General features: G+C 43.0%; 1 protein-coding gene across 1 annotated transcript; it reads left to right on the top strand.

Moving 5' to 3' along the window:
- The first annotated feature begins 23,572 nt into the window (after window positions 1-23,572).
- Window positions 23,573-53,147, top strand: si:dkey-199f5.8 (beta-1,4-galactosyltransferase 3). The gene is made up of 6 exons (XM_056285884.1): window positions 23,573-24,608; window positions 44,998-45,233; window positions 46,140-46,327; window positions 46,483-46,605; window positions 49,564-49,668; window positions 50,014-53,147. The coding sequence occupies exons 1-6, from the start codon at window positions 24,332-24,334 to the stop codon at window positions 50,264-50,266; spliced, it is 1,182 nt and encodes a 393-aa protein (XP_056141859.1). The 5' UTR covers window positions 23,573-24,331; the 3' UTR covers window positions 50,267-53,147.
- The last annotated feature ends 18,942 nt before the right edge of the window (window positions 53,148-72,089 follow it).

The raw sequence follows: 72,089 nt of genomic DNA, 5'->3' as shown, positions 1-72,089 counted from the left end.
TGTTCAGTAGGGGGAGGTAATGCACCAGAAAGTTGTTTGGAAATCGCCAAAACAAAACCGAGAGCGGGAGGGGACGAGGAAGAAGAGCCAGAAATACACAAAGAAGAAGAAACAGAAGAAGAAGAAGAAGAAACAGAAACAGCTGGAGAGGAAGAGCGTGAACTGCAAGCCAAGGTCAGTTTTCTCTCTTCCCCAGGTTATCGTGCTCTATTATTCAGTGAAGCATTAATTGGTTACTGTTAATTGAAACCTCTTAATGTTAGTTGCGCAACATTTTCCACATAAAATGCTCAACTTAACCCAGTGAGGCACCCCCCCCTCAGAGAGGCGTAGGCAGGCTGGGTTGTCTGGACGCATGGCTGCTTGTTATACGGACGATTTTGTGGAAGAGTTAATTGTGATTGTGTGTGTGTGTGTTACTGACAGGAGTTAATCGTTTTATTGATTGATCCTGTTTATTTTCCTGCTAGTGTTTCTTAAACCCGTCATGAAATGATTGTACCCTTTCTCCGCTCCATGCCTGTCTCCTTGTTTATATACCTATTTTCAGTTTGTGTTATCTCAAGGAAGTGTCCGGCTGACCTACGCGTTTTGCTATGTATATAAGATTCGTTTATCCTCCATTATTCAGTTCAGTCTGCTGTGGTAGAATCATGCAATATGTGTACGCTGGCTATTACACTTGCACATATAATAACGCGTCTTACATGTATACACAATAAAACTTCTCTTACGTGTGCATGTATAATAAACTTCTCTTGTACACGCGTGTATGATAACACTTGTGCCCCGATGGAGAGAATGCGGCTCCGCTCGTTCATCGACTCTTTCAAAGTAGCGGAAGTGTGAGGTGTTTTCTTAGCTGGATAATAAGTCAAGGAAAGCCCAAATATAGCCCAAATTCCCAAGGTAATCCCGACGGGTTTTGCAATCAGTACAGTATACTACGACACATGACTCCCTCTATCCTTGGACCGTAAATCCGAATGAGGAAGAACTCCAAAAGAAAACCTTTATGAGGGGACAAGGTTCTGAGTCGCTGAATGTTTGGTCTTGATGCGTGCTCGGTAATGCGGAAATCACAGAAAGGTGAACCAGTTCATCTGGACACAACGTTTATTGAGAGGGAAACGTTTCAACACTCGTCTAAGTGACCTCTTCAGTCTCAGCTGACTGCAGGTACCCCCCCTCCCCCCCCCCCTTATAAGCAATACAGTGGCATAACGACCGAACGGTTTGAATGTTTTGCATGTTTTCTTTATTTTTCGTTTGCGGTGTGCTCTTTTCACCATGGCCTCTTCGAAAACGAGATTTTCAATCTTAAAGGACCTTCCTGGTTTAATATAGGGCAAATAAAGTAAAAATAAGTAAGTTCTTATGCATGGCCTGCGTTGGTTTTGGTTGTGTCTAGTTGGCTGGTTAGATATGAAGTGATGCAGGTCAGAAGTTCATGACCAGTTAACCAGTTAATATAGAGAGGGATGTAAAGGGCGGAACAGTCTTGTGTTGCACCTTAACCTTAGTCCCAACAATGAAGGTTTACCTCATGTGTAATTATGCTGCCTTTTTTTACGAGTTAAATTCACGTAACTATGACATCTTGATTTATCTGAACCATGTCACTTGTATGTTTTCCTTTACTGGAGAGTATGACCACTAGCTAAAGAGGAGAGGTCCGGAACAAATGGGGTTTTGTTGGTCTCCTCCCATATGTGTCGTGTTGATGAATGAATTATTTATTTCGAACATGTAATAAGCAGGATATAACAGATAAGCTATTGCCAATAATCTGAAGTGATCAGCAAATCCACACATCAAACTCAGCGAACAAATCTCCGTATGCATCAGATTATTTGTTACATGTTGGAAAAGGAGTAGGAGGAAGTATACGCTTATCTTTTCTGACCCCTTCTCATCTACTCTTAAATTAATCCAGCTACTATACATTTCAAACTCACTTCCCACTGCACTGTATAGTTCACATTCAATGTAAGTTGTACTGCACAATACAAACTCAACTACTGTGAATAAGAGAAAAAAGAGAGAACCCCCCCCATCAAAACACGATAGAAAGAGAGAGAGAGAAAAGATCCAGTCGGTATTTGTACTATGAGGGGGCCGCCACCCGCAGTTTGTTTCTCTTTTCAACAACAAAGTGTTTTTCAGACGTTCATGCAAGTGAATTAAGGTTGTTACCTGGATAATTTGGCTGACATGTAAAAATGACTATAAAATTCTCTTTTAGTCTTTTAAAGGCACCCAGCTTGTAAAGTATCACAGTCAGCCTACAGCAAACGCGTACTGCTTTTGTATCCAATGTATATATGTATAGTACAAGTATATTGTAATAGTATAGTCAATTAATATTAGTACAGTGGATTAGTGTTAGTTTGTTAGTTGTGTAGTATATTGGCTATAGTATGTTGTTATTATTTGTACATTGGTAGTTTAGTATATGTATTAAGTTATTATTTAATATAATAGTATTAGTATGTCAGTATTTTATTTACATACATACACACACACACACACATACATACATACATATATATGTAACATTTTTTCCGAAACCGTCAATGGTGTTGTAAGTGCTCTTCCTGTATCTGCGTTGATATGCATATATATATATATATATATATATATAATTAGCATATTTATGTTTTATCTGCCTCAATTTTGCTACTAGATATGATGTCCCCATTGTAACAGCAAGTGACTGTATTCTATTCATAGTTTTTCCTGGTATACTATCAAGTCAACAAGTTAGGCATTAATAGTCTCAGCACAGCAAAGAAGAAAAAGGCTTTGTTCCTTTGGCATATTGGAGGCGAGGTCTGTTTACATGGCTTGGCTTGTGTGCTTTTTAATCCAGAGTACTTTTGCTGTCATATTGTTTGTCTAAGTCGTTGTTAACCTAGATTCAACCCAACAACTGCCGTCAAACACCTACGTAACCAGTCCAAACTGCTGTTTCGTCTTTTGAAATTGGTTGAGTAGTTGAAGTGGTAATTGAGGTGGAGCCCCTGATAAATCACCTTTTTTTTAGTTAACCGCTTGCTTCATTTATGCCATAGATGTTATAAGCCTATATGGTTTTCTGTGTCTCCGCTGATACCGTGATCATAGCATTGAGGGTAGTCCCTTAGGGTCTGGCTTTAGCTAGACACTCTGCTCTAAGGAAAGAGAGATGAGAAGAATAAGAGGTAGGAGGGAGGAAGACCCCCCCCCCTTCTCCTAGCAGCCTGTCCCAGTGGAGTCAGACCTCGGCGAACAGCCATGGAGACATGTACCAGCTGCACCCATGATGAATGGCCAGGGCTCTGGAGAGGTTGCCATGACAAGGACGTTAGTGCCCGTTGACATGCAGATGCCACCTTTTTCAGGCGGTGTGTGCAAATGATTTGATTGCTTGGTTTCACTTGGAAGGTGCAGCAGAATCAAAAGACTTGCTAGGGATACAAAAATGGAGAGCCATAGTGATCTGGTGTCTAATAGTCAAATGCCATTTTTAGAGTGAAGTGGTTGTTGAAACGAATGAGCTATCCAGAATCGCATGACATGTCAAGTAAAGTAAAATGAAGGTTTTGTGTAACTCTGGATTGCATGCTTTTGTGTGTTTCATATTTTGTGTGTTTTGTGTGCACCTTGCTGGTGTACAATTCCATTGCTCATAGCTTATAGAATGCAACCTGACAGGAAGAAGAATTCCAACATTACAGAAGTGATTCAGTACTCGTATCCATTTCAGCGGCAGTTTATGAGAATGGACTGTTTTGTCCCTGGCTGTAACCCTGTAAAACTCATTTTACATCCAGGAGCAACACAACAGTGGCCTCCCTTTTGTCTTCTTCTGCCCTGTGGCTCCTCATTCTCCAACTATCTCTTTTATCTTTTTACTGTTGTTGAACTGACCAAAGCCAACCAACCCTGTGGTGTCACAGGGTATAGTGCTGCAAGATGGTGGCGCCCTTGCCACGAAAGATATAATGGGGCTTCTTCTTTTTTTTTTTGGTATACGTTTACATTTGTCATGTTTTTTGTATAATTGTATAAAAGGCCCAAACCAATCCCACGACTACCACCGCCCACTCCTGCCCACACTGCACCAAAATATGTGGCTCCAGGATCGGCCTCTTCGCCCACCTGAAGACCCACAAGGACCAAGAAGGAGGACAGTCATTCTCGACCCCGAGTGACCGCCGATGATGATGACGATGATTAGAGTGGAAATACATTTAGTAAATCATGTTAACTTAATTGGCTGCTTCATGTCCTAATTAATACCAGCGTCAAGGCCCACTGGATGGATCTGCCCGGTCCAAAGTTCACACCATAGAAGCTGATTGAGAGTAGAATGGATGTTAATGGAGTAAGGTCTGCACACTGAATTGCCCCCAAAAGCATTTTTATTTGGCAATGTTTCGATCAGTTCTTCAGGCCTGAGGAATTTAGTATGCAGACCTTACTCCTTCATTCTAGTTTTGCTATTGTCCTGCACCTTAATATTTTCTGGACGTGCGCATACTTGGCCCCTCTTCTGAAGTTTTAGAACGGACCTTTCCATTCGAATCGACATGGCAGGACGGTCAGAGCAGCGGCTGTTTTTATTTGAACCGCTGCCACTGCAAAGAACTGTGACCACTGTAGCGCAAGTATATCCAGCTGCAGCCACATCAGGACCTACACAACACACCCACTTTACTACATGACACACCCACTTGGTTAGGTTTACATACTCTTAGGGTAACCTCAGGAATGGAGGGGGTGTCATGTAGTAAAGTGGGTGTGTCATGTATTACTGCAACACTGCAGCTGGACCCTTTTCTTGTAGCGGGCCAACATCTGTATAAACGTCCCATATAAGCTGAATGGCGGCAAGTTGCAGATTCTTTTCTTTGTGTGGCGGTGTCTGTATCTACAGAGGCCCCGTCCTCTGCCCGTATTTTCTTATTTTTCTTATTTTACTATGTATGGGACATTTCTGGATATTAACCTTTAGGCAGCGGGACTCTATAAAAACGTAGCGACCAGGTGCCAGATTGAGATCGAAAGCCGGCATCCAAGAGGAAGCTATGACAATGGTGGACACAGCGGTGAAAAGACGCAAATATAGCGAGGTGAAACACCAAGCGGACAAAAGCTCGTTCCAAAACGGGAGTGAATCTGGGCTTGGCTTTCACCCGCTGGTGGGCGCTGAAGGAGAGGATGGGAATGAGGAGCAAGGTGGAGTTGGGCCTGTACACTGGGACTTGTCCTGGTTCTGGCAACTGCGGTCTGGCAAACTGTTCCCTCATAGGCAGAATATTCGTGCGGGGATTTAATCACTAAATTCTGAAAAAAAAACATGGGAACAACGCATCGGAAATGGAGCAAACTCACAAGCTCATTGCTGAAGTTGCGATGCTGTGGTTGTTACACCGGTGTTATCAGTACCGGTTATCAGTGTTATCGCCACAGAAAACCACTGAGCAATCCCAGCAACGCAGTTCTGGCCCTTAACCTTTGAGTAAGTTAAGACTAACTCAGGCATACCGCGGTGATGATTGTCATTTCTAGTTATGGGGGGGATTGATTGAGGATAAAATGGCGATACGCAGCCTTGACTGTTTCATTATCGCAGGGTTTCCCCTGATTCTCAGTGTAAACAGATGCTGTGAAGAGGTTTGTTGCTGTGATTACTACATCTCGTAACGTTTGAATTTGAATTGCTTGAATGTTTTATTCAGGGAAGCGTTCTCATTTAAAGCTTTTGTAACACGTGTCTTCAAATAGATGGATTTTGTCGTACATTTTCTTTGGATTATTGCAACTTTCACTTTTATTAGATAAGAGGTGAAGGAGCCTTTAAAAAATGTAATGTTGAATCACAATATTTATATTATCATGATATCCGATAGATTGCAATACGTGGCAAATTGGCACTAAAACATTGTTGTAACCTTGAATTCCCCAGCCCTAGTCGTTCCCTTATGCCAAGTCGTACCATCAGAATGGTGATTCTGTCAGACCACGGTTCATACGTAAACACACACAATTGTAAAGCTGATCTGAATGATTAAATGTCATATTTGCAGGTATCTTTACTGTCATCTTTGATATTCCTGGATGATGAGATGCTGTGTTGGCCCTGCTTTAGCGCCCCCCCCCCCACACACACACACACACACATACATACCAGTAATCCCGCAGCCCTTATTTTCTTCTCCACTGTCATGTCGTCCTGCATGCTCGCCTCTCTGGCTGCTCTAGTTTGTTCATTCAAGTGTGAGCAAGCACGCATGTGGACATGCTTTCTATATGTAATATTGATGTCCACAGGGCAGGAAGGAAGATGTCTCATTGGCGGGCTGTTACGTGGATTCGCTGTTTGACGCAGACACTTAGATTCTGATGTAAAAAAATAAAAACAAAAACAGAATGGAAGGACAGGGTGCGTTTTTCAGAAAACCAAAAGGTGTTTGTCATCCATACGGAACCCCCCCCCCTTTTTCTCCCAATTGTACTTGGCCAATTACCCCACTCTTCCAAGCCGTCCTGGTCTCTGCTCCACCCCCTCTGCTGATTTGGGAGGGCTGCACACTACCACATGCCTCCTCCGATACATGCGGAGTCGCCAGTCGCTTCTTTTCACCTGACAGTGAGGAGTTTTGCCAGGGGGACGTAGCGTGTGGGAGGATCACGCTATTACCCCCAGTACCCCCCCCCCCACACACACACACACACACACAGGCGCCCCGACTGACCAGAGGAGGCACTAGTGTAGCAACCAGGACACTTCCCACCCGCAGACATGGCCAATTGTGTCTGTAGGGACGCCGCAGACATGGCCAATTGTCTGTGGGGATGCCCGACCAAGCCGGAGGCAACATGGGGATTCGAACCGGCGATCCCCATGTTGGTAGGCAACGGAATAAACTGCCACGCCACCCGGAACCTTTTATTTCATGCAAATTGTGCCTAGTTTCCCCCCCCCCTTTTTTTCCTTGTTTTAAACATCTAGAGGAGGGATACCTGTCAGTCGAGAGGCACTGAACTCAGAAACACATAATAAGCACAAATACACATAATCTACCATTGTTGAAGTGCTTAAAATGTTTCAAACACATTCTGAAGGGACTGTAGAGGTACTGTCTTAAGAAATGACATGGGCCTCGAACTGCAACCACAATATGGGAAAACACTTGAAGTATTCTATTACATCCATATAGCACAGGCCCAATTTAAAATGACAATGCAATACCCCCCCCCCCCCCGTCTCTCTCTCTCTCGGTGTCTCTCTCTCTCTCGAGTGGAATTACAACATGTGAGAGGACGGAGTAGCAGTGTGTTGCTTCGGTGTGAGTGAGTTTCTAAAACTTGAGCTTTTTTTCTATCTGTCTTGTCATTTTCATGTGCTTTTTGTTGTTTGTTGTCCTAAGTTAGTTTTTTCGGTGGTTGGTTTAAGTGGAGTTGTTTTCTTTAGTTTGGTAGCAGTGCTACTGGCCTAGCTGGGCAGTATGCCCACTGTGGGAGGCGGAGGAATGGCGTTTGAAAATTTGACACGCCGGCATGCAATTAAAGTGGCTCCGGTGGTCAAATGCTCGGTGGAGGAGTGCTGCTTTGGCGGTAGGAGAACATGTGGGGAAGCATTCGATCTGCATCCAGAATGAACAGTGCTGTAGTTATTTTTCTTGATAGTGTTGATAAAGTTAACCAGGTTGTGGAAAGTGGTGTGGTGATTAAGGACACGTTTACTCCCATTCTGCAGCTGGTTAATCCTGCCAAGAGAATCACCATTTCTAATGCTCCCCTGTTCATGAGAAATGCAACGTTGGAGAAGGAGCTTGCAAGATATGGACAGCTAGTGTCCCTGATAAAAATGGTCTCTTTGGGTTGACAGTCTCCTTACTTGAAACAAGTTATGTCCCATAGGAGACAAGGTTTTATGATTTTGAAAAATAATGCGGAGGATTTGGATCTAAGGCTTAAATTGAGGATCGATAAGTTTGATTACATTGTTTTTTGTTACATCTGGCATGTTTTTGTTGCATCTGATAAAGAGGAAAAAAAAGGAAAACGGTGAGAAAAGGGAATATAGCAAATTGGCTGGGCGAAATATGAACTGTAGTCTGATTAAGCAAATAGAGCAGACTGCTATTATAGTGGCAGAGTCTGTATTTGAGGAAGGGGAAGATATACTGTTGGATGATGAAATGACAAAAATGTCTATTAAAAGGAAACCCACAGAGGGTAGACAGGAAAATTCAAAAGAAAAGAGGGTTTCAAAAGGAAAAAATGTTCCCTCCTCTTTACTTGAGGAGAACACAGAAGGAAGTGACTGTGAGTTAGGTTCCACTCCATACACACAGGTGGATACAGAAGGGAGCTATGCTTACCTGAAAATCAGGAAGTTTTTACAGGTTACCAAGGGTTTGAGGGCAGTCAAGGTGGACAGTTTTTCCAGACTTGCAGCTTTTTGTTGACTCAGTTAAATGTTTTATAAAAAACACAGGAGATTGGAGGAAAACACATTTACTGTAAAACCTGTACAGAAAGTAAAAATGCAACTCATTGATGATGATTAAGAAAAAAATTTTTTTTAAATCTTTTTTTGTTAGTGTAAGCCTGGTTTTGGTACAGCTCAGCTCCATTCTCTTCATGTGTAATATACAAACCCAAATTCCAGTGAAGTTGGGGCGTTGTGTAAAACGTGAATAAAAACAGAATACGATGATTTGCAAATCCTTTTCGACCTATATTCAATTGAATACACTACAAAGACAAGATATTTAATGTTCAAACTGATAAACATTATTGTTTTTTGCAAACATTCACTCATTTTGAATTCGATGCCTGCAACACGTTCCAAAGAAGCTGGGACAGGGGCAACAAAAGACTGGGAAAGTTGAGGAATGCTCAAAAAACACCTGTTTGGAACATTCCACAGGTGAACAGGTGAATTGGAAACAGGTGAGTGTCATGATTGGGTATGAAAGGAGCATCCCCGAAAGGCTCAGTCGTTCACAAGCAAGGATGGGGCGAGGTTCACCACTTTGTGAACAACTGCATGAGCAAATAGTCCAACAGTTTAAGAACAACGTTTCTCAACGTACAACTGCAAGGGATTTCATCATCTACAGTCCATAATATCATCAAAAGATTCAGAGAATCCTGAGAAATCTCTGCACGTAAGCAGCAAGGCCGAAAACCAACATTGAATGCCCGTGACCTTCGACCCCTCAGGCGGCACTGCATTAAAAACCAACATCATTCTGTAAAGGATATTACCACATGGGCTCAGGAACACTTGTGAAAACCATCGTCACATAACACAGTTCATCGCTACATCTACAAGTGCAAGTTAAAACTCTACCATGCAAAGCGAAAGCCATATATCAACAACACCCAGAAACGCTGCCGACTTCTCTGGGCCCGAGCTCATCTGAGATGGACTGACGCAAAGTGGAAAAGTGCGCTGTGGTCTGACGAGTCCACATTTCAAATTGGTTTTGGAAATCATGGACGTCGTGTCCTCCGGGCTGAAGAGGACCATCCAGATTGTTATCAGTGCAGTATTCAAAAGCCAGCATCTGTGATGGTATGGGGGTGTGTTAGTGTCCATGGCATCATGGGTAACTTGCACATCTGTGAAGGCACCATTAATGCTGAAAGGTACATACAGGTTTTGGAGCAACGTATGCTGCCATCCAAGCGACGTCTTTTTCAGGGACGTCCCTGCTTATTTCAGCAAGACAATGCCAAGCCACATTCTGCACGTGTTACAACAGCATGGCTTCGTAGTAAAAGAGTGCGGGTACTAGACTGGCCTGCCTGCAGTCCAGACCTGTCCCCCATTGAAAATGTGTGGCGCATTATGAAGCGCAAAATACGACAACGGAGACCCCGGACTGTTGAGCAACTGAAGTCGTACATCAAGCAAGAATGGGAAAGAATTCCACCTACAAAGCTTCAACAATTAGTGTCCTCAGTTCCCAAACGCTTATCGAGTGTTGTTAAAAGGAAAGGTGATGTAACTCAGGGGTAAACATGGCCCTGTCCCAGCTTTCTTGGAACGTGTTGCAGGCATCAAATTCAAAATGAGTGAATATTTGCAAAAAAACAATACAGTTTATCAGTTTGAACATTAAATATCTTGTCTTTGCAGTGTATTCAACTGAATATACGTAGGTCGAAAAGGATTTGCAAATCATTGTATTCTGTTTTTATTTATGTTTTACACAACGTCCCAACTTCATTGGAATTGGGGTTTGTAAAATTACTACAACTACTACTACTACTACTTTTGGCTGCTCCTGTTAGGGGTCACCACAGCGGACCATCCATTTCCACCTCTTCCTGCCCCCTGCATCGTCCTCTGTCACGCCAGCCACCTGCATGTCCTCTCTCACTACATCCATAAACCTCCACTTTGGCCTTCCTCTTTTCCTGTTCCCTGGCAGCTCTACATTCAGCATCTTTCGCCCAATATACCCAGAGTCTCTCCTCCGCACATATCCAAACCATCTCAATCTTGCCTCTCTTGCTTTTTCTCCAAACCGTCCACCCTGAGTTATCCTTCTAATGCCAATTTTCTACTGCATGGTACCGGCTCGACTCAACTCAACTCTACTCGCTTTTTTTGGTTTTCCATTGGGCAAAAGTTAGGGATATTACCTGGTACCAGATACTTTTTTTGGTACCACCTCCGTCGAGGTTCCAAGCGAGCTGAGCCGATACTAAAAGGTGACATGAAAATACCAATATAAATGAATTAATAAAATAAGATAAATAAAATAAATATAAATATCCGTTCCGTTATCCCAACTGCTTATCCTGCTGTCAGGGTCGCAGGAATGCTGGAGCCTATCCCAGCAGTCATTGGGTGGCAGGCAGGGAGACGCCCTGGACAGGCCGCGGGGCCATCACAGGGCTAAATATAAACATATGTATATTTATTTAAATATAAATAAAAACCTAAAAAAAAGTCAGCACACCCATAAATGACCAGTGGGGCTTCACCGTGAGGGGATGCTATCTGCAATGGAAAACGAAATCCCAAAAAGTAAAGCGAGTAGAGTAGAATAGAGTAGAGTCGAGTTGAGCCAGTACCATGCAGTGGAAAGGGGGCATAATATACTCGTTCCTAATCCTGTCCTTCTTCATCACTCCCAATGAAAATCTTAGTCTCTTCAACTCTACCACCTCCAGCTCTGCCTCCTGTCTTTTCGTCAGTGCCATCGTCTCCAATCCATATAACATAGATGGTCTCACAACCATCTTGTAAACCTTCCCTTTCATTCTTGCTGGTGCCCTTCTGTCGCAAATCATGCCTGACACTTCTCCACCCACTCCACCCTGCTTGCACTCTCTTCTTCACCTCTTTTCCACACTCCCCGTTACTTTGAACAGTTGATCCAAAGTGTTTAAATTCATGCGCCTTCGTCACCGTTACTTCTTGCATCCTCACCATTCCACTGTCCTCCCTCTCAGTCATATATATATATACACTCACTGGCCACTTTATTAGGTACACCTTGCTAGTACCGGGTTGGACCCCCTTTTGCCTTCAGAACTGCCTTAATCCTTCGTGGCATAGATTCAACAAGGTACTGGAAACATTCCTCAGAGACTTTGGTCCATATTGACATGATAACATCACGCAGTTGTTGCAGATTTGTCGGCTGCACATCCATGATGCGAATCTCCCGGTCCACCACATCCCAAAGGTGCTCTATTGGATTGAGATCTGGTGACTGTGGAGGCCATTTGAGTACAGTGAACTCATTGTCATGTTCAAGAAACCAGTCTGAGATGATTCGAGCTTTATGACATGGCGCGTTATCCTGCTGGAAGTAGCCATCAGAAGATGGGAACGCTGTGGTCATAAAGGGATGGACATGGTCAGCAACAATACTCAGGTAGGCTGTGGCGTTGACACGATGCTCAATTGGTACTAAGGGGCCCAAAGTGTGCCAAGAAAATATCCCCCACACCATTACACCACCACCACCAGCCTGAACCGTTGATACAAGGCAGGATGGATCCATGTTTTCATGTTGTTGACGCCAAATTCTGACCCTACCATCCGAATGTCGCAGCAGAAATCGAGACCCATCAGACCAGGCAACGTTTTTCCAATCTTCTATTGTCCGATTTTGGTGAGCCTGTGCGAATTGTAGCCTCAGTTTCCTGTTCTTAGCTGACAGGAGTGGCCCCCGGTGTGGTCTTCTGCTGCTGTAGCCCATCTGCCTCAAGGTTCGACGTGTTGTGCGTTCAGAGATGCTCTTCTGCATACCTCGGTTGTAATGAGTGGTTATTTGAGTTACTGTTGCCTTTCTATCAGCTCGAACCAGTCTGGCCATTCTCCTCTGACCTCTGGCATCAACAAGGCATTTTCGCCCACAGAACTGCCGCTCACTGGATATTTTCTCTTTTTCGGACCATTCTCTGTAAACCCTAGAGATGGTTGTGCGTGCAAATCCCAGTAGATCAGCAGTTTCTGAAATACTCAGACCAGCCCGTCTGGCACCAACAACCATGCCACGTTCAAAGTCACTTAAATCACCTTTCTTCCCCATTCTGATGCTCGGTTTGAACTGCAGCAGATCGTCGTGACCATGTCTACATGCCTAAATGCATTGAGTTGCTGCCATGTGATTGGCTGATTAGAAATTTGCGTTAACGAGCAGTTGGACGGGTGTGCCTAATAAAGTGGCCGGTGAGTGTATATTCCATCTTGTTCCTACTGACTTTGATTCCTCTTCTCTCCAGTGCATACCTCCATTTCTCCAGGCTCTCCTCAACCTGCACCTGACTCTTGCTGCAGATCACGGTGTCATCCGTGAACATCATAGTCCATGGAGACTTGTGCCTGATCTCATCTGTCAACCTGTCCATCACCATTGCAAACAAGAACGGGCTCAGAGCCGATCCTTGATGTAATCCCACCTCCACCTTGAACCCATCTGTCATTCCAACCGCACACCTCACCACTGTCACATTGCCCTCATACGTATCCTGCACCATTCCTACATACTTCTCTGCCAATCCCAACATCCTGAAAAAATACTACAACTCCTCTCTCGTCACCTTGTCAAATGCTTTCTCTTAATCCACAGACACCATGTAACCCCTTCTGGCCTTCTCTATACTTCTCCATCAATATTCTCAAAGCAAATATCACATCTGTAGTGCTCTTTCACGGCATGAAACCATACTGCTGCTCACTAATCGTCACCTCTCCTCTTAACCTAGCTTCTATTACTCTTTCCCATATCTTCATGCTGTGGCTGATCAACTTTATACCTCTGTAGTTGTTACAGTTCTGCACATCACCCTTTTTCTTGAAAATCGGTACCAGTATACTTCTCCACTCCTCAAGCATCCTCTCACTCTGCACTGCCATCTCTCCTAAACACCTCCATGCCTCCACAGGTATATCATCTGGACCGACTGCCTTTCTACGCTTCATCCTCTTCATAGCTGCCCTTACTTCCTCCTTGCTAATCCACCTTACTTCCTGATTCAGTATCCCCACAACATCCAACCTTCTCTCTCTCATTTTCTTCATTCATCAGCCCCTCAAAGTACTCCTTCCACCTTCTCAACACACTCTCCTCGCTTGTCAGCACATTTCCATCTCGATCCTTGATCGCCCTAATCTGCTGTACATCCTTCCCAGCTCAGTTCCTCTGCCTAGCCAATCGATACAAGTCCTTTTCTTTTCCTTAGTGTCTAACCTCTCATACAACTCACCATACACCTTTTCTTTTGCCACCTGTCTCTTCACTTTACGCCGCATCTCCTTGTACTCCTGTCTACTTTCTTCATCTCTCTGACCATCCCAGTTCTTTTTTGTCAAAACTCTTCCTTTGTATACTTTGCTGTACTTCCTCATTCCGCCACCAAGTCTCCTTGTCTTCCTTCCTCTGTCCAGATGACACACCAAGTACCTTCCTAGCTGTCTACCTCACTATTTCTGCAGTGATTGTCCAGCCATCTGGCAACTCTTCACTACCACCCAGTGCCTGTCTTAACTCCTCCCTGAACTCCACACAACAGTCTTCCTCCTTCAACTTCCACCATTTGATCCTGGGCTCTGCCTTCACTTTTTTCCTCTTCTTGGTCTCCAAAGTCATCCTACAGACCACCATCTGATGCTGCCTAGCTACGTTCTCCCCAGACACCGTCATGCAGTCTCCAATCCCTTTCAGATCACACCTCCTACATAAGATATAGTCCACCTTTGTGCACTTTCCTCCACTCTTATGTCACCCTGTGTTCTTCTCCCGTCCGATGCTCCTGGCCTTACTCCCCTTTCAGCTGGTCTCTTGCAGACACAGTATACCTTCCTTCTCTCCATCATATCCGCCAGCTCTCTCCAGTCATAGTGCCACCATTCAAAGTTACAACTCTGACCTCCACCATCTTACCCTTCCTCCTCTCCTGCTGTCTCTGCACATGCCTTCCCCCTCTCATTCTCCTTCGCCCAACAGTAGCATAGTTTCCACCGGCACCATGCTGGCCAACAGTACCGGTGGTGGTAGTTGGTAACTCGGGCCTCGACTGATCCGGAATGGAAATCTGATTCATGATCCGCATATTTGGTTTGGCAAAGATTTTACACCGGATGCCCTCCCTGACATAACCCTCCCCATTTATCCGGGCTTGGGACTGGCATTAAGAATTCACTGGCTTGTGCATCCTCAGTGGCTGTTTTATGTGTAATGTAAAATTAGGCACTTTAAATCTAAATCGAGGGCATCCGGATGGTGTGGTGGTCTATTTTGTTACCTACCAACCCGTGAATAGCCGGTTTGAATCCCCGTGTTGCCTCCGGCTTGGTTGGGCATCCCTGCAGACACAATTGGCCATGTCTGCGGGTGGGAAGCCGGATGTGGGTATGTGTCCTGGTCGCTGCACTAGCACCTCCTCTGGTGGTTTTATTCATCCCAATTTGAAGATCCATTTCCTGTTTTAAAAATTGTTCCTGATCTGAAAAATTGCATGGGGCCGTTGTTAGATTTGGGGAATGTTCTTGACTTGGGTCTGAATGTACTCAAAGGTACGACCATGTATATGTATGTGATTGCTAAAATTCTGACCAAAGAAAAACTGAGTAGTCGGACTGATACACCCTGGAGAACCCAGCTGGGCTTGGGAGAGAATGTGAAGCCAGTCTGGAGGGTTTTATACAAAGCACTGTTAATGAAAGAAGCTGGTGATCTGCAGTGGGGGGTCTTGCATGGCATAGTGGCTGTCAATACACTCAATGCAATGCAATGTCAATATTTTGGTAAATTGTTTTGGGGTTAGCGTTTTTTTTCTTTTCACTTTCTATTTGACACATCTTCCAATTCTTTTCTCATAGGGGATTATTGTTTTCCCTGATCACATCCTGGCATGGTGATGTTGATTCCCATCCTGATGGGATTAACTGCAGCCTTTATGGCTCGGTCTATATAAACCATATCCATTATCTCTGTGGATATTAGATGGACCAGGGTGACGTGAGAGGGTCAATCCCCCCATCTGCTCACATTTCCCCCATGCTGATAAAAATCATCTGTAACATAAACATCAGCAGCAGCATTTTCAAAGCTAAAAATAAAGGCTTTCACCAGAATATATTGGTTCTGTACAAGTTTCAGATGGAAAAACCCAAGGGCATTCGAGCTAGGCATAATCAGAATCGCTTCTATAAGACCGAACAATTATTTATTTGTGGTTGCACATCCAGATTTTCAGCTTCTGCGATTATTGTACATTCAGATATTGAAACATGTAATTTTACTCAGAAAGCAGAATGACTGTAGTGGTGGGTGGATTGAAGATATTTTCATCCCAATGTCTTGGATAATAGTCCGGATTATTATTCTCTCTCTCTGTCTCTCTGTTTCTGTCTCTGTCTCTCTCATGTTTATTCTCCTTATTCTCTTCCAGTATTGCTCCCTTTTCTCTCCTTCTCCCTTATTGTTTTTCTATTAGGCATCTTTTTTTTTTTAATAAAAATATTTTTTCCTCCTCTGAGCTTGCCCTCTGTTCTGTCTGACAGAGGTTGCATACCGATCAGGTGGCACAGATCGAGACTATAAAAAAAAACAAGGGTTGTGTTCTTTTAAATCTTAGATCTAACATAGACTACAGTATTATTTGGTCCATCGTGGCTTAAAGAGAACAGAAAAGCAAGCTTGTGTTAGTACATTTTAGGTACATAATTTCCTGTGTTCACAGTATGTCTTCATCTATTTCCTTGTTCTGGCATGTGATGTGAAGTGGTTGTCAGTCACAGGTGGGGGATTATATTTGTCACTTGAGTTTAAATTCCTGTAAACCATTCTTTTTTTTTCCGAACTCATTTATCTCCCCCATCTTCCATGTTATTTCCGCATTGAAAAACTGGTATGCCTGGTTCTGGTGAGTATGAGGCAGACTGACTGACAAATGAGGCGCATGGGAGAAGCTTGTGTACTCTGCACATACAGGAGGACCAGATAGCCAGTTTTATTTACACAAGCCAGTCTCAGAGCATAACATTCGCAGTTAGAAACAGGTGCAGTAAATGACAATAGACAACTGTCCCTATCCTTAGACCCTTAATTCCGATGAGGGAAAATGCCATAGGTTAAAAAAAAAAATTCCAGGAAGAAAAAAAAAGGGAGAAACCTCAGGAAGTGCATCAGAGGAGGAGTCTCTCTTTCGGGGAGATCAATATGCAGTAAAGTGCTGGGCTGGCAAGATAGACATCGCAGTAAAAGATTTAGAAATCTTGCCGTCAGAGATCTTTAATAACTAATAACACAACGGTTCGCTACACAGACCTTCATCAGGTTTAGAGGACTGTGTGTGGGAGTATCTGCCGTGTTGACTCTGGATCCTCTATGTACCTGTTGATCTACAGCTGGGCAGAAGGTCTGTTCCTTAACAAGAAATAAAACAGAAATAAAACACTTATTGATAGCACTTAGGGTTGGGAAATATTTAAGTCAAATATCACAATATTTTTGACGAATTAGCCTCTGTCGATAAGTGTAATGGTATTTTGGAGCTGGCTATTGGTGTTTTCTTAAGATATCGAGACACAAGAAAATGTTGAGAAATTATCACTAGTAATGTGGATATGATGGCAAAGCAGGTGAAGGCATTCATTGTTCATTTTGCTCAGCTAAAATAATCTAATAAGGTTAGAAAATGTCTTTACTGTAATGCAATATTAAAGTTTAAAGATGAGGCAATGACAAGATTCAAATTTATATATATATATGATCCACACAGCAGCCAGAAGAGTTTAGTGCTAACTGGATTATTATTTCTGTTGTGTAAGTAACACATGCTTTTTGGGCCTGTGCAAAATGAAATGGCTGCTTTATGGGCATTTTTTAGAATGGTGTTTTTATGATGAAAAAGTATTCTGAAAATTGACAGGAGGTGTTTCATCGCCTTCAAACAACTAGTGCTGAAATGACTAGTTGATTAATTGATTAGTCAATTGACAGAAAATCAATCTGTTTTTTTTTTGTATTTTCTGCCTTTATTGAATAGTGATAGTAGAGAGCGAGACAGGAAAGGCAGGTGAGAGAGGGGGGATGACATGCAGCAAGGGGCCCCGGGCCGGATTCAAACCCAGGCCGCTGCGGTAAGGACTCAGCCTTGTGTGGTACACACTTTACCAGGTGAGCCACCGGGGCACCCCAATCAATCATGATTTTGATAGAATCAATGATCAGTACCCAACATTTCCTAGTTACAGTTTCACGAATGTTTTTAACATTTTATAGCCCAAACGATGAATCTATTAATAAAAAAAGAAGATAGATTAATGAAAATAATCTTTTTTTTTTCAGTCCTAGTGGGAACAATGTGACAAATGCACACCGTATTTCGCGGACTACAAGTCGCACTCGGCAAAAAACGCGTTGTTGTGAGGGAAAAAAAAAAACAAAGGTGCTCCGGGGTAGAAGTCGCATTTGGTGCTGCAGTATTTTCAGTTGAGTCATGAGATTAAACAGTGCCATCTACTGGCCTTAGTTGAAATCCGGCGTATTCGTCCGACAAAATTACATTCTGCAAGTTGGTTTGGAATATAAGTCGCAGGACCAGCTAGATGAGTAAAAAAACAGTGACTTATAGTCCAGGAAATACGGTACATGCAGCCTACCAATTTTTGAGGTGCTTAAGAGTGTTTCAAAACCCATTCTGAAGGGACTGTAGGGGTTCTGTCTTAAGCAAATGAAATATTTGCAGCTTTCTATTATGTCCATATAGTATGGACCTAATGTGAAATGACAAGACAGTACCACTATCTCGCCTTACCTCTCTCTCTCTCTCTCTCTGCCTATTTCTCTCTGCCTCGCGCTCTGTCAGCCTTACGGCTCTCATTGGGATTAGGATTAGTAGTCTGAGTCTGGCTACTTTAATGAGCACTAAGTGATTTTTGAGGGAGGATGTGTTAGATACTGCAGCAGACAGTGCTACAGGAGATGGGATTACACCAGGCTGCTGGACACACCACTTAAACAGTCCACACCAAGCTAGCCACCGGCAGGTCCAGGTCGCTCTCCTGAATTTGGATGTTTGCCTCACGGTCTTTTGTGGCGCTTTCTCTCCATCTTCTGCTGTTGGCAGCTTACCCCTTTATGGTGAGCCATCCATATCGCACTATGGATATAGAAAATGTTATCACGATAATTATAGGTGCTTTTACACAATGTCAGTAATATATCACACTATCTGATTGAATACCATGGTTAAGAATCCCAACTGTGATTCATCACATTAAGTAATGTAAAGTACAATATCCAAACCCAAACTAGTTTTCAAATAATATTCCCTCAGATATTTCAAATATAATTTTGTGAAAAATTTTAGCTAATTGATTCTTATCATTTATGTGAAAACGAATTGCGTATCACGATATGACAATATTTGAAACCCATGTTGATACAACACTTGACAGATGACAGGGGCGTGACTAGACTGCCAACATTAGGGACTTGCAAACAAATGCCAGGCTAACAAATGGGTGGGAAAGGATCACAGTGGCTTAATCGATCATATGAATGTTGACAAGACAAAAGGTATCTTTTTTCTAAAACCATGGTACAACCCCCTAACTTTGATATCTCATCAAAGGTGAAATGATTGACATAGTCACTCATGTTAAATGTTAGTGTGATATTGGATCTAAATTCTAATTTTAAGAAACATGTTAAAAAAATGGTAAAAACCTTAAAGTACAACTTGGCAAACTTTAGACACATTAGAAACTGTCTCTCTGGATGCGACCAAGATACTTATGCATGCTATGATGCTTTCCTATATGTCTTATTTATTGCATTACATAGAGCAGGCAGGCTGGAGAAACAGCCAGAAAAACTACTAGAGTCTTTATATAAACAAACCTTAAAAACTCTGAATTAAAAAGACGATGCAGTATCACTGTAGGATACTGAAGAAATATAATTTACTGAGCTTCGAGAATTTTAGATCATATTCAGATTTGTGCCTTGTTTATAAAATGTTAAATGGTTTGGCCCCTCCTCCATTATGTGAATTTGTTTATTTTTGTTCAGTGAACTCTATAAAAGCCTCCAGAATATCCTCCATAAGAGATACTGCACCATTTCATCGCACTGCATTCAGGCAGTCAGCATTCTCTGTGAAAGCCACAACTCAGTGAAGAGCTGCACTTCCATCAGTACTTTTAAAACTAAATTGAAAAGTCTGCTAAAAGCTACTTAACTCTGTAACTTGACTGCATTTCATCTCGTGGTCTTGTCATGTATGCAAATACTCTTGCTTTTAATTTGACCAGCATACATTCGTCATTCCTAGTTGACATTGTGGGTCTGTATGACATGCTACTTTGTGTAACTTTTTAATCATGTATCCTGTGGGGTTTTTTTTTGCTTCGTATTTTTTGTTCTTGTGTTGTTGTATGTTTTAACTGTGACCTGCCAAAGGGACTGCGGTTGAAAATTAGCTGTAAGCTAACTCTGGTACAGTACATCAAATGGTAACATTTATGTTTAACACTGTACATGGTCCCTTAAAATAAAATTAAATTAAAAAAAATTGTGTCACCCATGCAGCCCTAAATGTTCATTTGTGGAAAATTTATGTAATTTGTAAACATTTAATAATCATTCTCAAAATAGTATTGTTGTATACATTGCGAGTAAACATCTCCAAGTGCCTGTCAAGGCAGAAATGAAAAAAAATGTTCAGCAGGCTACTCCTGAGATGCTACACTAATGATATAGATAGATAGATAGATAGATAGATAGATAGATCTTACAGACCTGTGTTTCACTCCTTAAGTGATGAGAGCAACAATTACAATTTCATAAAACCAAACGGTAACGCCCTCTAAGTAATTTAAGACAATCTGGATGATGACGTTAGAGCCATTAGGTATCAGAAGCAGGGCTGTAGTCTCCTGGGCGATTGGTTGGTCGATATGCTCTCCTCCGACTACGTTCTCATTGGTCAGACAATCGCTGGTATTAAAAGGCCTTTTCAGACACAATGTGAAAATGGCACCACTGCAGTGGTCCCATTATTTCCAATGGCTTGTGCGAGTTGAAGTTTGGGCACTGCGTGCTGACCAATACCCTTGCGGCCAGTAGAAATGAGGCAGCCAGCCAGGCACGCAAGGCAAAATGGAGGAAAAGATAACAAAAAAAAATATATATATATAGTATATATGAATAATATCATAAAATGTGCGCTGAACTCAGCTGCGAGCGTAGTGCAAATCGTGTTGTGTCTGAAAGCTGCTTTACTTTCATAAGGAGGAAGGAGCTACATCAGTAGCCTTCTAGGATCAAGCCATTATTTTCGGTGGCGGGAGGGACTGACTAACTGTGAAAATGGGGGTTTACACCAGTTTTGAGCTTAATGATGATTAAAAATCCAAACAGCTGAGCCCGTTTCTGTTATAGGATTTTTATGTAGCCTGAATTGTTCTCACTTTGAGCTGGTTTGTTTAATAAAGGTTTTTTTTCTTTTTGAAATGGACTTGCCTTTTTGTATTTAATAGTAAAAGCTATAGTTAATAGGCTATTTTGTGTTTTTGAGATCACACCCATGTAGCTCTATGTTTGGAGTCGGACATCACATAGAACAATTGTGGAGGGTCCTGTTTATTATTATTATTATTATAAAATAAGACAAAAACAATTATCTTGACATTATTTTGTATATCCCTTAATAATTATTGTGTCGGGATCACCAGTTGATTAATTTTTGGAAATGATGTGAATATGTGCAAGTGCACACCATGCGGGTCGGCTCCCAGTCTGTTGTTATCATTTCAGTATAAAATAATTAGATTGAAAATTATTTAATATGATGTAAATACTAGCTTTTTGTGTTTCTAATTCATTTATGCTAATAAGGCTACCAGTAGAGTGCACTCAGTGTGCTGATTTAGCTAATCTAGAGATAATAATGTGCAGATTGTTTTTCTGCAGCTAATCGATTCTTTGAAGAGAAGGTACAATTTCAGTCAACCAAGAATTTATTTGGTTGACTACAGCCCTAATCAGAACTACTACTGCTACTCCTACGTTCGGCTGCTCGCCGCAGCGGATCATACGTTTCCTTCTTCCTGTCCTCTGCATCTTCCTCTGCCACCTGCATGTCCCCCCTCACCACATCCATAAACCTCCTTTTTGGCCTTCCTCTTTTCCTCTTCCCTGACAGCTCCATTATCCGGAATCCTTCTCCCAATATACCCAGCATCTCTCCTCCACACATGTCCAAGCCATCTCAATCTTGCCTCTCTTGCTTTGTCTCCAAACCATCCAACCTGAGCTGTCCCTCTAATATACTTGTTCCTAATCCTGTCCTTCTTCATCACTCCGAGAAAAAATCTTAGCATCTTCAACTCTGCCACCTCCAGCTCCACCTCCTGTCTTTTCGTCACTGTCTCCAAACCATATAACATAGCTGGTCTCACAACCGTCTTGTAAAACTTCACTTTAACTCTTGCTGGTACCCTTCTGTCTCAAATCACTCCTGACACCCCTCTCCACCCACTCCACCCTGCCTGCCCTCTCTTCTTCACCTCTCTTCTGCACTCCCCGTTACTTTGGACAGTTGACCCCAACTACTTAAACTCATACGCCTTCGTCACTTCTACTCCTTGTATCCTCACCATTCCACTGTCCTCCCTCTCATTCACGGATACGTATTCCGTCTTGCTCCTACTGACTTTCATTCCTCTTCTCTCCAGTGCATACCTCCACCTCTCCTCAACCTGCATCCTACTCTTGCTACAGATCACAATGTCATCAGCAAACATCATAGTCCACAGAGACTCCTGCCTGATCTTGTCTGTCAACCTGTCCATCACCATTGCAAACAAGAAAGGGCTCAGAGCCGATCCTTGATGTAATCCCACCTCCACCTTGAACCCATCTGTCATTCCAACTGCACACCTCGCCATTGTCACATTGCCCTCATACATATCCTGCACCACTCCTACATACCTCTCTGCAACTCCCGACTTCCTCATACAATACCACACCCCCTCTCTTGGCACACTGTCAAATACTTTCTCTAAATCCACAAAGACACAATATAACTCCTTCTGGCCTTCTCTATACTTCTCAATCAGCATTCTCAAAGCAAACATCGCATCTGTAGTGCTCTTTCGTGGCATGAAACCATGCTGCTAATAGTATAACATAGCCCTAATCAGAACATTACTTATATGTTTGGGGGGGGGGGGGTTAAAGCTACAGATATCCAGCCCTTTTCTATTGTTGCTTTCCCTGTTCAGTTACAAATAGAAAAGTCACTTCATAAGCAAGGATAGAAATTCTTGTCAAGTAAACAATTAAACCTCTTAGTACTTCTTAGTACTTGCTGTGCTAAACTGAGCTAGATTGTTGACAATTGTTAGCAATTTTTTTTATTTTAGTAATACGTTCCCCTTACTTGGCTTATAAACAATACTAATGGACCTATGAGCCTGAGCCTGTTCTGCCCACGGTCCACGAGAGAAGTGCCACTTCAGCAATCTAATTTTCCAAGCTCCTCCCCAAAAGTTTTACACATGAATGTGTGTGAAATGTGAGGGTGGGGTAGGACGCAGAACACTTGGCCTGGTGACGTCAGCCTGTCTCACTGCACTGTTCATTTTCCTGTTTTCCTATGTCCCTGTATCCTTTACTCACTGTTTGCATGGCAAACTTATGCTGTGTAATTAAATTTGCTAACGGCTTACACTGAAGCCTGTCAGTCAGTTTAACCCCTCTCTTACTGTGCTTTGTCTTCCAGAATCCTGTCCATCCAGCTTTAGTGGACCCTCTTCTCCCTCTGTCCCACAAAGTGTTTCTTAGCTGTGGATTGTGTCACCATGGGACAATAGCAGTGGGCGTCAAAACTCTCCACCTCCTTCTTTTCACTTTGCCTGACCCATGCTACCACCACCACAAACGCTAATAATTACGCACACATACACAGTCACACACACACTCGGCACTCAGACTGCTCCTCCCATGCTGGTCGCGGTCCACTCCCGCTGTCCCTCCACTCAGCCAGTCAGGAAGCTGTAATCCTCTGTGAAGGACAGGATCTATCCAGCTGCATGTGCTCCCCTTTTGTTGTAGTTTGTGTTGTTGTTACACAGGCCTCCCTGAGGAGAGAACAGAAGGCAGCATAAAAGAACAGAGAGAGAGAGCTAAAGAGTGAGTGTTCGTGGCACATTGTGGGCGATGGACACTGAGGCTGTGGTTTATTTGAGTGGTGGAGAATGAGCTGTGCCTGGCAACTCTTGGAATCTTGCGAGGCGGATGCGACATGATGTGGATCTGGCTTTATCACCGCATGCCAGCCAGCAAGAGGACCGACAGCACACTATATCATGACCTGCTGCCAGGAGCGCAGTGTGTTGGACAAAGGTAAACAACGCTGCGTTGGATTTTCTGGATCTGTGGTTGGGATATTTTTTTTCCTGCTGGTTTGTTGATTTTTACAGCCTACCAAAAGTGCCTTTGTAAAACCTTTTTCTTCTGTTAGGAGTCCCTAATTAAACACATTCCAACATATCGCCTGAGAATATTGCACTTAAGGTCCCGTACACCAACCTCTACTTTTACAACCTGTTGCCATATCGAGGGGTGTTATGTTGTACTGTTTGACATTGCGTGCTGGTGTTTACTGTTCTGACAATCAGCTCCGTAGAAAATCTCACTGACAATCACCACCCATCTGATTTTTAAAAATTATTTACTTTTATGCACCTGGAACATCTCGCATATCCCAAAGCCATATCAGAGACTGTTGGGTATTTCCACTCCATCTCCCACCTCCCTCGTTGCCATAACGACGCAGAACCGTCGCCATGCTAAGTATCCAGTCCAAATGGCGCTACCTTTTCATGTTCCTCGGCGTCCAGCTTGTGGTTATGGCACTACTCTCCCGTGAGGGCTACCAGAAGAGGGTCAGCTACTTCATCCGCATCTTCCGCAAGCCTGATGGCACCAGCCCGATGCCCCGTAACCACACAGCAGGTGGAGTCACCAGTGGGAGTGATGTGTATGCCAACCTCTCACTAGTGGCCAAGGCCCATAGCAGGGGAGACGACATGCCCTACTGCCCCAAGACGTCTCCATTGATTGGTGAGTACTCCTGTCTGGCTCTTGTTTTTTTTTTCCTGTGGTTCCTGCTGATTTTTTTTTTTCCACCTGACAATGTAGAACCTTAGAGCAGAGGTCCTCAACCTTTTTTGCACAGCGGACCAGTTTATTATTGACAATATTCTTGCAGACCGTATGACCGGAGGGGTGTTAATCCTGACCGGAATATACTAGGATAGGTTTGTAAGTCAGTAGCATCATAACATTCAAGCAATGTTTGGATATGAAACACACAACGCATTTCCCTCACATGAACATATTAAAAACATTGCAACTCACCAATATCGCTGAATCAGTGGGACCCTGGGCTTGTTTCCCTGCAACAAGACGGTCATGACATGTGAGTCATCGGTCTTAACAACGCCATATTTTGGGTATGACTTGTCGTATTTCCTTTGTTTTTTGCATTCTTTGCCTCTACTGTCTCTGCATTATTATCACCATCAGACCTTTTATTTCCCCTACCTCTTCCGAAGAAACTCGAGCGACGTTTGTTTTTTACTCATGGTAGCTAGCTAGTTTCAATACGCACATTGAGTAGGTAAGTGGGTGATGACCGACTGTTGACCTTGTGTGCATAGCATTACTCAAATTCAACATCAGTATCCTCATCCTCTTGTGGGCATGACAGAAAATGACAGACCGTGCCAAGGCAAGTTTATTTGTATAGCACCTTATCATCGCAGAGGTCATTCAAAGTGCTTTACAGGCAAAAGATAAAAAAAATAAAAGCATAAAGTAAGATAAATAAAAGTATGCACAAATTTTATAAAATTACAGACAAGTTTAAAACTGAGTTAGTAAAATAAATCGAAGTGCCATAAAAACTGATTAATTAAAAGTAACAACAATCAGAGCAGAATATATAAAACTAGCGAAATATACAAAACACACTCTCACACACACACACACACACACACACATAAACACATACACACACAGACACACACACAAACGGATGAAACACACACCAAGAACTTAGCTGTAGGCTGTTTTGAAAAGTAAGCTTTTTAACCTGCTTTTAAATATGTCCAGTGTGGGGGGCCTCTCCCAGGTCCTCAGGCAGGGCGTTCCATCTACTTGGGGTTTAAATATAAAATGCAGCTTCAGCTTCTCCTGCTCTAGACCTAGCACGAGAAGTGGTTAAAAGACCCCTGCCATTCGACCTGAGAGTTCTTGTTGGTTTTTAAGTAATTAGCATGTCTTTTATATAGTGAGGTGCAAGGCCATTTAGCGCTTTGTATACAATTAACAGAATTTTAAAATCGATTCTAGTTTTGACGGGGAGCCAATGCAGAGATCTAAGAACAGGTGAAATGTGTTCATACTTTTTAGTTCTGGGGAGAATGCGTGCTGCCACATTTTGAATTAACTGTAGTTGGCACACAGCTGATTTTGTGAGGCTGGTGAATAGTCCATTGCAGTAGTCTAGTCTACTTGTTGTAAATGCATGGATTAATTTCTCACTGTCTGATTTTGATAGAAAGCCCCTTAGTTTTGAAATGTTTTTAAGATGGTAGAAGACTGATCTTGTGAGATGATTGATGTAGCTCTTAAAATTTAGATCACTGTCTATGTCATCGAGATTTCTAGCTTCGCTTTTGCACTCCAGAGACAGAGAGCTGAGATGAGCTGCTCTGTCTCTGAGTCTGCACCAAAAACAAGTATTTCTGTTTTGTCTTTGATCAATTGTATAAAGTTCTCTGACATCCATAGATTAATATATCATCAGTACACTGAGTTAGGGAATGTATAGGATCTAGGTCATCAGGAGATAGGGATATGCACATTTGTGAATCATCTACATAATTATGGTAATTTATTTTGTGTTTTTGTATAACGTGGGAGTGGGGGCATATAGAGATTGAATAGTAATGGTCCAAGAATCGAACCTTGGGGTACCCCACACATTATACCCACTTTGTTCAAGGAAAAGTCTCCAATAGGCACAAAGAACTGCCTGTCCTGTAGGTATGTTCTAAACCAGTTGAGAACCGGGCCAGAGAGGCTGACCCATTTTTCTAATCTCTCTAGCAAAATATCATGATCAACATTGTCGAAGGCGGCACTGAGATCCAGGAGCACAAGAACAGACAATTTTTTAGAATCTGTGTTCATAAGCAGATCATTCACAACTTTGATAAGTGCTGTTTCTGTGCTATAGTGAGATCGAAAACCTGATTGATATTCAATAGTTATTAACTTGAGAATAAACTGTTTTTTCGAGTATTTTGCTGAGGAATGGTAAATTAGAGATGGGCCTGTAGTTGGCAGTAGCTGTCGCATCAAGGTTGCTCTTCTTCAGAAGTGGTTTATTGATAGCTGTCTTAAGCAGGGGTCATCACCGTGTTGGCTTGTGATAGACTTTTTGGTCAAAATTAAATTTTTTACCACGGATATATAAAATTTGAAATGGTCAAATCTTACCAGAAACACATAATTGCATGCTAGACCTCACAATGTGCCATAGTACATATTTTAATATGCTACATGATTTTAAAATGATAGTATTTCTAACATTAAAAAACAGTGCCCTACCTTGTTGCGACTTGGAGACTGGAAAGTCAGCCGTTGTATATGGGCAGCTGGCAATCCTAAGACAGGCATCAATGCGGCATGCTCCAAGTCTATTTCGTGTTTGAGATTTAATAGTGTTCATATGACTGAAACCTCGTTCACAGCTGCAGGTGTCTGGCTTAATGTGAGCAGGAGTATTGCAAGTTTGCTCACTTCACTGTACTCCTTGCTGTTCTCAAACAGATAGATGGCACCAGAATTTGACAATGTCGCTGTTGCATCGGTCAGACATGAATAATGTCTTTATGCCATCATCTTCGCAAAGGATGAGGTACTGTAACTGCAGTTTCAGAACAGACACATACATGTTTTGTGAACCTCTGCGTGATGTTTGCCATATCACTATCTGTTGGTTTGGGGTTCAGGGAATTAAGAAAGAGCATTTGTTTGACCAATTCTCTTTCTGGGAATCTCGTCTGGAAGGCACTTTGTAGCCTCTTCGAGTAGTTGACAAACGTGATGTTGAAGTTCAGTATCTCTGAATCTGAGAGATGGTGTTCACATTTGTGTTCGTCAGTGAATTCGTTCCAACTTGCATTTGGAATTTTCAAGTCTCTTGGATCAATAAACGAGGCGTCGTCGTTTCTGTTAAACAGTAATGGGTTCAGAATTACATGCACGTTTTCCTTCTGTAGTGGCTCGTTCATTCTAGCCAGCAGTGGCAAAACCCAGTTAAGAAACAGTAAGTACAGAATGAATTTGGGATTCTGAAGCATGTCACCCAGTGTACCGCAACTTTCTTGACAGTGAACAGAACCCTCGCTTCCATTTGCAATGCTCTCAAAATATTGTACGAGGCTGGCTCAAAGTTCCACAAAGCGCTCAACACAGGCTGCAAGGCTCAGCCACCGAATTTTTTTGTAAGTGACCAGGTGGCTGTATTCTTCATCATTTAAAGCACAGATGTGGGAGAAGTCATTCTTTCTCACTGGGCCACTAAAATGTGACAATGTAGCTTTTATAGTGTCCTCTACAAAGACTTGTATTTGTTTTTCTGCATCGACATTAGCGCCTGTCTGTGTGTCATGCAGTGCTGCACAAACGACTCTCCAAATTGCTACTTTAACTTATCTGCGACATTGCCCTCTCCCTGTTGGTTGTGTCCGAGCATCACAGTGGCACCATCCAATGTAAAACCGACTAGCTTTTTGGTTGGCTAGTTCTCACGATTGAAATACTCAATGATGGCATTAGAAATGTTGTCAGCACTATTTCTTTGTGATTTTGAGTAGGCTCAAAAACTCAGTCTTGATTTCTTTTGCCTTGATATCCACAGATCTTTGGAAAATCAATAACTGGGTTTTATCAGTACAGTCGGTGCTTTCATAGCACGTTACATGCATGAAAGAGGCTTCACATAGGCTAGTTAGGCTGGCAGCTGCTAACTTCTCTATTTTCTCTGTGTTTCTGGCTACAGTGCTAGCACTGCTGTGGACCCTGCTGAACGCAGACGATTTCGGGTGAACTTTCTTTGCAGTTTCTTTGAAAGTGTCACCTGCTGTAAATGGTTTGGCAAGTCTGAAAGCTAAAGTGAGGTCATTTTCAAGTTCAACTTTCTTTTGACTGACGAAGCTAGTCATCAGCTTAATTTGCCCCGTCCTGTCCTCTTTTGCCTGGCTAGCAAACCACTCCTTCTCAACAGAATCCGTTTTTGTTCGTTTCTTGCACCATTTCTCACCGTGGTCCCTCGCTGCTGTTGACTTTAGCTGTTTCATTGTCTGACCACATCTCATACACTTCATCAACCCATCATCTCTCAGAAAAAAAAAAAACATAAGTCTTTTTCCTACAAAAGATTAAAAGCATGTTTGGTCATTTTCGGGGGCTGTAACGTTAGGCTATCTATCTATCTAGTTAGCGACCTGACTCACAGTGGGATAATGCGCGCAATTGCAGGAGTTTTACATATTGTAACGATCACGGATAAATAGACTCGCTAGCCCTTGACTAATGGGTCGGACCCTTTAGTCGACTTGTTAACGTAGGTACCCGTGTTGTGGGAGATCCGGGTTTGCATCCTGGCTGTGGTGGTTCCCGGCTGCCCCCTCAATTCGTTACAATATTAATGCACATGTCATCCCGACTGTTAACGTGATGTAACCTATGTTACTGTTGCACTGTGGCCAAATTAATTTATTAGTCTCAGAAAACAGTAGATTGCAATCATTTTCTTGTCTAAATATTGATAATTTATATTATCATGGGAGAAAAATACACTTTTTTTCCTCAACTTTTTTTTTTCTGCCACGGACAGAGACACGTCTTGCCATGGACATGTTTGTCTGTGTACCGACAGGTTGATGACCCCTGGTTTTAAGTACTGCAGGAAATATACCTGTTTGAAGAGAGCCGTTAATCATTTCTAAAACATCATGTGCTAAGCAATTAAAAACATTTTTAAAAAATGTTGTAGGGAGAGGATCCAAGCAGCAGGTGGAGGACCTGAGCTGACCAACAATATTGTCTAGGCTTTTATGGTATTAGAGGGTCAAAGTGAGACATGGCGCCAGTGATATTTCTGGAGAACTGTAGGGTAGGTTCATGGCTGGATCATGAGGCACTAATGTTCTGTCTAATAGCAATAGTTTGTTTTTGACGAATGTAGCGAGTTGCTCATGTTTTTCAGTGGACAACATCTCTGATGGGTTTGGAGATGGTGGATTAATAAGTCAATCAATAGTAGAGAAAAGTACTTTACTATTGTTAACATTTTCATTATTGATTTTAGAGAAAAATACTATCTGGCCTGTTTAATTTCTTTGCTGTACTTGTTCAGTCTCTCTTTGTAAATTTCATGCTGAACCTGAAGTATAGTCTTTCTCCACTGTTGTTCTGCCTGGCGACACTCTCTTAAGCTGCCTAACAGCCACTCCATTTCTCCAGGGGGCGTTTTGTTTTTCTGTTTTCACATTTAACAGGTGCAATGTTGTCAAAGACATTTCATATTTTTGAGTTGAAGTTGTTCACAAGATCCTCAGTTTGTGATGCCATGAACAGCGATAACTCATTTACAGTTTTCTTAAAAGTTTCAGTTGTATTATTGTCAATGAAACTTTTTTGATTATTCATTCGAGTGCTCCTCTGTTGTACAGGAAAAGCAGACAGGTTCAGGTTCAATGTAATACCGCACAAATTGCCTATAATGTCATATGTTCATTATTATTTGAGTGGCTGTTACAACTAGAAAAGCACTATATAAAATGCAACTAATTGATTGATTCCTTTTTTTTTTTTTGCTGAATAATATTGTTTCCTCATGGCCTGGTGTCAGTCCATGGCCCGGTGGTTGGGGACTGCTGCCTTAGAGCACTTATAACACTGTCTACAACACTGACAAAAAGCCATGTCTTAATGTCACTGTTATATTTTCAGATGGTAATATATGAATTGTCCCTAAGTTGGGAAATTTTAGAAAATTCACAATTAATTTGCTTTTTATTTTCAATTTTTTGTCATACTGAGGATGATCCACCAACACTCACCCAACTGGATCAAACAACTACACCACAAATAATGTAACTAACAGAGATAGAATCGGTTTTAATGGCTACATATGTTTGCATATGAGGAATTTGACTTGGTACGTTGCATGTATTTAATATATACAAGTTGAAAGTACGGCACGGTGGTGCAGTGATTAGCGCTGTCGTCTCACAGGAAGAAGGTTCTGGGTTCGATTCCTGGCCAGCCGGCCAGGGTCCTATCTGTGTGGAGTCAGGTTGATCGAAATACTAAATTGCCCCTGGGTGTGCATGATATGTGTGTCTGTGCATCTGCCCTGCGATGGACTGGCGACCTGTCCATGACCCCATGACCCTAATTAGGATAAGCAGCTTGGAAAATTGAAAGTCAATGCAATGATTATTTAAAAAAAAAAAAAAAAAAGATATGATGAAAAATAAACATAGGGTATGAATGCTGATCCAAGCAGTATTTTTAAGATATTTTAAACAAATTTAAGAAATGGAAAAATGTTGGCTCTCAGTCAATAACTGAAGGGCCTATTATGGTGTTCACCGTAGTGATAAAACATTTAGGAATTTCCTTTGAGTTTTGATTTATGTGTGTGTGTGTGTGTGTGTGTATATATATATTAAATGTTCAAGTGGTGTCAATATTTTTATCTCTGATTTAAAGAGAGTCTTCCTGTGAGCGTTGTCTATTATCATTTTGTCAACCTGTGGGACCCATTATCCTTTTAAAGGGCAACACAATCTTTGTTCTTTGCCAGGTTGTTCAAATGGAAACGCCCACTCAGCCATTAGCAAAAAGCAGGGAGGCGAGTTGGCCCTGATGCCCCCCCCCACCCCCCCGCCACACAACCACACACACCCATGCAGTTCGCTGACAGTGTAGAGTGACCAAAGTGTTAAAAGAAAGTGCAGAAACCCATGTCAGGTCTCATGGGATAAAGTTTTTAGAAGCTGCTTGGGAAAATAGCATTTTGATGCTAAAGCCTACATACTTATGACCAAAATGGGAATTTTCGGATTTGAATACATAGGAAAGACTACTAGGAACCCACAGAATGATATAAAAACCTCAAAAACACAAAAAATGGACCCCCCCCTGCAAAAAGTACCATAATTCTGAACATACTTGAGACATTTGAAGATATTAAACAATTTATTGGTTGAGTGCTAGTTGTTATCCCCCCCCCCCTTTTTGGAACAAAACTTCCTTTAACTGACTTAATATTAAAAAGAAACATATAGGGGCATCCGGGTAGCGTAGCGGTCTATTCTGCTGCCTACCAACATGGGGATCACCAGTTCAAATCCCCACGTTACCTCCGGCTTGGTTAGGCGTCCCTACAGACACAGTTGGCCGTGTCTGCGGGTGGGAAGCCAGATGTGGGTATGTGTCCAGGTCACTGCACTAGCGCTTCTTCTGGTCGGTCGGGGCGCCTGTTCAGGGGGGAGGGGGAACTGGGGGGTGATAGTGTGATCCTCCCACGTGCTACGTGTATCTCCACATGTATCGGAGGAGACATGTGGTAGTCTGCAGCCCTCCCCGGGTCGGCAGAGGGGTTGGAGCAGCGACCGGGATGGCTTGGAAGAGTGGGGTAATTGGCCGGATGCAATAGGGGAGAAAAAGGGGGGGGGAATCCAAAACAAATAACTTGTAACATTTAGAGTTGTTGTCATCCAAGCAATAAATAGTGTATTGTTTAGGTAAACCTTTAGTTAATAAAGACGTATCAACACGATTAGGAAAGATATATACAAAATGTCTGGGGAACATGAAGTGTCCAGCTGAATCTGCAGGCTGTGCAAGTCTGCAAGTTGTAGCGCGGGTATTTAATGAGATTATTTTACTTTTAATTTCAACTAATTTAAAATGTAAACTTCATTTTCACTTGCAAATAAGAGATTTAGGTAAACTGGACTTGTCTTGGGTAAATTGAAACCTGGCACCATTGTGAAGCACAGTGCCTGTCTGGGCTCGTCTCCAAAAACCTCACGATAAGGCAGGTATGTAAAATACTATCAACAGCAATGATGAAAAATACTCCAAAATAAGACCCGGGTTGAAAAAAAAAACAAAAATTGGAAATTTCCTTTATCATTGTGTAGGGTCCATGCCTTTTCTGTAATTGATTTTTTTCACAATTTTTTTAAACTGCAAGATTAATCGAGACATCAATTTGCAATCTTCTGTTGTTGTTACTCCCTGACTCAATCATCCTTGTTTTTTATTTTTTCCTTGAAATCTGTGCTGCTGCCAGGCTTGGCATACTACACAGGGAAATTGTGTGCCAATGTGTCCTAGACAGAGTTAATCTGCAAGTAGAATTGAGGTTCTCCACCTGCAAAGGCAATCTTTATTAATTATTATTAACCACTTATGATAACTCTGTCCCTGACTCGTTCAGACACAGGAAATCGGGGTCGTATGATGAATCTTGCCATGTAATATGTGTTTCCTAATCTTATGTTGATGGATGACTGGTGGAAGGCAGAAAACCAATTATGATATATATATATATATATATATATATATATATATATATATATATATATATATATATATGTGTGTGTATGTTTTTGTGTATGTGTATATCCAGTGAGTCAAATGAATTCTTTATGAGACAGTACAAGCCTTTTTCATGCCATAAGCAACCATCAGCTGTCAAGTGTGTGTGTGCGTGTGTGTGTGTGTGCGTGTGTGTGTGTGTGTGTGCGTGTGTGCGCGCGTGCATTTCAAATTGTAATTTCCCTTTGTGATCAGTAGATTATTCGTGTCAAGTAAAGGGACATGGGCCAAATTTGGTTTTAGCTTTAAGCCTACAAGCAAATATTGTTTTGCAGTTGTAGACCATTCATCTTCTTTTATGTCAGAGTGGAAGAAAGGGGTATTGGAAGACAGTTACTGAGTCAGACATCTCTATCTATAGAGCAGCTGCACATTATGTAATATTTATGTTTAGGTTGATAACCTCTGGTATGACTTTTTTTCCACCAGAAAAGCAGCACCACTGTTAGAGAACCATGTAACTCAAGTCTTTATGGTTGTACATTTGTTTGAATTGAAATAGCAATTTGACTATTTGATGTCAAATTCAACACCTGAAGACATACAGAACCATTTTAAAATCCACATTCGCAGTTTAGATTAAGTAGTTCAAGCTACAATTGGGAATGAACGCTCTAAAATGGCTTCGTCTCTTGTTACTGGTCCCTGCCCTCAAATTATCATCAGTCATTTGACCCTGCGTCCTGATACCTAAGTGAGAGAGGGCGTCTATTTGATCACTGGATGAAATGGACGAATTTGTGTAATATTTCCTGGAGGAAAACAGGGAGGGAGGTCCATGAGGAGTTACTCGGTATTCTGTCAGGCAAGTCCAGTCCAGTCCAGTCAGAATGTGAAAGGGGGGCTGTGCGGTGGGTTTGCTGAAGCAGGTTTGGGGAGACGGTACGTTTATTTATTTTTCAGTCAGGCAGCATTTCTGGTGTCTGATCTAGCTTGCATTGGAATGCTGGAAGAATCTAGCTGTGGGAGCTGGGGCTGTAAGTGACTATGCCAAATTCAAATATATTGTAGCGTGCATGGATAAGTAGACACATTGGTCCTTGACTAACGGGTCGGACCCTTTAGTCCACTGGTTAACGTTGTCGCTTGCGGTGCAGGAGATACGGGTTCGCGTCCCGGCTGTGGCGACGGTATCTCGGGTTGCCCCCCGAATTCGCTACATTGGTGTCAGAAGTGGGCTGGTAAGACCGTGAGGTCATCGGAAGCGCGTGCGCCCAGAGGCGTGAGGGAGCTGATAGGCTGAAGCGCAGGGACGTGCTTCCGGAAGGGAAGGGGAGGGGGAGAGTGTAGCGTGCATGGATAAGTAGACACGTTGGTCTTTGACGAACGGGTCTGACTCTTTAAGTCGAGCGGTTAGCGACGTCTCCTGCGGTGCGGGCGACACGGGTTCGCCTCCCGGCCGCGGCAGTTCCTGTGGTTGCGTTGCCCCCCGAATTCGCTACAATATAACCAAATCGTAAAAAAAAGACATTTGAGTGTGAAAATTAATATTCGTTTGTGAAAAACAAAACGGCGCTACCGCGGCTGTCCGCCTCTCGCGAGGAGGCGCTTTCATTGGTCGAAAATGAAAAATGTAGATCAAGCTGAAATGAGTGAGTAATTCCACAACAACCGCGTGGTAAAGCTGGCAGAGTTGACAAGCCGACTCGGCCGCGGAGAGAGAGGGGAACAATCTGAAAGGCCCCGTTTGGAAATATTTCGGATGTTGGTCGGAAAACGGAAAAGTTACGGAACCTCGAGATAAAGTCGTATGCATGCGATGTAAGCTACAGTTAGCTTACAATCCCACCACTAGTAACCCTAGGGCACGTCTCGAAGATATGCACCCAGTAGTCCATGGGCCAGACGATATTTCGGTACACTCAAGGTGGCAAAACTTACTTATAATTTTTGAAAGGATCCATGTCTGTAGATGATATTTTGGTATGATAACCATTCCTGAGTGGCAGCTGTATCACAGTTATCAGCTCATGAAGTTAACCACCCGCTAAACTAAATTGCATTTTAGACGCTGGTGCATATCCTGGTTTAGCCTCATGGTCAGGACATTTTTCAATGTTCTATAATATTGTCTTTGGTATCATTTTAAAGGGGACCTTCTTAGCTTTCATTCAAGCCCTGTTGTGGATATTTCTCACAAATATAGAGGTCACTTGAGCTCTTCAACCCGTCAATAACACACATCTTTCTGCAATTTTCGCCTAAACTATATACTTTCTTTTAGCCCTGTGGCATCTAGGAATATCAGGGACACAAAACACAAAAACTGGAATACTCACAGGACTGTAAAGATTCAGAAAATGTATAATATACCCATACTATTTCATTGTGTGAGGTGATTGTGAGCCTTAAATGAGAACTAGACCAAAGCCAGTTAGGTCACAAACTGGTCTCTATACATTTGTTTAAATACAAAATCAAAATACATGATAAAAAGGAATACCATAGTGAGGTAATGATCTATTTTAATATTTTAAACAACATTGACATTTACATATACTTAGTCAATGATACATGTAATCCCATATCATTAGTGGGTATATGTAATGGTAATGGGTAGGGTAATGGGTATATGTGAATATGGTTACATTATTGTTATCAAGCTCTGGGTAACCAAGTCCAGAATCAACATCCTGTGCATCAATAGACTACTACCACAGTAATACCATCAGAATCATCACACTGTCATTCATCAAACTGCTCGTTTCTCTCATCATCTGACTCCCCAAGTTCAAAGTCCAGTTCTGGACCATCCTGCTGTTTTTGGTTACTGCAGGTCTGTAACCTGCACATGTCTGTGCATGGAAGTCCATTTGACAGGCACATGCAGCTTGGCATTTTGCATGAATGCACACACTTGCATGTTAGCATTTCCAAGACCACATCTGGTGCAGGTGGGGAGCGCATCCAGTAAATGGCCAGCTTGCCTTCATCGTCTGTCCATCCATACTCAGTAGGGCTTGGCACCACAGGGTTAGCCTGCAGACAGCACTTCCATATTGCTGCCTGATAGTTGGCTCGTTGAACATGCATAAAGAGACAGTCTCTACATGGTGGCAGCTGGCTGGACTCAACCTCTCCCCTTTTGGTGCAGAAGAGCTGGTAACGCAGTTTGTTCACCTCAGCAGTGCTGCTATTAGCAACATACATCCGACAGGTGAACTACTCAATTTTCTGGAACAGCTCATCACTCACATTCCATGTCTGTCCCAGTTGACTAAAAGTCTCTTGGCAGGAAGTGTGCTTTCTCACTATCTTCAGGGCATTCAGCTTCCCTCGACCAGCAAATGCACTGACAGTGTCGCAGCCTGTGAAGGCATGTAAGCCAATTAGGCTGTCACAGATGCTGTCTCCAAGTGAACTTGCCAGTTTGGTGATGTCGACAAACCGTGTACGGTTCTGAGTCCCACACTTCTGGTAGATGGGACAGGTGATGTCCTTCTGGAAGCCAAGACAAAGCACCATGACATCAGTGTCCTCAGCTGTGATGATAACTGACTTCGAGCCCGCATTTGCTGCATGCAATGCATGCAGGAGCAGACGGGTGTCAGCTTCTTCATGTGTGGAGTGCAGTTCTGCTGCTTCCTCACACCCATCTTCTGTCAACTTGTAGCAGGTTTCCTCACAGGTCATGTACAACACCTTGCCATGCAGCATAGCTCTGTATCGTGGGAGTTTCACTCTTCCACCAGAAACTTGATGAGACTGGTCTTGTTGGAGGAACTGCACAGAAATTTTCTCCACTGCTGGACGTGGTGTCCCCCTGCAAGATTCTTGTACTGGAGAGTGATGTCTCCACCCCGGTTCAGTCGTTCAGCATCTTTGATCGAAGTCTGGTGATAGACATCAAAAACAACATCAATCCTCCCACTCTGTGCTCCCTCATGGAGGACCTGGGTCAAGGCTGACTCTGCCACCTGTGCAAAGGTTTTGTTGTTGCCATTCATTTTTTGGACCAGGCTCATCCCATCAATGATGGAAGTAGATGGGATTGGGATGTCTTCTGCAGGAGATACATTCTTTTCAAGCTCTCTGGCAAGTGCAGCCTTGTTTGTTTTTCGTAAGGACCCATCAGCATTTGCCAGTGCCCATGGTAGTGGGCCCAATGGGTAGGCAAGGACATCCTTCAGATTCACCTTCCTGCTTTCAGCCACCAGGATCATGTGACTGAAAAGGTTTCTATCTGCCTTCAGAACCACATCCTGTGCTTTCTTTCCATGAGCTTGTTTTGTGCTGACATTGGAGAATGTTTTCAGACTTTGCTTGGTCATCTTGTCGTGGAATTTCACAGGTGGTGGGTCTGCATCTAACCTTGTTTGCTGGAATGCTTGGTAGGCCTCTTCTCCTTTCTCAAGAGCTCTCAAGAGATCTATGGTCACATCAGGTGGAGCCATGTTGCCAGTGGAGAGGCTAACCAAATCAATCTCATCAGGGGACATAGGATTGAGCCAGTTATTCTCCATAAGGTCCATGAGAGACTGGACATCTGCTTCATCTCTCTTGATCCTTGGACTCTGTAGATCTGGATGAGACCATTTGCACCTGCCTTGACCTGTCAGGTCTCTCAGCTGTCTGAGGTACATGCTTCTATACTCAGCTGTGAGATAATATTTGGTCACAGCTCCTGGCTTCAAGCTGAATCCCTTTGTCCCTCCAGCTGTTTGGGTGTCTTTGTTCACCGTTTCTTCTATAGCGTGGTCAACAGGGATTCGGCCAAAGGGATTGGTGGAGCCCAGTTGGACTGAGAAGCCTCCTTCCATGAATTCTGTGTACACATCTGGGTGTGTGATGGGCAGCTCAGACATCTGGGCGTAGTAGTAGGGGAGGTAGCGTGCATAATTCATCCTGTCATAAGCAAAGCACCATGGGATCATTGCTCGAATGCTAGCCAAGTGTAGCATCCAGTCTCCTTCTCTGGATGTTCGGATGAGCCCCAACAAGATTTCAACCATGTCCAAATAGGACATCCAGAAGTTCGAGAGGCTGCCATTTCCACCTCTAAGGAACTCACGGTAGACTTCAAATAGATCCATGATGCGTGTACAAGAGCTGTTCTCGAGGACCTCCTTCAAAGCATGTTGTGAGACTTCTTTCCCAAGGCTGTCAATGGTCTTCAGTGTCTCATTCAGGTGAACCATGTCATTCCTGTGAGTTTCTTCCAACCAGGACAGGAAACCATTCAAGGTCAGTCGCATGAGAGCCTCATACAGGAGCTTGTGTAGTCGCACTGCCCTGTTGTACTTGCGGCCATCCATAACACCAGCAATTGAGCCTTCTGCAATCATGCCAGACTCAATGCAGAGGTCTTTGAGTCCAGCATCTTGGAAACGCTTTCCTATTATTGCCAGCAGTGTGCAGATGGTGTGGAATACCCCAAGCCTAACGATGATATCATGGAACTTGTCATGGTGTTTCCATGTGATCTCGACAGCCTTCGCATACAGGGCTTGGTCAAAGACACAGACAATCTTCCTCAGGCCTAAGCACTGCATGATGCTCAGTGACTGGTTAAGCACCTCGTTGACAGTAGACATTTGTGTCGCTGGAGCATTGATGGTAGGCAGATAGCCTATATTGTCGGGGATGACCGTCATCTCTCCTCGAGTCAGGATGTTGAAGCCTGTCCAGCTGCTGACTGACTGTTCTTCTTGTTGTGACATGCGTGCTAGGACCCAAAGAAGGTTTTTCTCTCTGGCAAGCTTAGTATTGGCTGCAGTATCGGCATCTGACTTTTTGCTTTGTGGTGGCCCTACCCGTTGTCCAGCATTGTAAGTTGGTAACATTGGTGGGGGTCCATCAATGCTTCTCTTCTTTGTTTTGGGAACAGTGGGCATGGGTTGGACAGGAAGTGGGTTGACTGGTTTTGCTTGCACAGCAATCCCATTGACTCTGTGAGATGTTCCCTCACCACTGACAGTTTCTTCAAGACGGTCGATATTGTCCCAGGCTAAAGTTGTGAATATGCCAGGATGGATGTTAGCTGGAAGGGCAATGCCACTCCCTGATGATGAGAGTTTCTGGAGACACAGGGCAGTGTTGATCTCTTCCATCTGTGAATAGGACACACTGTGACCAAGTCGGTTGAGGATGTTTATCAACTCTACATTTCCTGTCAACGATTTGACACTGAATGGCAGAACAATGTGCTTGGAAGGCTTGGTATTTCCACATGTCACTGCATATACTATGTCATGGCCAAATGACTGCAGAAGGCACTGCACTCTCTGGGATGCATGATCAGGATCATTTGAGCCTGTGAGTAGAGAGTACAGGAAGATAATGAGCGACTCTGGAATGGTAGGACATTCTGCTTCTGGTTTGACTTCAGGCGGCCAGGTTTGAGGAACATCTTGACTTTTAATGTCTGCTCTCAATTTGATGGCTGCTTTGGCTATAACATCTTGTGCACTGACACTTTTCAGGGTCTGCAGCTCCCTTTTGAGAGACTGATTTTCTTTGGCAAGTTCCCTCATGGACAAGTTATCGGGATAGAGGAGGAATTTTCCTTTCTCATCAGGGAATATCTGCAAGGCTCCAGCAAACTCACTCTCTAGGTTTCGCCTTATGTGCTTCTTGGTTGATTCCTTGACTTGGGCAATGCCTTGGGAGTTCATTGAAGCTACCAGTCCAGAAGAGAGATCAGTCATTGTCATCACTTGAGGATTGCCAAAAAGCTCCATCCTGATGAAGAGGAACAGCTCATTGTATGCCTTATTCACAGTAGCTTCATACTGGGCTGCAGCATCATCATCTTCATTGCTGGCAACCTCTCCTTTGGAAACCTCTTCTTTGGTGTAAAGTCTATAGCAGGACCTGTGGTAGTGCCCTTCAACTGCTACACGGTCTCTACTCACAATGGCAAGGATTCTGCTGTCCCTTTTCTTTGTGGCTGCACTCCTGATCTTTGCATCAGCTCGCAGTTCTCGACACTGCACCAGTACTTCTCTCGTATTCTGTCTCTTGGAACATTTGCTATTTTTCTGACAAAATATGCACTCAGCATCATAAGTCCTAGATGTACTTGGAGCATGTCGAGCTACTCTCTTAGATTGTTTCTCTTCAGCAGAGACACAACTTTTCTTTTCTTTTGCAAGGAGGCCATCAAGAATTTGCTTCATAGTGAAGATACTGCGACACTTTCTGTGGTAGTAGATTGCTGGAATCTGTCCCTCAGGAATGTCTTTTGCCAGTTTCAAAACTGGTGCATGATTTCGTATCTGAGCTGCCCTGAGCAGAGTTCTCCATGAGTCGACACTTTGTAGTGAAACCAGCTTATCTGTATCATCAGAACAGTGGATAATGCACTCCACCCGTGGGCGCTTTGGTATTGGGTAAAAACTTGCTTGTTCACCAGTGGCCATATTCAGTCAGTTTTCACCTGCCACATACAAACAAATACATGTAACTTAGGTGTATGAACACTACTAAAACAAAGTTTACTTTGCTTCACCAGCGTCATATTACCATTATTTATCTTACATAGCCACACATAGATACATTACCTAGTTGCTATGCAACAGCTGTATTTTGTCCACATGAGGCCGCTAAAATCAACACAAGATGAAAGTTCCTCGTAGCCACTTTAACTAATCATACTAACATATACATTAAAAGAACATGCTAACATTATGGGAAATTAGCTTACAATCTTCTCCAGAGTGAGACAAGAAGATAGATACCAGTTTCCTCTATATGTGTTTAGTAGAAAGCTATCTGGCTGCACGTTAGCCTAGCTTAGCACAATGAATGGAAGTACACAGTACTGGTTATCCTTGGTTGTTGGCCAACTAAGAACTGTCCCAGAGTTTAAGCTAGGCTAATCAGTACCAGGGGTGTTGAAATGCTATATTTGTAAAAATCTGGGCAAATACACAATCGTGAGAGGCACAGAAACAGGTTTCCTGAAAGAAAAATGAAATAGCTGCTCATTTGGAAAGGTTATCATGTATTATTTTACTTCTGTTAGTGTACCAAATAAAATGGCACCAGTGAAGTTGTGTCACCTTGGGTGATATCGATATCTGGTCTGACCCATGGACTAACTGGCTTTGGTCTAGTTAGTTTCTTAGTAATAATGCCCTTCTAATTTAAGGTTCACAATCACCTCACACAATGAAATAGTATGGGTATATTATACATTTCCTGAATCTTTACAGTCCTGTGAGTATTCCAGTTTTTGTGTTTTGTGTCCCTGATATTCCTAGATGCCACAGGGCTAAAAGAAAGTATATAGTTTAGGCGAACATTGCAGAAAGATGTGTGTTATTGACGGGTTGAAGAGCTCAAGTGACCTCTATATTTGTGAGAAATATCCACAACAGGGCTTGAATGAAAGCTAAGAAGGTCCCCTTTAAAATGATACCAAAGACAATATTATAGAACATTGAAAAATGTCCTGACCATGAGGCTAAACCAGGATATGCACCAGCGTCTAAAATGCAATTTACTTTAGGGGGTGGTTAACTTCATGAGCTGATAACTGTGATACAGCTGCCACTCAGGAATGGTTATCATACCAAAATATCATCTACAGACATGGATCCTTTCAAAAATTATAAGTAAGTTTTGCCACCTTGAGTGTACCGAAATAGGAAATTTTGGGCTCTGGCCCATGGACTACAGATGAGCCGGGCCTGGCGTCCGGAACTCCACCCAAACAGCCACGTGTCGACTCACACGTTACACCGCCCGCCCGCCACAAGCTCGCCATCTGCCCCAGGACAAGGGGCTCGAACTTACTTCGTTCATATGCAAGTACACTACCGTTCAAAAGTTTGGGATCACCCAAACAATTTCGTGTTTTCCATGAAAAGTCACACTTATTCACCACCATATGTTGTGAAATGAATAGAAAATAGAGTCAAGACATTGACAAGGTTAGAAATAATGATTTGTGTTTGAAATAAGATTTTTTTTACATCAAACTTTGCTTTCGTCAAAGAATCCTCCATTTGCAGCAATTACAGCATTGCAGACCTTTGGCATTCTAGCTGTTAATTTGTTGAGGTAATCTGGAGAAATTGCACCCCACGCTTCCAGAAGCAGCTCCCACAAGTTGGATTGGTTGGATGGGCACTTCTTTGAGCAGAATGAGTTTCTGGAGCATCACATTTGTGGGGTCAATTAAACGCTCAAAATGGCCAGAAAAAGAGAACTTTCATCTGAAACTCGACAGTCTATTCTTGTTCTTAGAAATGAAGGCTATTCCATGCGAGAAATTGCTAAGAAATTGAAGATTTCCTACACCGGTGTGTACTACTCCCTTCAGAGGACAGCACAAACAGGCTCTAACAGGTACTATTTAATGAAGATGCCAGTTGGGGACCTGTGAGGCGTCTGTTTCTCAAACTAGAGACTCTAATGTACTTATCTTCTTGCTCAGTTGTGCAACGCGGCCTCCCACTTCTTTTTCTACTCTGGTTAGAGCCTGTTTGTGCTGTCCTCTGAAGGGAGTAGTACACACCGGTGTAGGAAATCTTCAATTTCTTAGCAATTTCTCGCATGGAATAGCCTTCATTTCTAAGAACAAGAATAGACTGTCGAGTTTCAGATGAAAGTTCTCTTTTTCTGGCCATTTTGAGCGTTTAATTGACCCCACAAATGTGATGCTCCAGAAACTCAATCTGCTCAAAGAAGTGCCCATCCAACCAATCCAACTTGTGGGAGCTGCTTCTGGAAGCGTGGGGTGCAATTTCTCCAGATTACCTCAACAAATTAACAGCTAGAATGCCAAAGGTCTGCAATGCTGTAATTGCTGCAAATGGAGGATTCTTTGACGAAAGCAAAGTTTGATGTAAAAAAAATCTTATTTCAAATACAAATCATTATTTCTAACCTTGTCAATGTCTTGACTCTATTTTCTATTCATTTCACAACATATGGTGGTGAATAAGTGTGACTTTTCATGGAAAACACAAAATTGTTTGGGTGATCCCAAACTTTTGAACGGTAGTGTACATGAGGCCGATCAGTATAGGTGACGGGCTGCGCTTTATGGAGTTCTGTCTATCAAATTGTTTATTTAAACCAGTATGAATATGACCTAATCTGCATGAAAATGAGGCTATCAAATAACACATATATTACGAATCATTCATCTCGTTCCGAGAGACAGCGCGTTTTCATTTCTCACTCTAGCGCCAACCACGGCGCAGAGAGAGAGAGAGAGAGAGAGAGAGAGAGAGAGAGAGAGAGAGAGAGAGAGAGAGAGAGAGAGAGAGAGAGATCTGTGGTCTTTAAATGGCGTTTTACAGTATAGGACATTATTTTATTTGTTTATTTTGTAATGTGCAGGTTTGTAGATCTTTTAAAAGACATGTTTACGTTGAAATAAATATACCTATAGAAGTAGTTGTGCCTCTCGTTGTATTGGTTTGCCCTCTTATGGACATAATGCGCAAAAATATATTTGAATGGGTTCAAACCTGTGTGTCTTTTTTTTTTAGAAGGAATAATTGAAGGTAATTTTTGGCCAGTTTTGACAGCCCCTAGTGGGCGCTAAGCTGTTGAATTCTTACAACGTCACAAATGCTGTTACTGCCACTACAAGGGGTTGTCAGCAGGTGGCAGGCATAGATCTTTCCGTCTTTCCACGCCATCCGTCGTGACATGTTGTCATTCAGCAAGAAAAACCCTCCGCAACAGTATAATGTTGGAACTGATATCAAATTCAAAGTAAAAAAAGAAAAGAAAAAAAAGACAAGGTATTGAGAAACGAGTGTTTAATCTTTTTACTCGTCAGGTTGTAAAAAGTGAAATTATTTAGGCATTTCGGGTTGGTAAAAAACTCTCCTCTTAGACTTCACCTCGCAAATATTTAACTTGACATCTTTATTGTAATGGAACTGTTTCCTTTATTTTTAGAGCCTCCCTGCCACTAGGGGCATAGTTCCATTATCTTTAGAGTCTTTTGCCTTCTAGTGGCATAGTTAAGTACTGCAGTTTCAGCTACTTCTTTTTCCTGTGACAACGCAGCAATATTCATGCTCCATTATTAGCCATCACCTAGTTTCTACCCCTTTGAGCGGCAATATCTGTAAGTAAAGCTATTGTCCGTCATTGCTAGAATCTTTATTTTGAAGTATTTTTTACATATTTGCTACAGTTTGTATAATTTTGGTAACATGTATGACAGCACATCTTAATGATGGCATTCAGGCTATACTTTTGATGCTAGCGTAAATGCAGTGTTCAGTGCAATACCTGATTAGTTACAACTTACATTTTATTCCTGCAAAGAAAATTTTAGTTTTATACTTACCTTTGTTTCCTGAAAAATAGAGGATTAGTTATCCTAACTGTAACTCTAGATTGAGTAAGCTATTTTGTATTGTATACTGATGTATGCTTTTCTGTATGCTTATTTTCAGTTTCACACTTCCTTGTTATTAAATCCCGTCCATATACAACACTGGTCTGTTCCTTGGAAGATATGATGCAAGGGAGAGTTTAGCTGGCTGTAAAAACCTAATATAGGACAAGAGTCACATTGGGTGTAGCAGTACACTCATTCATCATGTAAATGTCATCATTAGATGATAGTCCTGCACACTGCAGCCACACTAACCCCCCCCCCCCCGACCAAAAACCCATGTTTTGGTTCTATCGAGGAATGTTTGCAGGCTGGTTATAAATAAAGGAGAAGAGGATTGTTCATGGCAGTGTTGATAGAAATAATCATGTTGAAAATGGTCTTATCAAAACTGGCCACTGTCACCCATCCCACTCCCTAACCCCCAACCCCACTGTCTCTCTTCAGGTGGACCAATCCACGTTACCTTTCCGTCTGGGCTACCACTAGCGGAAGTACAGCGGAAAAACCCACTAGTGGTTCGTGGAGGACGCTACAGGCCACCTGACTGTGAGGCACGGCACCGCACCGCCATTATCATTCCCCACAGACACAGGGAACATCACCTTAAGTTCTTACTCTACTACCTGCATCCATTCCTGCAGCGACAGCAGCTCAACTATGGAATATACATCATCCACCAGGTGAGGAGCACAGACTGCTGGCTGAAGGTTTGGTAAAACCAGGATTAAAAACCTTAATGTACAGTTACAACCAGAGGGCACAGGGTAAAATGGCTGGTATACGGCCAATGTAATAGAAAGAACACAAATATTGAGTAAATCTTATTTTTAAAAGAATTGTAATTGTTGAGTCGGTACGGTGGCACAGTGGTTGGCGTGGTCACCTCACAGCAAGAAGGTCCTGGGTTCGAGCCCCGGGGTAGTCCAACCTTGGTGGGTCATCCCGGGTCGCCCTCTGTGTGGAGTTGTCTGTGCAGCTGTTTACTTGTTCTGCCTTCCTGAACATCGATTTTATCGCAGAAACAGGTGCTCTGAATTTGCTGGCCATGTAAAACTCAAAACAGGAGCCATGGGGCTATCTAGTGGTCTTGCTGGGGACGTGATGTATTTGTATTTTTGAGTCCAGAGGCTTAGAGGACTTAATCGGCTTAGCCACTTGAAACAATCCATTTACATTTACTCTTTAGCTCGTCATCCCTTACTCCTTTCAAGCTGCTTTTGTCTGTGTTATCTTACTGTTGATTCTCAATACTTAGTCAGTGTCCTGCCAATTCAGTGTCCAAAAATAAATCCAGCAGGTACATGCATTATGCGCCAAATGTTGTGATGCATTTGTTCTCATGATAAATGAGCACAATAATTTTTGTGCATTAATGCCAGAAAATATACACTATATTGTGACTGTGAGAAATGCACTTCTCTTCTCCCACCGACTGAAGTGGATATACTCATTCTGCTTTTCATGTTTCCCACTCTGTAAACATGCTGATGGTGCCTTTGAAAATGATCTGTGCTATTGTGACACATGCACTCATAAACACACACAGCATGTTGTGCTAACAAGAAGTGCCTACATTGCCTCCCCAGGCAGGGAACTACACATTCAACAGAGCCAAGCTGATGAACGTGGGTTTCCGGGAAGCAATGAGGGAAGAAGATTGGGACTGCCTCTTTTTCCATGATGTGGACCTCATCCCCGAGGACGATCGCAACACATACATATGCGACTCCAACCCCAAGCATGCGGCCATTGCCATGGATAAATTTGGCTACAAGTGAGTCATTCCGGAACAAGCAGTGAATATGGGCTCACAAATAATTACCATGGGGACTTCACTATTTTTAGTAAAACTAATGCCAGGATGGTAATAGGTGTTTTATTCTGTTTTTCTGGAATATAAAATTTCCATTTTTGGTCAATCCTTTCCAGGCTTCCATACAAGATGTACTTCGGAGGAGTGTCAGCACTAACGCCACTACACTACCTCAAAATGAACGGCTTCCCCAACAACTATTGGGGCTGGGGTGGTGAAGACGATGACATTGGAGTCAGGTGAGAATGGCAAATCCCACTCCACATGGGTTTCTGTTGTGACTGGATCTCATCCAGTCATGTACATCTGTACAATGCAATATTTTACAATGTCCAATTGGACATGAGTAGGGCAGTTTGTTGTCTCATCAAGAGCGACTATATTTTGCTCTCCATTGAATCATGGAAGATGCTTAATAAATTCAAAACACAGTTTTGGATGAGAGTAGACTTAAAACCATATGGAGATGGGTGTAGTATTTGGAAACAGGCTGAGTTGGGAGACTGCAAATTTAGAAAACCCAAGGCTTGTGTCTGACTGTGTACCCAAAGAAGTTATTGTATGGCAGTAGAGGCAAGAAGATGTTCGTTCACCACGTGACAGGTCCAAGGCACAGGACCGCTGCATGCACACTTCAGTGATTTCATTTCAGTAAAAACAAATCAATGAACGACAGAGGTCAGGATTCAAGCAGAATTACACATAGCACATGCTTTGTTTGTTCTATGTAGAATGGTTGTGGTGTGCCATGGTGGTACACACCAGCTAAAATACTACCAGTCAGACTCTGTCATGAACAAAGGGGAGGTTTGAGTTAGGGGTAATTGATACCTCTCAATCCTTTTTTTTTGGACCCCCCCCCTTTTTTTTTCTCCTATTGTATTTGGCCAATTACCCTGCTCTTCCCTCTTCTGAGCTGTCCCGGTCGCTGCTCCACCCCCTCTGCCAATCCCGGGAGGGCTGCAGACTACCACATGTCTCCTCCGATACATGTGGAGTCGCCAGCCATTTTTTTCACCTGACAGTGAGGAGTTTCACCAGGGGGACATAGCACGTGGGAGGATCACACTATTTCCCCCCCAGTCCCCCCCCCCCCAAACAGGCACCCCGACCGACCAGAGGTGGCGCTAATGCAGTGATCAGGACACATGCCCGCATCCAGCTCCCCACCCACAGACACGGGGTCTGTAGGACGCCCAACCAAGTGTCTGTAGGATGCTCGACCAAGCCAGCGGTAACATGGGGATTCGATCTGGCGATCGGAATAGACTGCTATGCTACCCGGATGCCCCGCCTCTCAACACTTTTGACATCATCCAACCACTGCTTAGCAGAAATGAAAGGGTCAAGCAACATACAGCATGTATGCTTTGTTATCATTGATATCAAGGTGCCATCTCAATGCATAGCTGTATATTTGGGATTCCAAATTCGCTGTCAGTTGATGCTCTGTTACATAACCCAACTAGATGTGCCCAATTTTGAAGAAAAGTTTGGGTGCCTTATATGACTGTTTGATTGTAACATGCAACCAATAAGGACATTAGTCTGGACTTCACTAGTGTGCCTTTCCATGAATGTAGGGTGAAGGCTCTACGGCAGTGGTACTCACTAATTTTCTTTGGAGAGCCACTTATGAGTAAGACCATTCCTCAAAGAGCCACAGAGCTTGCAAAACATTACGCAAATACAAAGCTGCGCACATAGGCTATACGTCTACCCATGATCCCACAGTGTTACGTAGCCTACGTTCTTTGACGTATCTTCAGTATGCTGCCATCTGCTGGATAATTCATTTCAATGTGCTAAAACAGCACACAAACGGAACCTATAGAAGAAGTAAGTTCTAGCTATGTTCTTATTGTTATCAGTGGATCTACACTACCGTTCAAAAGTTTGGGATCACCCAAACAATTTCGTGTTTTCCATGAAAAGTCACACTTATTCACCACCATATGTTGTGAAATGAATAGAAAATAGAGTCAAGACATTGACAAGGTTAGAAATAATGATTTGTATTTGAAATAAGATTTTTTTTACATCAAACTTTGCTTTCGTCAAAGAATCCTCCATTTGCAGCAATTACAGCATTGCAGACCTTTGGCATTCTAGCTGTTAATTTGTTGAGGTAATCTGGAGAAATTGCACCCCACGCTTCCAGAAGCAGCTCCCACAAGTTGGATTGGTTGGATGGGCACTTCTTTGAGCAGATTGAGTTTCTGGAGCATCACATTTGTGGGGTCAATTAAACGCTCAAAATGGCCAGAAAAAGAGAACTTTCATCTGAAACTCGACAGTCTATTCTTGTTCTTAGAAATGAAGGCTATTCCATGCGAGAAATTGCTAAGAAATTGAAGATTTCCTACACCGGTGTGTACTACTCCCTTCAGAGGACAGCACAAACAGGCTCTAACAGGTACTATTTAATGAAGATGCCAGTTGGGGACCTGTGAGGCGTCTGTTTCTCAAACTAGAGACTCTAATGTACTTATCTTCTTGCTCAGTTGTGCAACGCGGCCTCCCACTTCTTTTTCTACTCTGGTTAGAGCCTGTTTGTGCTGTCCTCTGAAGGGAGTAGTACACACCGGTGTAGGAAATCTTCAATTTCTTAGCAATTTCTCGCATGGAATAGCCTTCATTTCTAAGAACAAGAATAGACTGTCGAGTTTCAGATGAAAGTTCTCTTTTTCTGGCCATTTTGAGCGTTTAATTGACCCCACAAATGTGATGCTCCAGAAACTCAATCTGCTCAAAGAAGTGCCCATCCAACCAATCCAACTTGTGGGAGCTGCTTCTGGAAGCGTGGGGTGCAATTTCTCCAGATTACCTCAACAAATTAACAGCTAGAATGCCAAAGGTCTGCAATGCTGTAATTGCTGCAAATGGAGGATTCTTTGACGAAAGCAAAGTTTGATGTAAAAAAAATCTTATTTCAAATACAAATCATTATTTCTAACCTTGTCAATGTCTTGACTCTATTTTCTATTCATTTCACAACATATGGTGGTGAATAAGTGTGACTTTTCATGGAAAACACAAAATTGTTTGGGTGATCCCAAACTTTTGAACGGTAGTGTATATGAGGCGCAAAACAAAGTCTCATGAGCCACATTTGACTCGCGAGCCGCGTAAAGAGTAACACTGCTCTACGGTTTAAATCATGGCATATGGGATTCACTTAGTTTTCTCCATCTCAGGGTGTCTCTAGGAGGGATGTATATCACTCGCCCCTCTCTGAAGGTGGGTCGCTACAAGATGATCAAACACAAGTTGGATAAAGGCAACGATGTAAATCCAAAGAGGTACAGTAAAATGTGTCTTTTTGGTTTAATCTTGGTTTCAGTGCTGCAGATTCATGTTCGACTTGCATGCAAACTCATAAACACCCGATTCTGTTAAGCTTTTCTGATGAACGCTTAATTGTGTACTTACTATTGCTCTTTTACGCATGGACTTCTTACACTGTGGCTTTGACTTTGCAATCCATGCTGGTTTTCATTTTTAATATTTTCCATCTACAAATTTAAGTTTGTTTATCTTGCACTCATTGCACCTTACTTTCATTCAGAGCTTCAGCTTAATGTCTAAGACTCAAATGCGTACAACCTTGAATATTCACTACTCTTTCATACATCTCCCATTTCAAGGTTCAACATGCTAGCCAAAACGCGTCAGACCTGGAAGCTGGACGGCATGAACACGGTGGAGTACGAGATAGTGTCGCGCGAATACCTACCCCTCTACACCAACATCACTGTTAACATCGGCACCGAAGCTGGCCTGCACGCTCCTCCGCCAACGCCACACCCTCCTCCTAAAGTTGCAGGCAAACCCCAAATCAAGCCATTAGCCAAGGTCCCAGACAAAGCCCCTGCCAAGCTCAAAGAGGACCACCCGTAAAGCCAAGGGACGCAGCAAGGCTGAGCGTTGGCTACACCTCCCTTTGCCTTTATTTAACATAGGTTCGTTATTTTAATGCCAATCGTAGAATGATCAGATTGTTTTTTCTTCTTCTTGGCAGCCCTGAGTTAGCGCACACATTTAGAGCCTTGATCTTCTTTTCCTTCCTTCAAATCTTAACTCCTCAAAAAAGCGGAGGATCAAACAGAGACACAGCCAGCTAGCGGTTTGGACTCAGACGTCTTGGGGATTATGGCACCCATTTAGATTGACATAAAGAAGTGCTTGAGTACCGGCCTGAGAATGATGCTTAGTGTGTCAGTGATTAATCTCTGCCATATTTCCTACTCCTACTCTGTCATATTACTGACTCTCAAGGGACCTACGGCAAAACGGAGCAGAGCGGTTAAAAGATGGACTCTATGAGTTTATATATCCACAGCGCTCTGGTCGCTGATTAAAACTTGTGATGCCTTAGAATTTCATCCTGATGTGTTTTGCTTCCTCCTTTCACTCTTACTGTATGCTGTGAAGACTTTTAAGTTGATTATGGCATAGCTGCTGTGGTTTCTAGTTGTATGGTCACCATGACACAGTGGCATTTATCTTTTATTTTTTTCCTTTCACAAAACCACTGAAATGACCATCTGAGGACTTTTTTTTGTTGTTTCAAGTCATTATGAAGTTACTACGAAGGAATAGAACTTGACTTGAGTTGTGTGTACAGACTTGTAGCTGAGATGCTTTTATCATGGCAGTGCTCATTTATTATCCATCTGCAAACACCTGGGGCCTTACCCATAAAAGGTTCTATTGCTCAACATATCCAAATCCAAGTCATTGTTGAGGTAGAGCTGCAGTACTGCAAATACAGGCCTTGGTACAGCTATTCTGTATATCTTTCCTCTTACATGGTAATCAATTCATTCCAAATAGCCTTTCCATTTTACTTGTGTCCTAATAATTAATCATGTCCAATATCTCTAGCCATTTGTCTTACATTTTTCCCACATGTTGTGTGTATTTGTCTGTTTGCCTTTGTGAAGATGGGGATGATGATCAGTCCATTGCCTTCAGATGAGCTGGCCATTCATGTCAAAATGGAGTCTGTCTCAGTGTTCTACCCTCGGTTATGTTGATATGATCTGTATACACTGGCTGCTTATGATCAAATGTCATTCAAGAGTGCTGGACTGCTTCGGCAGCTTTGTGTATCGATTGGAACATCATAATCCGCTTAAATGTTCCATACAGTTTCCTCCTCTGCTGAAAGCATTGTGCCTGCACTCTTCTGCTAAATGTCTTTCACTTGTACAGCCTTCTCCAAATTTGTGCATTGTGGTAGCTTTGTGTTGTAGTCAACTGTATGCCAATGTTATACCTTCAACGGCTCAACTGCTGTGTCATTCCCACTAATAGCCATGCATAATCCTCCCTCGTCCTCCTCTTGACCCCTCTTGTATGCACTCCGTGGCCCTTGACAGATATGAATGTTTGCATAAGAACACATCCGTGGGTAGCAGCAGGGTTGTACTCCGACACCGAAGACTACCGTAGTGGTTCTGAATGATGGTGGATGGAAAAGCAGTGCGTGTATATTCTGTCTGCCGTTTAGGCGTTCTTTTAAAGGAGTTGCCGGTCATCAGTGTCTGCCTTTTTCAGTTCTCTGCTGAGGGGGGAAAACATTGATTACCGGTGACCCGATCATTTTTTTTCTTCTTTAGAGGTAAATGGGCCAGGATCGCTTTTAGCAGCTATCAGAGTTATTACTTTAAGCTAAATTATCTGTCATCGTCATGCGATTGTTTCGTTAAAGTACAAAAGAGGTGAACAGGATGAACATTGGCCATGGTAGTCTTTTTTTTTTTATGTGTGTGGACATGAGTAGATGAGTTTTTTTTTTCCTGATGTGAATCCACAGTAATCTCTTATTGCCTTAGCAGCACACATTAAGACTTGGAGTTGAAGACTCGGTCAGTATGTATGCAATAACCTTCTCACTTTATATTAAGACTAAATATGCATGGGACACAACCTTTTCTGTAAGGTCAAAGGAATGTCTGGAGCGCAATACAGAGATGATGGATCGGAATTATCACGGTAGGATGAAGCATGCTACATTTTTTTTGTGTTGCGAGTGTGAATCTGTCATACTGTGATCTTAGAATTATCGGGTTCCATCTGCGGCCAGCAGGTTTAAGATATTAACTTTATATTAACACTATTGAAAGCTCCAGATCAGTGCCCCTGGATCTGATCAGCATTCAGTATCCTGGCTAAGGACCCTTAAGCAAGGCAGCAGCTTGCTGTTTGTGGGGCTTACACCTAACTCCCTCAGTTCAACAGCTATCTATTAACTCACTGTCACCCTGCTGGCATTGTTTTAAATGTCAATCACATTATTCTGTTTTTTTTTCTTTCTTTCTTTCTTATTGATTCTATATTGTTTTCAACCCACTTGATAAACGTTTCTACAAATCAAACATCGCCACAGATGATGTTCAGGCTGCTTGATTATGACTGTTCATTTTGAAATGCGTAATATAAATAACTTATTTTTTTCAACTTTGTCAAACCTTTTTTTATACCAAAATGTCAGATGGAAACTTGTCATCCCAAAGTCACAATATGCTCCCTTCATTTAATTTTCTTTATATATATATATATATATATATATATATATATATATATATATATATATATATAATTTTAAGCGTACTATATAGTGTTTATTCTGTTAACATTTGATTTGATTGAGTCCATTATGATGTGAATAAGAAGCAGTTATAGTGCTCACCACATGTTAGTTTTGAAGTAACCAGAATCATTATTTTTTTTTTTGTAAAGTTCTGCAAGAATCCTGCAAAGTCCAGAGTGGCCTTATAAGACAATTAATAAAATTGAATTGTGAAAAAAAAAACCCAAACATTTCTCTTCTGTTTGAATAGGATATGACCTGTTTTTGTATTTTTTTTTTTAACCCAATGTGAAGAAGGAATTTTCATATTTTACTTTAGCACCTCATGGTCATGCACTTCAAAAAACTGTCAGACGTCCGTGTTAATGGTCAACTTTAAGGCGGTACGGTGGCGCAGCGGTTAGCGTGGTCGCCTCACAGCAAGAAGGTCCTGGGTTCGAGCCCCAGGGTAGTCTAACCTTGGGGGTTGTCCCGGGTTGTCCTCTGTGTGGAGTTTGCATGTTCTCCCCGTGTCTGTGTGGGTTTCCTCCAGGTGCTCCGGTTTCCTCCCACAGTGCAAAGACATGTAGGTCAGGTGAATCGGCCGTACTGAATTGTCCCTATGTATGAATGTGTGTGTGTGAGTCGGCTGTGATGGCCTGGCGGCCTGTCCAGGGTGTCTTCCCGCCTGCCGCTCAATGACTGCTGGGATAGGTTCCAGCATCCCTGAGAGCAGGATAAGCAGTTTGGATAATGGATGGATGGATATGGAGACCATTTACACGAGGCTTTATTTGATTATGAATTTTATTTGCACATGTGGAAGACTGCTTTTTTACGATTGAAGACTTGACATGTCAGTTTATCTACTCAAACAAAACATGTACACAGGAATCATAAATCTGCTAATCAAAGCATTACTGGGGGAAAAAAAGTCACCCACCTGTTCTTATGTTTTAAAATCTACAAAACGTGTTCCAAGTTTCAAAGCTCCACCAGTCAAACCATACCAGTCAGTTGCTTCTGCCCAACCGAAGCAGTGAAGTGGTTCATACATCATCATTCTCGTGATCATTTCCGGACCAAAGCAGGCTTCTGCACACTGCTTCAGACAACCCCCCCCCCCAAAAAAAACAGCCTCTCAAATCATCTGGAGGGTCACCTGCATCGGTTCCATGAGAAGAATATGAAACCGACCACAGGAAATGTCAAAAACTCAACACTGCATACAATAGCCTTTAATAAGACTTGATAATCAAGTCCCAAGTAGAGAACAAAAGACTGAAAGAAGAACTTGGGAAGACACATTTTTTTATTCACATGGTCAGAAACAATGTCACACGTCTTGTTCACCTGTCTGGACTCATTCCAGTCATTTTTGGTTGGGGGATGTCAAAGATAAAGGACAATGTGCCACCATTTGGGGACAGTCTCACTTCAGAAGACCAGTTATTAGCGTTCTCCTGAAACTAAGATTGGACCTTAGTAACAGAGATATTGCACAACATTTCAGAGTGACAAATAATAAGATATTAAATATTAAAACTGCATGGCTTCCCTGTATGGCCGAAATACTAAAGCCACTTATCAAATGGCCTAGTAGAGGTGTTATTCTAAATATGCCAAAAATATTTAAGAATACATTTAGTAGATGCAGACTGACTGCATAGAGGTTTTTATAGAGAAACCGACCAATCTTATCTCCAGAGCCCAAACATGGTCTACTTATAAACACAATAACACTAACAAATACTCAGTGGGTATCACACCAACCAGAGGCAATCTCATTCTTTTCCCAAGGCTGGGGTGGGCAGGTATCTGACTCTGGAATCAGGATTTTTGCAAATGTTGGAGCCTGGTGATTATATATATATTTCACCATGCATGACCTTACATTGCTTAGATAGATGCTTAAAGTCCATGTGTAACAGAACAAAGGTAGTCTTATAAAGTGTCTTCTCCAGGTGCACAAATACAGGCCTACTGTTAATTGTTGGTTGATTAGCAGAGGAATTATATGGGAGACTCACTGAGTGTAGCAAGTGTGTACACACTAATTTCAGAAGTGGCCTTGGTGGGATGAGAGCTGGAAGACATGAGATAAGGAGGGGAAGAACAGACAACTGTCCTACCTGAGCTTTTGTTTGGTATCTCATCATCTCATCTTCAGCTGCTTTTCTGGGGTCAGGTCGTGGTGGCAGCAAGCTAAGTAGGGCACTCCAGGCTTCCCTCTCCCCAGCAACGCCCTCCAGCTCCTCCTAGGGGATCCCAAGGCGTTCCCAGGCCAGATTGGACATGTAGTCCCTCCAGCAAGTAATGTTTGGTATGCATTTTTAAATTCCCCTAGCTATTTGGGATTAGTAGGACCTGATAAATATAAAAACTAAGCATTGTCTTTGAATAATAAGTAGTTTTCACAAAAAATTATGTCCTCATATGAGGACATCAGGACTTAATTTACTATAAAACACAATAAAGTCACCATTGTGTAACAAAGTATAAAACTGTTTATTCCCATGCCTAAAAACTGCAAACAAATTGCAAACAGCACAAAACATCTTCATATTCCACATTCCTAACACTGATATGGATTCTCTCCTGTGTAGATTCTTTTGACTAAGTCATTCTTACTTCAAAAGACTTTTCCACATTCCTCACACTCGTGTGGATTCTTTTGACTCTTACTCTTGTCCTTTTTGTTAGTAGGAACAGTCTGTCAGTTTTGAGAGATGTACCACTGGTAGCTAGTGACATAGCATTTGTGCAGTCAGCAATGGGTTTCATCAACTCTGAGTCGATGTACTGCTCCACATAGTCCAGTGGCTGCCCATCTTGTCGCTCTTCTCACCTTTCATCTCGAGCCTCAAACTGAACTAAGTCTGGAGTAAATGCACTACGCTTCCAGCGATCTTCACACCCAACGTTGCTAGGTTTTGGCCTGGATTCAGATGCATGTGGACACTGACATTTACGTCTCTGGATCCTACACAGTGACGTCCACTAGCTCCTGGCTCATAATCAACATCAACACTTTTACCATGCTGACGTTTACGCCCCCGTCCTCTGGATCTCTGCACATGTTTAGATGCATGTGGATGGAGTTGTGGTTCACTATCACTATCATCACTGCTCTGCTGATCAGATCTGTCATCACTGCTCTGCTGATCAGATCTGTCATCACTGCTCTGCTGATCAGATCTGTCATCACTGCTCCGCTGATCAGATCTGGTATATCAGGTGGAATATTATCTCCATCAATTGCAGGATTATCACCATCAGACAAATCCTCCACCTCAGAGTTGTCTCCTACTATTGCATTCAGCAATCTTTCTGCTTTTTTACAGAGTAATCTACTACTACTACTTTCGGCTGCTCCCGTTAGGGGTCGCCACAGCGGATCATCCGTTTCCATTTCTTCCTGTCTTCTGCGTCTTCCTCTGTCACACCAGCCACCTGCATGTCTTCCCTCACCACATCCATAAACCTCCTCTTTGGCCTTCCTCTTCTCCTCTTCCCTGGCAGCTCCATATTCAGCATCCTTCTCCCAATATACTCAGCATCTCTCCTCCACACATGTCCAAGCCATCTCAATCTTGCCTCTCTTGCTTTGTCTCCAAACCGTCCAACCTGAGCGGTCCCTCTAATATAATCGTTCCTAATCCTGTCCTTCTTCGTTACTCCCAGTGAAAATCTCAGCATCTTCAACTCTGCCACCTCCAGCTCCGCCTCCTGTCTTTTCGTCAGTGCCACTGTCTCCAAACCATATAACATAGCTGGTCTCACAACCATCTTGTAAACTTTCCCTTTAACTCTTGCTGATACCCTTCTGTCGCAAATCACTCCTGACACACTTCTCCACCCACTCCAACCTGCCTGCACTCTCTTTTTCACCTCTCTACTGCACTCCCCGTTACTTTGGACAGTTGACCCCAAGTATTTAAACTCAAATGCCTTTGTCACCTCCACTCCTTGCATCCTGACCATTCCACTGTCCTCTCTCTCATTCACGCATAAGTATTCCGTCTTGCTCCTACTGACTTTCATTCCTCTTCTCTCCAGTGCATACCTCCACCTCTCCAGGCTCTCCTCAACCTGCACCCTACTCTCGCTACAGATCACAATGTCATCCGCAAACATCATCGTCCATGGAGACTCCTGCCTGATCTTGTCCGTCAACCTGTCCATCACCATTGCAAACAAGAAAGGGCTCAGAGCCGATCCTTGATGTAATCCCACCTCCACCTTGAACCCATCTGTCATTCCAACCGCACACCTCACCATTGTCCCACTTCCCTCATACGTATCCTGCACCACTCCTACATACTTCTCTGCAACTCCTGACTTCCTCATACAATACCACACCTCCTCTCTCGGCACTCTGTCATAAGCTTTCTCTAAATCTACAAAGACACAATGCAACTCTTTCTGGTCTTCTCTATACTTCTCAATCAACATTCTCAAAGCAAACATCGCATCTGTGGTGCTCTTTCGTGGCATGAAACCATACTGCTGCTCGCTGATCATCACCTCTCCTCTTAACTTAGCTTCTATTACTCTTTCCCAAATCTTCATGCTGTGGCTGATCAACTTTATACCTCTGTAGTTGTTACAGTTCTGCACATCGCCCTTGTTCTTGAAAATCAGTACCAGTATGCTTCTTCTCCACTCCTCAGGCATCCTCTCACTTTCCAAGATTGTGTTAAACAATCTAGTTAAAAACTCCACTGCCATCTCTCCTAAACATCTCCATGCCTCCACAGGTATGTCATCGGGACCAACTGCCTTTCCATTCTTCATCCTCTTCATAGCTGCCCTCACTTCCTCCTTGCTAATCCGCTGAACTTCCTGATTCACTATCCCTACATCATCCAACCTTCTCTCTCTCTCATTTTCTTCATTCATCAGCCCCTCAAAGTATTCCTTCCACCTTCTTAGCACACTCTCCTCGCTTGTCAGCACATTTCCATCTCTATCCTTGATCGCCCTAACTTGCTGCACATCCTTTGCAGCTTGGTCCCTCTGTCTAGCCAATCGGTACAAGTCCTTTTCTCCTTCCTTAGTGTCTAATCTGTCATACAACTCACCATACGCCTTTTCCTTTGCCTTTGCCACCTCTCTCTTTGCTTTACGCTGCATCTGCTTGTACTCTTGTCTACTTTCTTCATCTCTCTTACTATCCCACTTCTTCTTTGCCAACCTTTTCCTCTGTATAATTTGCTGTACTTCCTCATTCCACCACCAAGTCTCCTTGTCTTCCTTCCTCTGTCCTGATGACACACCAAGTACCTTCCTAGCTGTCTCCCTCACTATTTCTGCAGTGGTTGTCCAGCCATCTGGCAACTCTTCACTACCACCCAGTGCCTGTCTTAACTCCTGCCTGAACTCCACACAACAGTCTTCCTTCTTCAACTTCCACCATTTGATCTTCGGCTGTGTCTTCACTCGCTTCCTCTTCTTGGTCTCCAAAGTCATCCTACAGACCACCATCCGATGCTGTCTAGCTACGTTCTCCCCTGTCACCACCTTGCAGTCTCCAATCCCTTTTAGATGGCGCCTTCTACATAAGATATAGTCCACCTGTGTGCACTTTCCTCCACTCTTGTATGTCAACATGTGTTCCTCCCTCTTCTTGAAATATGTATTCACCACAGCCATTTCCATCCTTTTCGCAAAATCCACCACCATCTGTCCTTCCATATTTCTCTTCTTGACTCCATACCTTCCCATCACCTCCTCATCACCTCTGTTCCCTTCACCAACATGTCCATTGAAGTCCGCTCCAATCACCACTCTCTCCTCCTTGGGTACCCTCTCCACCATGTCGTCCAACTCCCTCCAGAATTCTTCTTTTTCATCCATCTCACACCCAACTTGCGGGGCATATGCGCTGATAACATTCAGCAATAAACCTTCAATTTTCAGCTTCATACTCATCACTCTGTCTGACACTCTTTTCACCTCCAGCACGCTCTTGACATACTCTTCCTTCAGAATTACCCCTACCCCATTACTCCTCCCATTCACACCATGGTAGAAGAGTTTGAAGCCACCTCCGATACTCCTGGCCTTACTCCCCTTCCACCTGGTCTCTCGCACACACAGTATGCCTACCTTTCGTCTTTCCATCATGTCAGCCAGCTCTCTCCCTTTACCAGTCATAGTGCCAACATTCAAAGTTCCAACTCTCACCTCCACATGCCTACCCTTCCTCCTCTCTAGCTGCCTCTGGACATGCTTTCCCCCTCTCCTTCTCCTTCGCCCAACAGTAGCATAGTTTCCACCGACACCCTGCTGGTTAACAGTACCGGTGGCGGTCGTTGGTAACCCGGGCCTCGACCGATCCGGTATGTAAGTCTTATTTATGATCCGCATATTTGATTTGGCAAAGATTTTACGCCGGATGCCCTTCCTGACGCAACCCTCCCCATTTGTCCGGGCTTGGGACCGGCACTAAGGATGCACTGGCTTGTGCATCCTCAGTGGCTGGGTTCTTTTTTACAGAGTAATGTGCTCTGAAAATAAATCACATAAGAATAAAACTAAAAAATCAATGTAGACTAATTTGTACCACAAGCAGTAACTATTTATACTCTTGACAACTGTTTATTTCTTCCCAAATCTTCCGAAGCTGTTTTCTTACTTTTACACAGGTTCAGATTGCATGAACGAAGTCCCAATGTCCTCATATGAGTACTTCAAGTTTAGCAGCGTCGTCTCGTAGCTTGTTACTATTGCTAAAATTTGTCAAATTTGTATTCCAGTTCAAGCTACACACGTTAATAAGTATAAATACACAAGTTTCACCCATAAAATTTGATTAGGATTTGTACCTTGTCCACTTTTGTGTCGGGATCTGCCATAGAGGTAAGCGGTTGAGATAGCGGCCATCTTGTCTTCTTGTTTTGGTTTTGTTGTGTGTATATTGTGCTTCTGTGACCACTAGATGGCAGGGGAAGTGTCCCCCGAATGAGGACAACAGGTCTAAGGTCAGCAGAATGAAGTATTATGGCGCAGGGAAGCCAAAATGTAATGTCCCCATATGAGGACGCTGGGTCTCACGAATAAGAGAGACTGTACTGTATTAATCGGTGCGCATCCAAGCACCTGGGCTTGGATGGTCATTGAACATTTATTGAATTCGTGTGACAATACTGTAAGAGATTTTTGTCTTCTTCCTCATGTAAACTGCGAATAAGACACGTTAGCCCCTAGTTAACGGGTCTGACCCTTTAGCCGAGCGGTTAGTGATGTCGCCTTGTGATACAGTATACCCCGTATCGAATCCCGCACCGGGCAAGAAAATAACCGGTTACACTCATTTAATATCAGAGCGGAATTAAATAATTGCCACGACATTTTGGGGGCTCGCCCGGGAAGCCTAACTCATGTTCTTCTTTGACTCACTCTATCCGCGGAATCTGGCCGGCCGGTCTGGTGAAGGCGCTCTGAAAAATCGCCTAAGACCCAGGAAGTCTACCTCCCCTGAGGTAGCCGACTCCCGGGGGGGGGGGGGGGGGTTGTGTGATACGACTTTTTATGTAAAGGAGGACATAGTATTGAAGACCACGTGGAGACGTCTGAAGGTAATGACATTCACTTAGGGGTGACGACCCATTGACAAAGGAAATAATGATTAATGTCAATTGAATGGTCATGATAGGACATTTCCGGGTAAGAGTGACTGCGGGTTAGAAGAATGGGGGAGAAACAAAACAAACGTTTAACTGAAAAGCCTTGTTTGAAAGGATGTGTACAAATTGTGTGTGAAGGACATGGTAATCAACTCCTGTAAACAGCTTTCAATGAGGAAAAGAAATTTAGATTACCTGAAACTGGTAGTTTTACTGTAAAACAGCTGCAAAAGAAAAAAAGAAAAGAAAAGAAAAGTAAGACAGAAAAAAGAGCAGCAGAAAACTTGCAGGATAAGGATATTCTGGGAAAATATGAAAGTAAGAAAAAAAAGGACAGGTAAAGTGATCTTAAGCGTTGAAGTTGAGGAAAGAGGAAAGAGAAAAGAAGCAGGCAAAAGAATTGTGAGAAGAGATATAAGGTGGGAGGGGGGGGGACTATTAATCACTGTCCTCAGCTTTCACAGAAGGACCTGGATCTCCTCCCCGTCTCAGCCGCTCATGAGAGACCCGTAGATCAGCAGCAACCTGCCGCAGACCGGCGGCGGCCTGCCCGTCTATATCCAGAGGCCCAAGAATAGCTGGCTGCAGCAGCAGAGCCCATCACGCGGAGCCCAGTGACCACTCTGCCTCCACTCCAGGCGGGTACAGTCGGGATGAAACTGACCGTTATAACTGGCAGACAATGCTGATTATTGGCGCCTTGTCGAGGGACTACGTGGCAGAATGAGAGACAGTTTCCCGGCCACCATGAGATGGGGGACAATAAAGGTCTGTAGACGGCAGCCTGGAGAGACTGTGTCTGACTTTTTAGTCAGATTGACTAAAGTTTTCAGCGAAAACAGCGGTCTAGTATCACCAGTGCCGCCTAATGATCAAAATGACTCCCCATATGAATGACAGCTTAAGACCTGTTTCCTGGACGGAGCAAACACTGTGTGGGCTGAGACAGAGGCCCTCTGGCTGCAGTTCAAGAGCATGCCATCCATGTTGAAAACAACATGAAACTCTCAGAGACAAAAGCACAACGAGCCAAAGCCCGGTTGACTGATACACTTCAAATGGCGCAAGTGGCACAGTTCCAGACTCAGCAGAGCCCCAACAGAGGCAGAGGGAGAAGCAGAGGGCGCGGTGGTCCCCCTCAGAGCAGAGGTCAAGCTCCATGTAGAGAACCCCACAATGCAGGCCCTCGAGACGAGGGGTGTTGGAACTGTGGGGCCCCTGATCATTGGGCAAAAGACTGTACCGAACCAAGAAAGAGACTGGAACCCACTGGACACACGCGGTCTGTACATCGAAGATGAAGCGTGACTGGCGGCGGGGACGGGGGAGATTCCGGAGTCTGGTGAATTCACCCCCTATACCACACACACACACACACACACACACACACACATACACATTAACACATGACAGCCAAAGCATATTCAATATGACAAAGGTCAGCACGATTGAGATTTACCTGAAATGATTTTAGAAATGGCAGAGAAAAAAACAAAACATAATACATTTTGGTTGACTCCGGAGCTAGGTTTTCAGTAATAACACAAAATGAATTTCACGTGCCCCCAAAATTGAGTTGTAGATATATTGACACTGTAGGGGCATCAGGTGTTGCAGTGAGAGAATTATATACCAATGGGATATGTCGCCGTCACCACATCACACGTTCATGTCACCACAGCACATGTTCATGTCACCACAGCACACGTTCATGTCACCACAGCACACGTTCATGTCACCACAGCACACGTTCATGGAAGATTGTGATGTGCATGTTGCAGCCAACGTACGTGAAGGAGTTGATGAGGGATTTGAAAAACTTTGGTTCAGGCAAGGAAAAGAAAGTGATGTTATGACTGGTGACGGGATGTATTGGGATGATCATATGTGTGCATTGACGGCTGTGCTGACCCCCGCTGTAACTCAGCTCCACTGGGTGTATATAACTCGACACCACATGTGCCTCTGGTCAAAACAGTTGACACCCCGTGGGAGGATTTAGGGCCGTGGGTCACTCAGTGTTCACAAGACCACATGTGGGAGACAAGGGGAGAATGAGTGCAATACCCAACCCGAATGTAAGCCTATAGATTCCCATTTCAGAGCACTTTTATGGAAAAACGGACTGTGGATTTAACACAGAGCAGAAAATTCAACTTGAATGGGGTGGAGAAATGTCCCCAGTTAACCACTGACTCATGCACCAGAGTTGCAAAAGTGCCACAAATTTTATGGGCTATACGATGTGGGGATTAGTTAAAGGGGCTGAACTCCTCCATGTGACACCCGAGAGCACATACCATCCATGTCAGGCACAATATCTGCCCAAACCAGAGGCAGTAATAGGTGTAACACCAGTGTTTAACAGTTTGCTGGCAGCAGGAGTCATTGTCCCATGTGTTCATTCACCAGCAAGGACGCCTGTCTTTCCAGTTAAAAAAAAAGATAAGGCCGCAGAATCAGCCAGCAGAGTGGGACTCATGCGACATTCACGAGCAGTAAATGCAGCAGTGTTTGTGTGCACCCAGACTCTCAGTATTGGTTTGCTTTTGTCGCGTATGCAACTGTTCTGAGTATAGTCGTATATGATTGGGTTAGTATCAGGCGAGCCCCCTCCGTTGTAGCCAATCAGAGTGAGGCTCTCTGACACACCGGGGGAGGGGGAAAAAGGAAAAAGAAGAAAAGAGGTGCGGTGTGCGAGAGCTTTGCGACTGTGTGCGGATCGCTGAACAAAGAGAAAAAAAATACGAACTCTAGAGAGAGAGACAGACACGTACTGTACGTGGAGTGAATGTGTTACCGTCTACAAGAATCCTTTGGGACGAATTCGTGTTTCCTGGGGTGCGTCGGAGAAGGTGTCCTGCTTGGAGGCTGCGAGTGACCACCAGCTAGCATGAATTCCCGCGACTAGCAGTGGAATGTTTGAAATGGTCCTGGGCTGAGGACGTGGAAGTCAGTGCTTCGTCGGTGCCGTGAGTTTCAGAGGAACATTTGCCATTGTTGTAGCGTGCATGAGGCACGAAGAGGATTCTGGACAGACGTTAGTAGACATTAGTGTTTAGTGATGGGACTCTCTCCAGCACTAGCTTAGTACCGCACTGGATTAGCTACTAACGTTAGTCTATTTGTCAGTGAAGCTAGCTAGCTAGCTAGCTCACTGGTCGTAGTGGCTCGTTAGTTCTCAATACTGGGACTGCGCGTGTTCGCATGAACTGTTGGATGCTGAGAAGAGGACTCGGAGGACAGTCCTGTTTTTTTTTAGTTTTTTGACGGGAGATTGCTGCCTGAGAGAAAGTTATTTAAAGAGCAGTGAACATTGAACGCATTGCATTGCTGTTGGCGCCATCTAACCTCTACAGTGAGTCTACACGCACGTCACGTGGTTTGCCCTGCCATACAGGCGTCTCTCCAGCAGCTCATCTCGTGTGCCCAGGACTCGTCAGACTGGTATTTGTGTCAGTTTCGTTGTTACTCATTACTAGACTGTGTTAGAAATGAACTGAACTGTTTATGTTTGAACATTAATTGGTTTTGATACTCAACATTTAGAGTGAGTTTCTCATTGAGGTTGTGTTGATATTGTGTATACCAAGAGATACTGTGTATACAAAGAAAGTCAAACTTTTTTTTGTTGCTATTGTCATCCTATAGTATTACATTCAATTAATACTAAACTGTTGTTGGCTATTGATTCATGTTTACTGTGGTTGGAGTTTAGGGCTTATTACAATATTTACCTGAGGGTTTATAAGTATTTTGGAGTTGTGTACTTGCCTATACGTCAGGGGCCGCTGTGTCAAATACCTTAGCATGAATCCCACCCCACGACATCTTATAGGCTGTAACACACTAACCACTCTGTTCAGCAGGATAGGCATCCACATACTTACCCAAGTAGGTACTGAGACTAATTGCATTGGGAATGGGGACCCAGATCCCTTCATTAACCTAATCTTTCAAGGTAAATAAGTACTATTACTACCCCTACAAGGCGTGGCTTATTATGCCTGCTACACTTTTACGTTTCAGGGAAAAACATATAGTATGTGGACCAGGATGCCACAAGGTTATGTTCAGTCTCCAGCAGTCGACTCGCAGGTTTTGCATGCAAGTCTGGAGAATTTTCATGTTCCAGCAGGGAGCGTGCTGAGATAGTATGTTGATGATTTGATTGGTACCATTGCAATTGCTAAAACATCTAGCAGAACAAGGCCACAAAGCTAGCTTGAGTAAATTGCAATTTGTTGAGGAAAAAAGTCATCTTCCTCAGGAATGAGATCTCTAAAAATAAAATAAAAATAAAAAGGATAAAACATTGACCTCAAAACTAGTGGAAACCATCCTCAAAATTAGAAAAACTTGTGCTAAGAAACAGTTGTCATTTTTGAGGACGACAGACTACTGTAGACAGTGGATCTGTGAGTACATGTGATTGCATGTGGATGTGAGACTCTTGTGTATGTGTGTGTGTGTGTGTGTGTGTGGAAGCTCCACTGACAATGTGATGTAGACAGAGGCTGCCGATGCAGCTTTCATTTGACTGAAACAGACTTTGACCACCATGCCCACATTGGGACTGCCCGTCCCTGACAGACCATTCACACAGACTGTAGATGAAAAGGCGGCTTTATGACTTCTGTTCTGTTACAAGAACATAATAATAATAATAATACATTTTATTTGTGGGCGCCTTTCAGAGCACTCAAGGACACCTTACAGAACACAGTAAAAAACAAGCAGCACTGTGTCAGACAGTATAAAATTAAAACAAAGCAGGGTAGACAATGAAAAGTTAATACAGCAGATGAATATAAAATCATCATCTGCACAAAACTCAATGAAGCGTGTTTCAGACTGAATATGCCAGTTTGAAAAGGTGCGTTTTGAGATGGGATTTGAAGGCTGAAAGAGAGTCAGTGTTGTGAATGTCTTGTGGGAGAGAGTTCCATAGGTGGGGGGCAGAATGACTGAAGGCTCTAGTCAAGCGAGCCGATGGTGTAGTGAGTTGGAGAGCAGAAGAGGATCTGAAAGTATGGGGGGGCATGTGGATATGAAGGAGTTCAGAAAGATATGAAGGAGCTTAGGGCCTTAAAGGCGAGGAGCAGGCTCTTGAAGTCAATACAGTATTTAACATGGAGCCAAGGGAGTTGCTGGAGAACAGGAGTGATATGATCTATGGAAGGAGTTCTGGTAATGACGGGCAGCTGAATTCTGGACCAATTGAAGTTTATGAAGACACTTGACGGGAAGACCAAAGAGGATAGAATTACAGTAGTCAATATGGGATGTAACCAGGCTTTGAGTGAGTATGGCTGTGCTTTGAGGTGTAAGTGACAGCCGAAGACGATTAATATTGCATAGGTGGACGTATGCAGACCGAGTAACATGGGGGAAAGCAGCGACCAGTGGCATATTTTTAGAGAGGAGTTGGATGTACATATGTAAGTCACATATGGCAGTCTGAGGATGGACATCCTTGCCTGCCAAAGTGTTTGTTTTCTTTTATGCAAATTGGCACATGGAAAGGACCATGTGTCAAAAGGGGGGATGGTGGACGCAGTAAACAAACACTGGTTTACGAGAGGCTTCACAACCTGTCCCCAAAATTGTTGTTCAAAATATTTAATTTGTTTGAAAAACAATGCTGCAAGAGGACAAACCACATAAGCCTCAAGCCACCTTCTCCCTGACCACCCGTTTGATCACCTGCAGATGTATGTCATTAAACTAACACCGCGTGAGAGAAAGAAATATTGTATACTGTATATTGTGATTGTTGATATGTTTTTTTAAGTGGGTTGAAGTTTTCACTACAAGAAAGGCAGATGCCTCCACAGTAGCAAAGGTGCTAGTAAGAGAGATTATGGGGAATACCACGAAAGACCAGCAATGATAACGGAACTCACAGGGCTAATAAACAACTTTCACATTTTTGGGTATTAATCTGAGGCAACATTGTGCCTATCACCCACAGTGTGGTGGAGCGGTGGAGTGAGAAATGGGACAATTAAAAATAAACCGCTCAATTGTTGAGATGAGACAGGACATGGATAAAGGCACTACCGTGATGGCCATGAGAACAAGAGGGAGGGCTGCAGCAGGTTTGTCACCTTTGGAAATCCTCACAGGCAGACCCATGAACACTGGAATAGCCCTTCCCCCGCAAAGGCGGGTCCTCAGCTCAGATCTCATGGAGGATGTAATGCTTAATTATTGAATGCAACTAAACAAAATGCTGAGTTCTATTCACATGCAGGTGAACTCGGCACATCCACAGACAGTAGAGAGTCATTTGCATGACCTGAAGCCAAGAGACTGGGTGCTGATAAAGGACCTAAAGAGAAAACACACCTACAGCGGTGAAGGTGGAGGGGAGAGTCAGCTGGACACACGCCAGCCACTGCAAAATGGTGCCACCACTAGAGACGGCGGTCCAGGATGAGAGACCTGCTCTGCTCACAAACGAGGAAGAGAAGTAGACTTAGCCAGCTCTCACTGAGGGTTAAAAACCTACCGAGAGCCAACGGTTGCTACGATATAGGGAGAGGCATTCTTTATCTAATGGAGCCTGATAACAACAGGGCACCATCGAGGTGCTTTGTAATGATGAGGCCAGTACCTGAAAGCAGGCCCTGGCATCCTTTTAAGAGAACTGGATTTAGTCTCAGGGGAAAGAGTTGTTGTTTTACAATAACAACTATTATGATTGTTCGTCCCATATTATGGGTTTTTGATTCCCCACAAGATAATTATGTGGTAACAACGACCCCTGTTACATTTTCATTCAGCGCTTTTTACCCCCAACATAGCCAAATTGCCAGATGTACAGATGACAGGAGATCAATGTCTTTTTGTGCAGGAGAGATACGTGTGGTAGAGGTAGCTGTTTACTAACCATTGACCCTACAGTTCACCCTGGTTGAAGTTTGGATGAAGTTCTGGTTTAAGTTTGGTCGAAGTAGGCGAAGTTTATTGGTCATGGATAAGCGATAATTACTATGGTGTCACTACATGGGGAACAGAACACTGTAAAGTGCTAGTCACAGACCGACTTACAGCTGAGGACTTAAAGTCTGCAGTCTGGTGTCAAAGAATGGAAATCCCACATGCCATATAGGTGCAGATTGGCCACCAGGAATCAGTCACAGATATGTAAAGGTATTGCTAACGCCACAGTAGCCATCCAGACTGTTGAAACTCCTCTAATGCGTGTAAGATGCTTTGATACCTATAGGGGAAATCTGGCTCTAACTATGATGAAAGAAAGGGCCACCTCTCGTAACTTTACTAAGTGTTGGATTTGCCATCAATTACCTGCATCGTCTCAATCACCTATGGTAATTCCAGTACCGTTGTATGCAGCGGACTTTAAGGTGTTTGATATTAATGTATTTGACACTTCCTCAGTATGTTATGTTTCAGGGCTTATTCATAATGATTTACCTGATGGTGACGTACATATAATCTCATTTGCCTTGTCTGAGTTCAATAAAGTTTGCAGGCCGCATGAGTTGAACTATGCAGTATTATGGAAGGTGTCCAATTTTGTAACAGTGATTAATGCAATGCTTCGATATCATGTAGAGTTTCTGGCTGTGCCTGCTAACTGCAATAACGGTACAGAATATAAGCCTATGACTGAATCAGAACATACCTATCGTATTGTAGCTGGGGTATAGTCAGCTCCATGGAATTTGCAAATACAGTTGGCATTTTTGGGGTTTGCTGTGTATAATTGCTCTAGGCCTATATTTTCTACTAAGTTTTTAGCTCGCAGCTGTTCAGTTACTTGGCCTACTCTGCATGTGCATGCCCTGCCTGATGTCTCTTTGTGTGTACAGGACCCCAGTTATGAAATCACAGCAGACACTACTCGTTGTAATAAGATAGTATAGATAACATTCAGTAAGCAACCTATACTGCCTGGAAAGATCTGATTTGTGGTGATCAGGCTTATAGCTTTCCCTCATATGGTATACGTATATGCAGCTCAGGATGAGCTCAAGTCCCTCTCTACTGTGTTAAAACGTCACATGAACATCTCTACAGCTGCCGTCACGGCCACGGTGAGATGCTTAGAAGATGTTGGACATGTAGCAACTGGAAATAGGATGGCGTTGGATCTTCTGTTAGCCTCAGGGTGGTGTATGTAAGGTGATCTCAACTGAATGCTGTACAGGTTCAACATTTTCCTGATCCCTGGGTTCCATCATATGATAGTGAAGATAATAAGGACTTTTAGCAAATGTCTACAGACACTTAATTTAACAAAGTAGTTCCCCAAGACCCTTTCCTTTATTTGAATTTATTGGTTTTGTCTCCTTTCGTTATGTTAATGCTTAGTTAGCTAATTTGTAACCAATCTACATGTGTGTGTTACGAGTATATCTCTCGTTTATTGTTTCATCATTATAATCATTGTTTAATGTTACTGGGGACTATGTTGTGTTTTAGATGGATTTTGAGCATTCACATAAGTTTTTCCCAAATGTCAACACTGGGTTTTTCTTGTGATGTAACCGCTCAGATTAGTGTAGGTCACCTCTCGAGTCTTTTACTCATTTCTAGTCAAGAGTGAGGGGAGATGTTTGGTTGGAGAGGACAAGGGATCGTTGTGACTTCTGTCTGACTGCTGAGAGTATATGGCGTGTTTTTGATGTAAATCTGAAGCATGTCAGTTGACTTATAACTGACAGACAGGCCTCACAGTCATTCTGTGTGAGGTAAGATGTTCCCCAGGATGTAGAACCATTATGTTTTCTTTGAGGCTTTATTTAGGGGATTTGTTGTTGATTAAAAGTAATCTAAAGGGGGGATTGTGATGGCAACAATTCATATTTGATGTTTGCTCACTTTTAATCTTTCACCATGTATGACCTCACATTGCTTAGATAGATGCTTAAAGTCCATGTGTAACAGAACAAAGTTAGTCTTATAAAGTGTCTTCTCCAGGTGCACAAATAAAGGCCTGTTTTTAGCTGTTGGTTGATGGCAGAGGAATTATATGGGAGACTCACTGAGTGTCGCAAGTGTGTACACACTAATTTCAGAAGTGGCCTTGGTGGCTGAGAGCTGGAAGATAAGGAGGGGAAGAACAGACAGCTGCCCTGTAAGAGAGACTGTACTGTATTAATTGGGGCGCATTCAAGCACCTGGGCTTGGATGCATCTGTTCATTGAACATATATCAAAATCGTGTGACAATACTGGAAGAGATTTTTGTCTTGTTCCTCCTTAATGTCAGGGTGGAATTAAATAATTGCCACGACCGGTTTTTTTTTTGGAAACCGTCAATGGTGTTGATAAAAGTGCTTAACAAATGAGGAGTGGAATATCAATATAAAGTGCATCCGGAAAATATTCACACCCCTTCACTTTCCCCACATTTTGTTAAGTTACAGCCTTATTCCAAAATGGATTAAATTCCTTTTTTTTCCCAGTCAATCTACACACAATACCCCATAATGACAAAGTGAAAAAGGTTTTATTGAAATTTTTGCAAATTTATGAAAAATAAAAAACTGAAATATTGCATGTACATAAGTATTTACACCCTTTGCTATGACACTCAAAATTGAGCTCAGGTTCATCCTGTTTCCACGGATCATCCATAAGATGTTTCTACATGTTGATTGGAGTCCACTGGTAGTAAATTCAATTGATTGGACATGATTTGGAGAGGCACACACCTGTCTATATAAGGTCCCACTGTTGACAGTGCATGTCAGAGCAGAAACCAAGCCATGAAGTCAAAGGAATTGTCTGTGGACCTCCGAGACAGGATTGTATTGAGGTACAGATCTGGGGAAGGGTATAAAAAAATTTCTACAGCTTTGAAGGTCCCGAAGAGCACAGTGGTCTCCATCATTCGTAAATGGAAGAAGTTTGGATCCACCAGGACTCTTCCTAGAGCTGGCCGCCCAGCTAAACTGAGCAATCGGGGGAGAAGGGCCTTGGTCAGGGAGGTGACCAAGAGCCCGATGGTCACTCTGACAGAGCTCCAGCGTTCCTCTGTGGAGATGGGAGAACCTTCCAGAAGGACAACCATCTCTGCAGCACTCCACCAATCAGGCCTTTATGGTAGAGTGGCCAGATGGAAGCCTCTGCTCAGTAAAAGGCACATGACAGCCCACTTGGAGTTTGCCAGAAAGCAGCTAAAGGACTCTCAGACCATGAGAAACAAGATTCTCTGGTCTGATGAAACCAAGATTGAACTCTTTGGCCTGAATGCCAAACGTCACGTTTGGAAGAAATCAGGCACCTCTCATCACCTTGCTAATACCATCCCCACAGTGAAGCATGGTGGTGGCAGCATCATGCTGTGGGGATGTTTTTCAGCGGCAGGAACTTGGAGGCTAGTCAGGATCGAGGGAAAGATGAATGGAGCAAAGTACAGAGAGATCCTTGATGAAAACTTGCTCGAAAGCACTCAGGACCTCAGACTGGGGCGAAGGTTTACCTTTCAAGACGACAATGACCGTAACCACACAGCCAAGACAACAAAGGAGTGGCTTTGGGACAAGTCTGTGAATGTCCTTGAGTGGCTCAGCCAGAGCCCAGACTTGAACCCCATTGAACATCTCTGCAAAGACCTGAAAATAGCTGTGCAGCGACGCTCCCCATCTAACCTTACAGAGCTCGAGAGGATCTGCAGACAAGATTTGGAGAAATACCCCAAATATAGGTGTGCCAAGCTTGTAGCTTCATACCCAAGAAGACTTGAGGCTGTAATCGCTGCCAAGGGTGCCTCAACCAAGTGCTGAGTAAAGAGTGTGAATACTTATGTACCTGCAATATTTCAGTTTTTTATTTTTAATAAATTTGCAAAAAATTCTACAAAACCCCTTTTCACTTTGTCATTATGGGGTATTGTATGTAGATTGATGTGAAAAAAAAGGAATTTAATCCATTTTGAAATAAGGCTGTGACATAACAAAATGTGGGGAAAGTGAAGGGGTGTGAATACTTTCCGGATGCACTGTAGATGTAGGAAAAAGAATTATTCTGCTATGTATTAATAAAAGTTTTTTTTTCCTACATCTATATACACTGCTCAAAAAAATAAAGGGAACACATAAGCAATGCAATGTAGCTCCAAGTCAATCACACTTTTGAGATATCAACCTGTCCAGTTAGGAAGCAACACTGATTTGTGAATCAATTTCACCTGTTGGTAAATTGTCTAATTTCCACCGGGTGGAAATTAGACAATTTGCAAGACAACCCCTATAAAAGGAATGGATTTGCAGGTGGTGGCCACAGACCATTTGCCTGTCCTCATCTTTTCTGGCCGATCTTTGGTTAGTTTTTAATTTTGCTAGTGCCCTCACCACTAGAGGTGGCATGAGGCGGTATCTGCAACCTACAGAAGTTGCTCAGGTAGTGCAGCTCATCCAGGATGACACATCAATCCGTGCTGTGGCAAGAAGATTTGATGTGTCTCCCAGCACAGTGTCCAGAGCATGGAGGAGGTACCAGGAGACAGGCCAGTACACCAGGAGACGTGGAGGGGGCCG

Source organism: Lampris incognitus, chromosome 9 (genome assembly GCF_029633865.1).
Source record: "Lampris incognitus isolate fLamInc1 chromosome 9, fLamInc1.hap2, whole genome shotgun sequence".
Classification (NCBI taxonomy): domain Eukaryota; kingdom Metazoa; phylum Chordata; class Actinopteri; order Lampriformes; family Lampridae; genus Lampris; species Lampris incognitus.
Note: the sequence above shows the minus strand (reverse complement) of the source record. Positions and strands in the feature narration are given on the sequence as shown.

Excerpts from the sequence above, each read along its gene's own strand:
- si:dkey-199f5.8 (XM_056285884.1), top strand. The coding sequence starts at position 24,332 with ATGCTAAGTATCCAGTCCAAATGGCGCTACCTTTTCATGTTCCTCGGC. Across the intron at positions 24,609-44,997 it reads CAAGACGTCTCCATTGATTG|GTGGACCAATCCACGTTACC; the intron begins GTGAGTACTCCT and ends GTCTCTCTTCAG. Across the intron at positions 46,606-49,563 it reads GACGATGACATTGGAGTCAG|GGTGTCTCTAGGAGGGATGT; the intron begins GTGAGAATGGCA and ends TCTCCATCTCAG.